Consider the following 72,089-nt stretch of genomic DNA (forward strand, 5'->3'; position numbering starts at 1 on the left):
ATATATCGTTGGAAAGGTATTTTGACGAGGAATACAACTAAGCACTTATGGTCCAACAATAACATCATTTACAATAGCCGAAAACTCATCAAGCGAACAATAAAAGTCCATTTTCAAAGTTTCAAGTTCATCAATTGCATTTTGAGTTTCGGGAAACCAATTCACACATATGATATGCCGTTTTGAAGGTAATCAAGCATACAATCCAACTAAACACTTACCAATAACATTAACAAGCATTCAACGCATCAAAAGTTCGTTTTAAGAGTTGTCAAACCCTAACCAAAACCTCAAAATCACTAATCATGTTAATGTAAGGTTTTCATGTCAATCAACACACCAAAACGAAGCTATTGAAGTAACTAACACTTTGAACACACAAACATTAACATCTAAACACATTTCATCATCCAAAATCAAAGATTAAGCATACACTTTTCATTTTCAAGCTAGTTACACCAAAACATCAAGATCGAGCATACAAATCATATATTCATGTTATACACGAGCCATAGACACTAACTAACAACATATCAAGTCAAAAACATGAATTTGAGAAATCTAGAGTTTTAGAGATGTTACCCAAAATCGGTGTAGTTAGTATCAAATCGTAGAGGATGACGAGAGGATTAAGAATATGTAGTCGGATTTGTTGTGAGCTTCCAAGATCAAAATTAGATGATGAATTTTGTGTTTGTGTTCTTGAGAGAAAAGGAAGAAAGAAAAAGAGGAAGAAGATGGTGAAATGAAGTGTGTGGTGGTGAGGAGTCACTAGTTAGCCAAGTTTACCCGAGTGGCGAGATTAGTCCCTCAAGTTTGTTGTCGGGTGCGGGAAATAACCAAACGAATATTTTTAAAACGCAAGTTAACGAGAGATGTTATAATCGAGTAACGGGATTATCATGAACACTAGTTAACGAAGTGCACGAGTATAGGTGACGAGCGATGTTATTTTAAAAAAAAAAAAAGACGGTGTTAAAATAATTTAACGGAAAAACGCGGGATGTTACATTATCCACACCTTAAAAGAAATTTCGTCCCGAAATTTAGTTGGAAGTAATAGTCGATGTGTCTTACTCGAGACCTAGTGTAGTAACTCTACGAATGATTGAAGGTACTTTCTTGGACATTCCACGAATCCGGATAGTCGGGGTGTTACGTTGTATTAGGGCTTGGTTTTACGATCCACAAGTTCAGCCGGTTTTTCCTATGAGGAGGAGTTTGTCATCAATAGTTGGTGCATCTAGAAGGATTGCACGTTCCTGTTCCGCAGGACACGTTTCTAAGTTTGTTACACGAAATGTAGGGTAAACGGAAACTTAATTGAGTCGGAAGTTCTAAACGATAGGAAGCGGTTCCAATACGCCCCAAGGTTTCAAAAGGTTCGATATTGCGGATATAGCCTTTCTCGATTTCCCAAAATGGATTACACCTTTCCAAGGTGCGGTTTCTCAATATTACGCGGTTACACACTGGGATTTGTGAGGTTTTCATCTAAGTTTGGTATGACTCTTTTGGGCGACTACGGGTCGTCTCGAGCCCTTCTCGGACTTGGATTATCTCAATTGTTGTTTCTTGGATGAGTTAAGATTCGGTGTTTTGTTTGCCACATGCTTTGGTCCAACGAATAGGGGTATGACATTAGCGGTCATATAGGGTTTCGGAAAGTGCGTGTGAACACACGAGTAGTAACTACTGTTGTAAGAGGGATCTACTAAAAGCGACCATGCAAGTTTGAAACATGTCTTTCGAAGACGTAAATCGTTCGTTTGTTCGGTTCGTCTGTTTGTGGGTGGTACGCGGTACTCATGTCTAAGCGGGTCTCCAAGGTTTCTTGTAAAACTAGAGGCGAAACGAGTATTTCGATACGGGATAATTGACAAAGATACTCCGTGTTGGAATAGAATCTCTTAGGATATGTTTGAACAAGTCAGTTAGGGTTCGAAAAATGTTCGTTAGGACTATTCACCCTCGTGGCGAATACTAATGTAATATGAGGAATTTCTCTATCCATGGAGAAATGTTACAAGGAGTTTCTTTAAACGGAAATGCGAGCGATAAAGATAGGAGTGAAATGAGGACTTAGAATAGGATGAGCTTGCATCTCGAGGTTGCCATAACGTGCCTCTAGTTGTCAAAAGTTGAAGTCTGAAAGAGAAACGAGATAGTACACGTAGTTGTATAGTTCGGGGTTGAATAATAGTTGGCCGATTATCAGAAACACAAGGGCGTTAAGTTAAAGAAGAGTGAAGTATCGTTGGATTGTGTGTTATCTTAATTTCCAGTAATATCAGACGGTAACGGTGAAATAACAGAGGTATGTAGTGTGGTACGTGATGACGAGAATATTGATCGGATCCACAATTTAGTATTTGAATTCTTCGTGAAAAATAACGAATTTTCGTTCCGTTGATTTCGAGTCGAGGGAGTATGCCTTTCGGCGTCCAAGTAGAAATATTTCCATATTTGAGTCCCATCTGGTGTTGTACGAATTTAGCTAGAAATGTTGGTGTGAAGAATCACGCTCAAGGTTCGATCGCGGAGAGATTAAAGTCGTGTAACACGAGAAAAGTCAGAAATGAATTTTCGGTAAGAACCGGTGAGATCTAAGATTTTTACGAATACAAGTCTGAGTTGGGAGAGTTCCCTGATTACATGTGGCCTGATTTCGAGATTGATTGTAATGCCTTGACCATTAACATCATAGTCTAGAAAATTGGACTTAGTTGAATAAGTTAAGATGTCATCTATAAATACGATAACAGATTTGTCTAGATAAGTTTGCATACGTGATTTAGGAGGTTCATGAATACGGACGGAGTCCTAAATAAATCGACGGTACTAAGAGAGATTTACAACTAACGTTGCGAGTTCGGAAGATGGCTTAGGAGACATCGTCTCCCTTAACCCCCAATTGATGATAACCGGAACAGAGGTCATTTTGGAATACACACGGGATTCATGCAAGTAATCATGAGGTCATGGATGCGAGGGAGAGGGTATCGGTTTCTAACCGAAAATTACTCAGTTCACAATAATCTATACAAGATGATGGGGAAACATTTTCTTTTTAACGAATAGGTTCCGAGCTCCCTAGTTCTATAGGTGTCAAGTCAAAAGTCTTAACGTATATCCTCCAATAAAATTTATAGGCACACAATATTTTCCATTGGTCACTTAAATTGCCTAAGTAGTGTCTAGGGGAAAAAGGTGAAGTGCAAAGAGTATGAGTCAGAGCCTTGATTATAAAACGTCTAACGGTAACCGAATCGAATAAACATGAAACGTGAGAATTTCGAGAAGAAACATACCCGTGACTAGTCCATCGTCGTCTCGGGCATCCTAGGCGTTGATGTTGAAAGTTTAACGGCGTGCGTTGGGGTTGGTTTTCTTATTTGGGCATTCATTCCTAAAATGACCCGTTTGGCCACATGCGTAGCAAGTGACCGACTTTTGTGTGTTGGGTCCCTTTCGAGGGACGGGGGTGGCACTTCCACAATGTTTGTCGATGTGACCACTTCCTTGGCGCCGGTGGCGAAACCTGCCACATCCTTCAAAGTGATGCTTGTGGCATTCGTTACAAAAAGGTAGTTTTCCGGCATACCCTTTCTTGTCGCCGGGGAAAAAGGGCTCTTTGGTGAAGTTGTTATTGTTGCGGTTGCTTGATTGGGAGGCTTCCCATTTTCTTTTGTTGTTACTCGGGTGGTTCTCGACCATTGGTGCCGGTGCTTCCATTTCATTCACCGTTTCTAAAGTTTGGCGGGCCTTGGTTAAAGCCTCTTGTAGGTTAGTGGGTTGGGATGCCATTACCCCGTGTTGAATGCTCTTAGGGAGGCCATCCATGTAAAGTTCGACTCTTAGGGATTCGGGAGTCATGAGATTTGGACACATTGAGACTAGTTCGGTGAACCGTTGATTATAAGTTCCGAGGTCATTCCCGACCGTTTTTAAATTCCTTAGACCCTGTTCGAGCCTTCGAGTCTCGTCGCGCAGAAAATATTCGGTGATCATTCTTTCTCTTAATTCGGTCCATGAGAGTGTGTGGGCTTCATCGATACCCACCGATTGTACGTACTTGTTCCACCACGAAAGAGCAATGCCGGTGAAAGTGAGGGTGGAAAACTTGACCTTATCTTGGTCTCGACAACCGCTTGTATTAAAAACGGTCTCCATTTGTTCAAACCATCGGGTGAGAACAACCGGTCCTCCGGTTCCATCGAAAGTGGGAGGGTTGTACTTCATGAAGTTCTTGTAGGAGCAACCTTCGCTTGAATTACCGGCTCCACGATTGGTGTTGTTGGAAAAGTGATCGGCCACGGCCGTACCTACGGCGGTGGTTATCATTCGTTGAAGAGCTTGTTCTAGAGTTTCGAGAGGGGTATTGTGTTGACCTTGGTGAGCCATTGTTCCTTCATGACACAAGAATATCGTTGATTAGTATTCTTAACAATACTAACCGTGATATGGAATAAGGATAGAGAGTAAATTTTTCCTTGACCCGCCTTAAATTCTTTATGTCATAATGTCGGAACGTCCATGTGAATCACCGTAATATAATCCCGGAAATTATATTACCCTGATTCTCATGTGCATTTAACATTACTTCATAAAGTCAAGGTGGCGCGTCAACAAAATTTATCAACGTAAGATCAAGATCGAATACGAGTTAGATATGATAGAAGAGTTCGAGTATAAATGCACAAATAGTCAAGTAATTCCTACTTCAGTCTATATGCCGGTTGTAGTCTAGATTCACCTATGTACCCTATGACTCGGGGTGGACACAAATGAACTCTAAATCCCTACAACCAAAGCTCTGATACCACTTGTAGCGACCCCGACAAATCATCAAGTGACGGCGTCGTCTACATGGGTCCCATTACCTGGTCATAAGTCTTTATGACAACGTTTGACCAAAATATGTCGCCTTCATTTCAACATAAAGATTGTTTCCAAAGTTTAAAAGAATTGTTCAACCAAAAGTTAAGTTACAAGGTTATAAGTACAAATGAAATCTAGGCGACACGGTTTAAAGTAAAGTCATAAGACGCTCCATGAAATGCATGTATACTCGACATCCAATGCAAGTATCAAATAATGAGCGGAAGCATGTATCACATATCGTGCAAGACCTGAGAAAAACATAGAAATCTGTCAACGAAAACGTTGGTGAAATCATAGGTTTAAGTAAGTAAGTGAGTAAAAGTAAGTAAGTCGAACCACAAGGTTTGCAAAGTTGAAATAATAGTAATACATTCTAAAAGTTAATATTCAAGAGCACCCAATTATCAAAGCTTAACATTCCATCCATTGTATACCCCATCCATAGTGCTAGAACAAACACTGATTCTCGAAAATATATTTCATCCGTAGACAGTAGCGAACCGTCAAAGATGAGGGTTGTCAACCCATATGGCCATATAACATAAGTTCTCGCTTACACCCGTCAAGTGTAACTAATGATAATCGAATTGAGGATTTTTGTTCTAAACTCGTATGTAGAATGTTTGTTTTCCCGTTCTTGTGTTCACTTAATTCAAAAGAATCGTTTATGTTTTCTCATCCCAAATATAATTTCAAAAAGAGTAAAAGTGGGACTATGATCTCACCTTGAGCGCAAGAGTTAGTAAAGTACTTCAACGAGTAAACGCGTGCAAAGACAAAGCTAATCTCGACCTAAACAAGTAGGTTGTATCAATAACGATAGTCACGAAGGGTCAAAGTTGTTCAATTAGTCATATGGCTCGACACGACTCGATTATGTAGCATGTGAAGAAAATTGTCAAGTTTCATGCAAGATACAAGTATAGAATCATGTTAGAAAGATTGCATAATTAATTGGTTAAGTTTGACAAAAAGTCAAACTTGGTCGGGTCAAAGTCAACGAAAAAGTCAACATGTTCGGGTCGGGTCCCGGACTATTTTTCTATGCTAATTATTCATATACAAGTATATTAGAACAAGTTTCATGTGAATCGGAGGTCGGTAGCTAGTCAAACATTTCACGTGAAATGGGACAAAGAGGTCAGAATCTGACCAGGCCAATCCGCGCGCCGCGCGGGGATGGGGTGCGCCGCGCCACCATCTGGGCAGAGAATTCTGGTCAGTTTTTCAAAGTATGCACGAACCAAAATCTTTTCCAACCCAACTCTTGACCCGCAAACACTTATAATGCCTATCATATATCGTTGGAAAGGTATTTTGACGAGGAATACAACTAAGCACTTATGGTCCAACAATAACATCATTTACAATAGCCGAAAACTCATCAAGCGAACAATAAAAGTCCATTTTCAAAGTTTCAAGTTCATCAATTGCATTTTGAGTTTCGGGAAACCAATTCACACATATGATATGCCGTTTTGAAGGTAATCAAGCATACAATCCAACTAAACACTTACCAATAACATTAACAAGCATTCAACGCATCAAAAGTTCGTTTTAAGAGTTGTCAAACCCTAACCAAAACCTCAAAATCACTAATCATGTTAATGTAAGGTTTTCATGTCAATCAACACACCAAAACGAAGCTATTGAAGTAACTAACACTTTGAACACACAAACATTAACATCTAAACACATTTCATCATCCAAAATCAAAGATTAAGCATACACTTTTCATTTTCAAGCTAGTTACACCAAAACATCAAGATCGAGCATACAAATCATATATTCATGTTATACACGAGCCATAGACACTAACTAACAACATATCAAGTCAAAAACATGAATTTGAGAAATCTAGAGTTTTAGAGATATTACCCAAAATCGGTGTAGTTAGTATCAAATCGTAGAGGATGACGAGAGGATTAAGAATATGTAGTCGGATTTGTTGTGAGCTTCCAAGATCAAAATTAGATGATGAATTTTGTGTTTGTGTTCTTGAGAGAAAAGGAAGAAAGAAAAAGAGGAAGAAGATGGTGAAATGAAGTGTGTGGTGGTGAGGAGTCACTAGTTAGCCAAGTTTACCCGAGTGGCGAGATTAGTCCCTCAAGTTTGTTGTCGGGTGCGGGAAATAACCAAACGAATATTTTTAAAACGCAAGTTAACGAGAGATGTTATAATCGAGTAACGGGATTATCATGAACACTAGTTAACGAAGTGCACGAGTATAGGTGACGAGGGATGTTATTTAAAAAAAAAAAAAGACGGTGTTAAAATAATTTAACGGAAAAACGCGGGATGTTACATAATACATGTGAATTACTTTCATTCATATGTGAAAACGTGCCTTTAAGTACGTAGGGTACTTAACTTGATCCCCGGAAGCCTTTATGACTGTTAGTGTCACTTGACGTTTAGAACGAACTGCGTACTGTGTACACGTTTAACTTTGGTCATAATCGGAATATTATGATTACGAAATACTAATTGTTATTTTATAATAACAATTACTTGGGTTTTTGGATGCTTAATTACGTTTAGTAATTTACTAGAGCACACTAGTTAGTCTTGTTGGACTTTCTACCTTGTTGAACCTTAGCCTACCCTACACTAGCTAGTGGACTATTTAATTAGCCCAATTATAATAAGTTAGTGACCCATAATAATGAAAGACAAATGCCCATTTATTAGAGGGAACATACTAGCATTTTTGTTAAGCATTATCCTTAATGTTGCATGGGATCCTAACATAAGCACCAGCTTTAGACAACCATTAACCAAAAAGTAAAAAGGTGTCCCCCTTGTCCCCTCCCAAACCCCACGGCCTAAACACCCTCCCCACACCCTCACTTCCTATAAATACCAAGCTTATCCCATTCGTTTCACACTTGATTTCATTTACAAATTACACACACTTACTCTCTAATTCTCTCTCTAGTCTTTCTCACTCTAAAAAGTGTAAGTTTTAAATTTTTCTTTCTCTTCTTCTCCTCTTCTCATCCATGACATCATCATCATCATTTAATGGATCTAGCTTTTAGCTTTTGATCTTGTTATATCTTGTAGATTCAAACTTGGGTTCGAATCCTTCAAGAACATGAAAGATTCAAGCTTTCTAGCTTTGAATCTTCATTTACTTGTTAGATCTAGCTTGTGATTTCTTTGTTTTGTTATAAAGATCAAAACTTGTGTTTATGATCTTCATATATCTTAAAGATCCAAGCTTTATGCTTCAAGATCTTCAAGAACACTAAAGATCCAAGCTTTCTAGCTTAGGGTTTCATTATTATGTTAAAGATCTTAGCTTTTTAGCTTATGGTCTCATTACTTTCATTATTTTGTTAAAGATCTTAGCTTTCTAGCTTATGGTCTCATTAATCTTGTAAAGATCCAAGCTTTCTAGCTTAGGGTTTTCTTAATACTTGAGATCTAAGTTATTATTGTAGATCTCACTTACTTGAAACCTTTTTGTGTTTGTTGTGATGATAAAGATCAAGTCTTCATCATCATATATAATGGAGATGCATAAACTTGTGTAAAATGGACAAAGGTTGAAGCTTTATTGGATCTATGCAATAAAGAGGCAATCATGATGTTCAAAACTTGTAGAATGATAGATTTTACTCTTAGTTATTTATTTATGGTTAAACCTTGGTCAAAGTGATGCTAAAACATCAAAGAGTTGTACACTTGAAGCTTACAAGCATCAAGGATGAGAACCGTGATGAGCATCAAGCACCAAGAATCTCACCGGAGCAATTTTTTGCTGTTTTTCGGGGTCTAATCAGACTCCTGGGCTTCTGTAAAATTGATTTTCAGATAGTTCATTTCGAGTAGATGACTTTTCATTTAGGCCTTGACTTAATCCAATATACGGTTTAGGATTTATAGCCTTCCGGAAGTCACTACGCCTTTGTAACGTTGTGCTGAAATTTCTGACCAACTCGTACTTAAACCGTCGCCATTGTCAAACGATGACGAGTTAGGTTCTGAAAATTGGTTAGTGGTTAGAGGACTCACTTACGGAGTCATGGCCACTGACTACGCATCTTTTCAATTTGTATAGAGGTCGTAACAGCTGTCTGAAGTCAGCCTTTTGTTTCGATCTCTATTCTTGTTAAACTTACCTTAGTGTTGATGAATGATGATGATAATGATGATGTTGATGATGACATTTAAACTTAATTTATTCACTTGTAACTCTTTTGAGAAAACATACTGACCTAGTGACCTTTGACTTAGGTTGACGACCTTTCGGACCGACTTACTACCTGCATACGTTTCATATCGACTTTTACTGCTTATTCACTGTGAGTTATAGCACCCCTTACTACTTTTTACTATTTTTGGGACTGAGAATACATGCGCTTTTTACGTTTTACATACTAGACACGAGTACTTAAACTTTACATATGTGTGGGTGATATAACGGTACAAAGATTCCCCATGGCTCGTTAACATTTAATCATTGGTTTCCTAACAGTGAACGTGAATCTTAGATATGGATCCATAGGGTTTGACAACCCCACTCGGGCTAGTCGCGCTAGCATTCAACGGGTGTTTAATACTTCGAGGACAAACGCACTCTCCAAGTGCACTTTTAGGGGGTGATATACATACATTAAGTCTAGTTACCGGGTGCCCACGGTTAAGCATATACTTTTCATACTGATTTAAACTGCTGACTGAAGCACTGAAATCTAGTGGTCTACATTACTTTACTGATTACAAACTATAGCTCACCAACATTCGTGTTGACTTTTAAGCGTGTATTTCTCAGGTGCTTAGACGATGTTGCTTCCACTGTTAGACTTGCTGTCTTGGTGTTATAGACTTGCTGTTATGGACCTGCTGTATTAGATTTCCGCTGCATTACTTAGAGATGTCTCAATCATGGATCTTTTCATTTGCATTCGTAACTTATGTTATTTTCAAACAATGACTTTGTAATGACCTTTGTGTCACGTTATCTTTTGTAAAACGCTATCTTTTTATGAATGCAAAACTGGTTTTCAAACAGCATGTAGTGTTTGACCTTGTAATGATCCTGTTGTTGACGAACCGTACACGATGGTTTTGTACGGGGAGTCACACCATCTGCACTTCAAGCACCACAAATTCTTTCATCATTGCTTTATCTAAAAAATGGATTACAACACACATTATAGACTTGCTGTAGGTAGTAAACATCTTCCGGATTCATGAACAATTTTTCAATAACAATTTTACTGTGAGGTGTAGAGTTGTTGTAAGTACCACAATTGTACTTTATCTTTGATATAGAGATCTAGACTTGTTGTAGGTACCACAATTTTATTGTACCCAATGGAGTGAGATTTAACTTGGGGTACTGCCAACCCAGGTTCAATTCCCACTCCAAGCAGGGAGTTTCCAACCTTTGATGGTAATGCCAACATCAATGCGATTTGGGAAGGTCTCTGGGGGGTTTTCCCAACCTTTGATGGTACTGCCAACATCGTCGCGAGTTGGGTTTCCTCCTAACGCGTGTTTGGGTGACAAATGAGAGTATTCGATGTCGATATCGTCGTTCAAAAAAAAAAATTATTGTACCCAATTTTATTGTACCCAATTTTATTGTACTCAATTTTATTGTTCCTAATCTTAGAACAATTTTTCACTAGCAATTTTTCACCTATTTCATGAACTAGCTGTAGCCCAGACACGCACGCGCACACACACATTTTAAATTGAACATTTGAACACCACAACTAAAACATCAATTAACCACAGACGAACTTATATATTCATATAATCATCTATTACTAGTGAATCACACAATAAACTATACAAATCCTAAAACACTCACAGATAAACACATTTACACTATACAATTACCAAAATTATCAAATTACATACCTTATATCTTTCATTTGGAAATCCTGAGACGCCAATACTTTGAACATGGATGATTCGGAACTTTTTGTTAGCAAGTTGGTTGGTTGGAGGACTGAGTGTCTACATGATGATTTTCATATTTTACATGGCATTGATTGTTGAATATGATTATGGATGGTCTTAAATAGTGGAACTTTTTGAAAATCACATATCTTGAATAATGAAATGTTAAAAGGACGTAGGGTTGGAAATAATATAAAGTAGTAGACGAACTAAATTGTCAGGGTCGGTCCTGACCTTTTTGATGCCTAGTGCGACTTGAAATAAAATGCCCCTATCATAGTTTGTACTTGTAACTTTTAGCCTTAATTATCTACGTTCGTTATTTTCAGCCTTAACTTTTAACATTAATATGATCATTATCATTAGTCTCTGTATTTTTTCACAATTAAACAAAAAACCCCATAACTTTCATTTTATCTTCCATAACTTCAAGACTTTAACTACATAAACCTAGAAAATTTGATGCCCCTATCAATGTGATGCCCTGTGCCTGCACACATCTCGCACGGTGCCAAGCTCGGCCCTGTAAATTGTATTAGTGTACGTATTATACTTCGTAATAAATGTATAATCATAGCAATATTAAACGGGTAATCGGGTCGGGTAATTAGGTCTGTCGCTAAACCTATCTCGAACCTGAACTCAACAGAAAATTTAAAATCATCCTCGTATTTAGCTCTAGACCCGAATCAGACCCGGCCTAACAATACGGAATCTTGAATTTCCCCATTAATGAAATGTCCCGTTCATATTCATTATAAACGTTTCATATTAATTGATCTCTTTGCGAGGTTTTGACCTCTATATGAGACGTTTTTCAAAGACTGCATTCATTTTTAAAACAAACCATAACCTTTATTTTATCGACAAGGTTAAAAAGACACCACCTAGATTATCAAGAAATGATAATCTAAAAAAAATATCACACTTACTCACTACCAATACATATTAGTTTAAAATATTAATAAGTTACAACAAAGTAAATCTCGAATGCAGTTTTAAACAATATTATACAATCATGCTGACACCGAATCTTGTCCATATTTTAGCATGCAACAGTGGAAGCTCTTAATAATCATCTGAGAATAAACATGCTTTAAACGTTAACAAAAATGTTGGTGAGTTATTGGTTTAACCTATATATTTATCAAATCGTAATAATAGGCCACAAGATTTCATATTTCATTATACATCCCATACATAGAGATAAAAATTATTCAATGGTGAACACCTAGTAACCGACATTAACAAGATGCATATAAGAATATCCCCTATCATTCCGGGAAATCCATCGGACATGATAAAAAAATGAATTCGAAGTACTAAAGTATCCGGTACTTTGGATGGGGTTCGTTAGGCCCAATAGATCTATCTTTAGGATTCGCGTCAATTAGTAGATTGGTTTACTAATTCTTAGGCGACCAAGCAAAAGGGGCATATTCGGCTTCGATCATTCACCCATATAATGTAGTTTCAATTACTTGTGTCTACTTCGTCAAACATTTATAAAACTGCATGTATTCTCATCCCAAAAATATTAGATTTTTAAAAGTGGGACTATAACTCACTTTCACAGATTTTTACTTCGTCGGGAAGTAAGACTTGGCCACTGGTCGATTCACGAACCTATAAAAAATATGTACATATATATCAAAGTATGTTCAAAATATATTTACAACATTTTTTATTACGTTTTAATGATTTGAGTTTATTAAGTCAGCTGTCCTCGTTAGTAACCTACAACTAGTTGTCCACAGTTAGATGTACAGAAATAAATTGATATATATTATCTTGAATCAATTCACGACCCAGTGTATACATGTCTCAGGCTAGATCACAACTCAAAGTATATATATTTTTGGAATCAACCTTAACCCTGTATAGCTAACTCAAACATTACTGCATATAGAGTGTCTATGGTTGTTCCAAATAATATATATACATGGGTCGATATGATATGTCAAAACATTTGCATACGTGTCTATGGTACCCCAAGATTACATAATATATTAGAATACATGTATAATACAATATAAGTTAGCTAGGATATGATTAATATAGATTTGTTACCAATTTTCACGTAGCTACAACAAGCAAAATTATCCAATCTTGTTTTACCCATAACTTCTTCGTTTTAAATCCGTTTTGAGTGATTCAAGTTGCTATGGTTTCATATTGAACTTAAATTTACGAATCTAAACAGAAAAAGTATAAGTTAATAGTCAAAAATATAGATTACAAGTCATTTTTTAAAGGTAGTCATTTCAGTCGAAAGAACGACGTCTAGATGACCATTTTGGAAAACATACTTCCACTTTGAGTTTAACCATGATTTTTGGATATAGTTTCATATTCATAAGAGAAATCATTTTCCCAGAAGAATAGCTCTTAAATCAAAGTTTATCATAGTTTTTAATTAACCAACCCAAAACAGCCCGCGGTGTTTACTACGACGGCGTATGTCCGGTTTAACAGTGTTTTTCGTGTTTTCAGGTTTTAAATCATTAAGTTAGCATATCATAAGATATAGAACATGTGTCTAGTTGATTTTAAAAGTCAAGTTAGAAGGATTAACTTTTGTTTGCGAACAAGTTTAGAATTAACTAAACTATGTTCTAGTGATTACAAGTTTAAACCTTCGAATAAGATAGTTTTATATATATGATTCGAATGATGTTATGAACATCATTACTACCTAAAATTCTGTGGATAAACCTACTGGAAATGAGAAAAATAGATCTAGCTTCAAAGGATCCTTGGATGGCTTGAAAGTTCTTGAAGTAGAATCATGACACGAAAACAAGTTCAAGTAAGATTTCCACTCAAAATAAGATTGTTATAGTTATAGAAATTGATTCAAAGTTTGAATATGAGTATTACCTTGTATTAGAAAGATATATTACTGTAAATAAGAAATATTTCTTGAGGTTGGATGATCACTCAAAGTGGATTTGCAAGATTGAAAGTAAGCTAGCAAACTTGGAAGTGTTGTTGGTGTGTTCTTGAGTAGTTGTTTTGTAACTTGGTTTATGTATAGATTTATGAACTAGATTGAGCTAGGTTTTGATGAAGATGATGAAGAACACTTAGAACACCAAGAGAGAACTTGAGAGAGAGTAGTTTGATGCATAAAAATTGGAATTGAAATGTGTTTATGGTTGGTGAGTGTTAACGTGAATGAGGCTTGACATATAGCCTCCATTAGTTTATAATCTTGTGAGATATTTTATGCTAGATGTTAAATGATGGTTCCCACATGGTTAGGTGACTCACAAGGGCTGCTAAGAGCTGATCATTAAAGTGTATAAACCAATAGTAAATACATTTAGAAGCTCGGTATTATACGAGTACGAATACGGGTGCATACGAGTAGAATTGTTGATGAAAATGAATGAGGATGTAATTGTAAGCATTTTTATTAAGTAGAAGTACTTTGATAAGTATCTTGAAGTCTTTAAAAAGTGTATGAATACATATTAAAATACTACAAGTATATATATTTTAACTGAGTCGTTAAGTCATCGTTAGTCGTTACATGTAAGTGTTGTTTTGAAACCTTTAAGTTAACGATCTTGTTAAATGTTGTTAACTCATTGTTTATTATGTCTAATGAGATGTTATATTATTATATTATCATGATATTATGATGTATTAATATATCTTAATATGATATATATACATTTAAATGTCGTTACAACGATAATCGTTACATATATGTCTCGTTTCGAAATCCTTAAGTTAGTAGTCTGGTTTTTACATATGTAGTTCATTGTTAATACACTTAATGATATGTTTACTTATCATTTATCATGTTTAAATATAGTGTATCAATATCATAATATGATTCATATGTATTTAATAAGACGTTGTTATAACGATAATCGTTATATATATCGTTTTCGAGTTTCTTAATTCAATAAACTCATTTTTATGTATATCACTCATTGTTAATATACCTAGTGAGATACTTACTTATCATACTATCATGTTAACTATATATATATATATATATATATATATATATATATATATATATATATATATATATATATATATATATATATATCCATATATATGTCATCATATAGTTTTTACTAGATTTAACGTTCGTGAATCGCCGGTCAACTTGGGTGGTCAATGTCTATATGAAACCTATTTCAATTAATCAAGTCTTAACAAGTTTGATTGCTTAACATGATGGAAACACTTAATCATGTAAATATCAATTTCATTTAATATATATAAACTTGGAAAAGTTCGGGTCACTACAGTACCTACCCGTTAAATAAATTTCGTCCCGAAATTTTAAGCAGTTGGAGGTGTTGAAGTATCTTCTGGAAATAAGTGCGGGTATTTCTTCTTCATCTGATCTTCTCGTTCCCAGGTGAACTTGGGTCCTCTACGAGCGTTCCATCGAACCTTAACAATTGGTATCTTGTTTTGCTTAAGTCTTTTAACCTCACGATCCATTATTTCAACGGGTTCTTCGATGAATTGAAGTTTTTCGTTGATTTGGATTTCGTCTAACGGAATAGTGAGATCTTCTTTAGCAAAAAATTTCTTCAAATTTGAGACGTGGAAAGTGTTATGTACAACCGCGAGTTGTTGAGGTAACTCAAGTCGGTAAGCTACTGGTCCGACACTATCAATAATCTTGAATGGTCCAATATACCTTGGATTTAATTTCCCTCTTTTACCAAATCAAACAACGCCTTTCCAAGGTGAAACCTTAAGCATGACCATCTCCCCAATTTCAAATTCTATATCTTTTCTCTTAATGTCCGCATAGCTCTTTTGTCGTCTTTGGGCGGTTTTCAACCGTTGTTGAATTAGAATGATTTTCTATGTGGTTTCTTGAATAATTTCTGGACCCGTAATTTGTCTATCCCCCACTTCACTCCAACAAATCAGAGACCTACACTTTCTACCATAAAGTGCCTCAAACAGCGCCATTTCAATGCTCGAGTGGTAACTGTTGTTGTAGGAAAATTCTGCTAATGGTAAATGTCGATCCCAATTGTTTTCGAAATCAATAACACATGCTCGTAGCATGTATTCAAGCGTTTGTATCGTCCTTTCGCTCTGCCCATCAGTTTGTGGATGATAGGCAGTACTCATGTCTAGACGAGTTCCTAATGCTTGCTGTAATGTCTGCCAGAATCTTGAAATAAATCTGCGATCCCTATCAGAGATAATAGAGATTGGTATTCCATGTCTGGAGACGACTTCCTTCAAATACAGTCGTACTAACTTCTCCATCTTGTCATCTTCTCTTATTGGCAGGAAGTATGCTGATTTGGTGAGACGGTCAACTATTACCCAAATAGTATCAAAACCACTTGCAGTCCTTGGCAATTTAGTGATAAAATCCATGGTAATGTTTTCCCATTTCCATTTCGGGATTTCGGGTTGTTGAAGTAGACCTGATGGTTTCTGATACTCAGCTTTGACCTTAGAACACGTCAAATATTCTCCTACGTATTTAGCAACATCGACTTTCATACCCGGCCACCAAAAATGTTTCTTGAGATCCTTGTACATCTTCTCCGCTCCAGGATGTATTAAGTATCTGGTTTTATGAGCTTCTCTAAGTACCATTTCTCTCATATCTCCAAATTTTGGTACAAAAATTCTTTCAGCCCTATACCGGGTTCCGTCTTCCCGAATATTAAGATGCTTCTCCGATCCTTTGGGTATTTCATCCTTTAAATTTCCCTCTTTTAAAACTCCTTGTTGCGCCTCCTTTATTTAAGTAGTAAGGTTAGTGTGAATCATTATATTCATAGCTTTTACTCGAATGGGTTCTCTGTCCTTTCTGCTCAAGGCATCGGCTACCACATTTGCCTTCCCCAGGTGGTAACGAATCTCAAAGTCGTAATCATTCAACAATTCAATCCACCTGCACTGCCTCATGTACAGTTGTTTCTGATTAAATATGTATTGAAGACTTTTATTGTCGGTATATATATATTACTTTTGACCCCATATAAGTAGTGCCTCCAAGTCTTTAATGCAAAAACAAACACGCCTAATTCCAAATCATGCGTCGTATAATTCTGCTCGTGAATCTTCAATTGTCTAGACGCATAAGCAATTACCTTCGTTCGTTGCATTAATACACAACCTAGACCTTGCTTTGAGGCATCACAATATATCACAAAATCATCATTCCCTTCAGGTAATGACAATATAGGTGCCGTAGTTAACTTTTGCTTCAACAATTGAAACGCTTTCTCTTGTTCATCCTTCCATTCAAATTTCTTCCCTTTATGCGTTAATGCAGTTAAGGGTTTTGCTATTTTGGAAAAATCTTGGATGAATCTCCTGTAATAACCAGCCAGCCCTAAAAATTGACGTATGTGTTTCGGAGTTTTCGGGGTTTCCCACTTTTCAACGGTTTCAATCTTTGCTGGATCCATCTGAATACCTTCTTTGTTCACTATATGACCGAGGAATTGAACTTCTTCCAACCAAAATGCACACTTTGAAAACTTAGCGTACAGTTTTTCTTTTCTCAGCAACTCTAGCACTTTTCTCAAATGTTCTTCGTGCTCTTGATCATTCTTCGAGTAAATAAGTATGTCATCAATGAAAACAATGATAAACTTGTCAAGATATGGCCCACATACTCGGTTCATGAGGTCCATGAACACAGCTGGTGCATTAGTCAATCCAAACGGCATAACCATAAACTCGTAATGACCGTAACGCGTCCTAAAAGCAGTCTTCGAAATATCATCCTCCTTCACCCGCATTTGATGATATCCAGAACATAAATCTATCTTCGAATAAACCGACGAGCCTTGTAGTTTATCAAATAAGTCGTCGATTCTCGGTAATGGGTAACGGTTCTTGATGGTAAGTTTGTTCAACTCTCGGTAGTCGATACACAACCTGAATGTACCATCTTTCTTCTTGAAAAACAGAACAGGAGCTCCCCATGGTGATGTACTTAGTCGAATGAAACCACGCTCTAAAAGTTCCTGTAACTGACTTTGTAATTCTTTCATTTCGCAGGGTGCGAGTCTGTATGGAGCACGAGCTATTGGTGCAGCTCCTGGTACAAGGTCTATTTGAAATTCAACGGATCGATGTGGGGATAATCCCGGTAATTCTTTCGAAAATACATCGGGAAATTCTTTTGCGACGGGAACATCACTGATGTTCTTTTCTTCAGGTTTAACTTCCTCGATGTGTGCTAGAATGACGTAACAACCTTTTCTTATTAGTTTTTGCGCCTTTAAACTACTAATAAGATTTAACTTCGCGTTGTTCTTTTCTCCGTATACCATTAAAGGCTTTCCTTTTTCACGCATAATGCGAATCGCATTTTTGTAACAAACGACCTCTGCTCTTACCTTCTTCAACCAGTCCATGCCAATTATTACATCAAAACTCCCTAACTCAACTGGTATTAAATCAATCTTAAGCGTTTCATCACCCAGTTTAATTTCTCTATCCCGACATATATTATCTGCTGAAATTAATTTACCGTTTGCTAATTCAAGTAAAAATTTATTATCCAAAGGCATCAATGGGTAACTTAATTTAGCACAAAAATCTCTACTCATATAGCTTCTATCCGCACCCAAATCAAATAAAACATAAGCAGATTTATCGTCAATAAGAAACGTACCCGTAACAAGCTCCGGGTCTTCCTGTGCTTCTGCCACATTAATATTGAAAACTCTTTCGCGGCCCTGCCCATTAGTATTCCCCTGATTCGGGCAATTTCTAATAATGTGGCCAGGTTTTCCACATTTATAACAAACAGCGTTGGTATTACTTGCTCCGACACTATTCGTTCCGGCATTACTTGTTCCAACACTATTTGTTCCTTTAGTTCTATAAAACCTTGGTCCGTAGACCTCACACTTTGTCGTGCTATGACCATTTCTTTTACACATGTTGCAAAATGTCGTGCAAAACCCCGGATGATTTTCTTCACACCTATGACACGGCTGATTTTGGTTTTTGTTGCCGTTGTTGTTATTGAGGTTGTTGTTGGGATTGTTATTGTTGTTGAAACGGTTGTTGTAGTTGTTGTTGTTGTTGGGACGTTTGTTGTAGTTATTGTTAGGATTGCGGTTATTGTTGCGGTTGTTGGGATATTTGTTGCGATTATGGTTGTAATTGTTATTGTTGTTGTACTGGTGACTCTTGTCACCGTTTTCCTCCCACTACCTCTTGAGTTGTTTCGTGTTGGCTTCTTCGGTCGCCTGCTCTTTAATTCTTCCCTCAATCTGATTTATGAGTTTATGAGCCATTCGACTTGCCTTTTGTATGGAAGTGGGCTCGTGTGAACTCACATCTTCTTGAATCCTTACTGGTAACCCTTTTAAAAACGCGTCGATCTTCTCTTCTACATCTTAGAACGCTCCCGGACACAATAGGCACAACTCTGTGAATCGTCGTTCATACATGGTAATGTCGAACCCTTGTGTTCGTAACTCTCTAAGCTCTACCTTGAGCTTATTGACCTCATTTCTAGGACGGTATTGCTCGTTCATCAATTGCTTGAATGCCGACCACGGTAGTGCGTAAGCAGCATTTTGTTCTACCTGTTCCATATAGGTGTTCCACCACGTTAACGCAGTACCTGTGAAGGTATGCGTAGCATACTTAACTTTGTCCTCTTCAGTACACTTACTTATGGCAAACACCGATTCGACCTTCTCGGTCCACCGTTTCAATCCAATTGGTCCTTCGGTTCCATCAAATTCCAAAGGTTTGCAGGCAGTGAATTCTTTGTAGGAGCATCCTACACGATTTCTTGCGCCGTTAGCTGCATTGCTAGATTCAGAGTTATTGTTGGTATGTAGCGCAGCCTGTACTGCGGCTATGTTTGCAGCAAGAAAGGTACGAAATTCCTCTTCGCTCATATTCATGGTGTGTCGAGTAGTCGGTGCCATTTCCTTCAAAACAGCCAACTGAATCGAGTTAATCATACAGAATATTAAGAGTAGTTAATAGTATTTCGTAGCATAATATGAACTCATTTATAAAAGCTTTTTCTTCATATTAGCGTTTTATAAGTTTAAATTCGGGTACTACCTACCCGTTAAGCTCATACTTAGTAGCTAAAATACAATTCAACTACTACAATTCCATATGAAAAACTGATTATAATAATATATCACATTCAAATATTATTCAAACTTACAATTCCGCTATATTACATTTAACATGAAATATAACACACAATAACTTTGATACAAGACAGTTTTGAAGATAAATCTAGTTAATACGCAAGTCGTTCAGCAAAGGTAATAAAGGCACGTAATTCATAAGTCCAGAAACAAGTCATGCATTCTGGTTTAACTAAGACGACTTCCCATCCTTGGTCTTGTGGAAAGTAACCGTTATGACCATTGGCTAGGCAGTATGTTGTAATTTCGTCAAAAGGACGAGGGTTTCGTAATGTCCAGCAGCCCCGTAATAATCTAAAAACCTTGTTTCTCACCCCAACTACTGAATCCGTCACTTGTGGGAAGGTTTTATTTAAAAGTTGTAATTCGATGTTCTTTTTCTCACTTTGGTAAAAAGCGAACATCACTAACCCGTAAGCATAACATGCTTCTTTATGTTGCATGTTAGAAGCTCTTTCTAACTCACGAAATCCTATGTTGGGATATGTTGAGTCAAAATAGGTTCTTAACCCGTAGCGTAAAATTGCATTTGGGTTCCCCGCATTTAATGCTTTAAAGAAAACACTGCATAACTTACGGTCTCCCCAATGTGATATACCCTACCTATCAAAGGAAAGCCTTTTATAAACTAAGGCATTTCTGGAAAGTCTTTCAAATGTTTGACAAGTTAATTTCGCCATAACTAATTGTGCTGATGAATTCTGACCGACTCTAGACAAGATTTCATCAATCATATCCTCTGGTAGGTCTTTTAAAATATTCGATTGTCTACCCTTAACATTCATTTTGTGTTTTTATACTGTAAAATAGACAAGGATTAGATTCGTAAAAGATAATTAACAAACAATACGAGCAATTTTTACATAGAACATAAAAGTACAGCACACTATAATACATATAATACACAACATGATTACAACCCTTTAATCTGAATTACTGGTTTCTTCTTCTCCGGACTTGGTTCGTTTTCCTAATTTTCTAGAGATATATGGTGTTCCTCTAATACGAGCCGTCGTTTTCCATAATGGTTTAGAAATACCTGGCGATTTAGAGGTTCCCGGGTTATTGTTACAATTTAGGAAATACGGATGTTGCCTATACATATAAAGTTCATCGGGGTTGGAATCAGGTTTCTCTATTTTTATACCTTTTCCCTTATTATTTTCTTTTGCTTTATTAAATTGGGTCGTGGTAATTTCTATAACATTATTGGAATCCTCATCGGGATCCGATTCATCAAAAAATTGGTAATCTTCCCAATATTTTGCTTCCTCGGCGGAAACACCATTGACCATTATTAACTTTGGTCCGTTGGTTGAAGATTTTCTTTTATTTAATCGATTTACTGTAGGTATCAATATTTCTTCCTCCGGAACCTCTTCTTCTTCCGGTTCCTCCTCTTCCGGTTCCTCCTCTTCCGGTTCTTCTTCGGGAATTTGTGAATCTTTCCAAAATATATTCGATTCTTCATTATTATTAGGCGAGTCGATGGAATTTGTACTAGAGGTAGACATCTATCACACAATATCAAACATGTTAAGAGATTAATATATCACTTAATATTTTCATGTTAATAATATATAGTTTCCAACAAAAGTGTTAAGCAATCGTTTTTAAAAGAAAAACACGGTCGAAGTCCAGACTCACTAATGTATCCAAACAAACTCGATAAGACACACTAATGCAAATTTCTGGTTCTCTAAGACCAATGCTCTGATACCAACTGAAATGTCCCATTCATATCGATTATAAACGTTTCATATTAATTGATCTCTTTGCGAGGTTTTGACCTCTATATGAGACGTTTTTCAAAGACTGCATTCGTTTTTAAAACAAACCATAACCTTTATTTTATCGACAAGATTAAAAAGACACCACCTAGATTATCAAGAAATGATAATCTAAAAAAAATATCACACTTATACACTACCAATACATATTGGTTTACAATATTAATATGTTACAACAAAGTAAATCTCGAATGCAGTTTTAAACAATATTATACAATCATGCTGACATCGAATCTTGTCCACATTTTAGCATGCAACAGCGGAAGCTCTTAATAATCATCTGAGAATAAACATGCTTTAAACGTCAACAAAAATGTTGGTGAGTTATAGGTTTAACCTATATATTTATCAAATCGTAATAATAGACCACAAGATTTCATATTTCAATATACATCCCATACATAGAGATAAAAATCATTCATATGGTGAACACCTGGTAACCGACATTAACAAGATGCATATAAGAATATCCCCTATCATTTCGGGAAATCCATCGGACATGATAAAAAACGAATTCGAAGTACTAAAGCATCCGGTACTTTGGATGGGGTTCGTTAGGCCCAATAGATCTATCTTTAGGAATCGCGTCAATTAGTAGATTGGTTTACTAATTCTTAGGTTACCTAGCGAAAGGGGCATATTCGGCTTCGATCATTCACCCATATAATGTAGTTTCAATTACTTGTGTCTATTTCGTAAAACATTTATAAAACTGCATGTATTCTCATCCCAAAAATATTAGATTTTTAAAAGTGGGACTATAACTCACTTTCACAGATTTTTTACTTCGTCGGGAAGTAAGACTTGGCCACTGGTCGATTCACGAACCTATAACAAATATGTACATATATATATCAAAGTATGTTCAAAATATATTTACAACATTTTTTATTACGTTTTAATGATTTGAGTTTATTAAGTTAGCTGTCCTCGTTAGTAACCTACAACTAGTTGTCCAGAGTTAGATGTACAGAAATAAATTGATATATATTATCTTGAATCAATCCACGACCCAGTGTATACATGTCTCAGGCTAGATCACAACTCAAAGTATATATATTTTTGGAATCTACCCCAACCCTGTATAGCTAACTCAAACATTACTGCATATAGAGTGTCTATGGTTGTTCCAAATAATATATATACATGGGTCGATATGATATGTCAAAACATTTGCATACGTGTCTATGGTATTCCAAGATTACATAATATATTAGAATACATGTATAATACAATATAAGTTAGCTAGGATATGATTAATATAGATTTGTTACCAATTTTCACATAGCTACAACAAGCAAAATTATCCAATCTTATTTTACCCATAACTTCTTCGTTTTAAATCCGGTGATTCAAGTTGCTATGGTTTCATATTGAACTTAAGTTTATGAATCTAAACAGAAAAAGTATAAGTTTATTGTTGGAAATACAGATTACAAGTCATTTTTGTAAAGGTAGTCATTACAGTCGAAAGAACGACGTCTAGATGACCATTTTCCAAAACATACTTCCACTTTGAGTTTAACCATGATTTTTGGATATAGTTTCATGTTCATAAGAGAAATCATTTTCCCAGAAGAATAGCTCTTAAATCAAAGTTTATCATAGTTTTTAATTAACTAACTCAAAACAGCCCGCGGTGTTTACTACGACGGCGTATGTCCGGTTTTACGGTGTTTTTCGTGTTTTCAGGTTTTAAATCATTTAGTTAGCATATCATAAGATATAGAACATGTGTCTAGTTGATTTTAAAAGTCAAGTTAGAAGGATTAACTTTTGTTTCCGAACAAGTTTAGAATTAACTAAACTTTTTTTTTTTTTTGAAGGCAATAATATTATAAATAAAATAAGACTAGCAAGAAGCTAGTAGTTACAACGCTAATCGATAACTCGACAAACACAAGCTCGAAAAGGTACAAGACTGCAATCTAACAATCTAATAATCTACTCTATATCCAAATCAACAATTCACAAAACCACATTAAGGGCAAACACTCGGTAGAAAGCATGAAAATGGGGAGAAACAAACCACCTCACGAACAACCAACATCAAACCAAATAGTCTCGATCACACAGACTAACCAAGTGGTGGAATCGTGAATGTAGAAATGTAAAAAGAGAGATCATAACCGTTAAATCACAACCAACATCTAAGATTTATACCCTCGAAATACCAAGAAAATCACGAACGAGAAACCATCTCACGAAACAAACAATGAAATAACCCGAAACCACCTATCTAATTTCACAAACATAGATCTCCAAGCACCACCCCTAACACCACGATCTAGAAATCACCCGAAACAACGAGAAAATACCAACACGAACCACCATTAATCACCCGAAACAACTAATTAGTTTCACCCGAACAACTGATTAGTTTCACATCAACGATATGTAATTTACGACATTCAAGTAGTATGCATAAAAAATAAAGAAAGAAATCCAGATATAAAACGAGCCAGGAGCAATCCATGCTCCCGATGGCCAACACACGAACCACCATTAAGACCCACGGTATTCCGGTATCCTCCTCAGATCATAAACACAACCCGATACAGCACGAAAACAACCCCAAAATCGCCCGAAATCACTCGACTAATACATACGAAATCTGAAAGAAAACACCGTATACCAACTCGAATTCGAAAGGAGCTACTCGTTCTTTCTTTTATTTTTTGTAGCATACATACCTGAAAATTGAGTCATGAAAAGAACCCAACTTCCGGTAGATGAGAAGATTCCGATCTACCTGAATACCAGCAGAAGCGACCCGAAAACAACTCGAAAACAACCAACTCATGAAAAGCAAGCAACACGAATACATCATCAATAGAAGAGATCAGAAGCTGGCCACGACTTGAAAAAACAACAATGAAAGGGGCAAAGACAGAGATCCGACTTACAAAACGAAAAATAGGGGCAAAAACCGACCGGCAATGAGAGGAAGAGCGTATACAAGTTACCTGCGAGTCTTTGATATCTTAATAGCTATTGTGTGGTGTTCCTTTAGTCGTGTAGTTCCCGAACTGAACAGCAACGAAAACGGAAGCTATACCAGTAACCACCCGAAAACACCCAAAACCATAACGAACCCACCTAACACTACCCGATGCTGCTCGAAACCACCTGAAGCAACTTAAAAAACAACCCGAAACTGCTTAAAAACAACCCGTAACCACTCGATAAAACACGAAACGACCCGAAATTACCCGAAACTACCTACAACCGGGATCTACGTGAAACAAGCAACAAGGATAACGCGATCATGCTGTTTTGAGTCTTCTACGACCGCGACTTGTTGTAACACCCACATAATGAGCAGAAAAATCACGACCCAAATTTAAAAAGGTTATTGAGTGAAAAGGAAAAACAAAAACAAAATCAAAAGGAGTGAAAGAGGATATATTCTACAAATAAGGGAGAGATGGAGAGAGGTCCTCCGGACCGCCGGAGTAAACCGACGGCCGGAGGAGAAGAGTAGTGAGTGGTGGCGACGGCTGTTTTTAATTTAGGGTTTTTTCTGTAATTTGAGAGAGAGGAGAACGGCTGTCTATAAAAAATATATAAATATAAAGATGAATGAATTTAGAATTAACTAAACTATGTTCTAGTGATTACAAGTTTAAACCTTCGAATAAGATAGTTTTATATATATGATTCGAATGATGTTATGAACATCATTACTACCTCAAGTTCTGTGGATAAACCTACTGGAAATGAGAAAAATAGATCTAGCTTCAAAGGATCCTTGGATGGCTTGAAAGTTCTTGAAGTAGAATCATGACACGAAAACAAGTTCAAGTAAGATTTCCACTCGAAATAAGATTGTTATAGTTATAGAAATTGATTCAAAGTTTGAATATGAGTATTACCTTGTATTAGAAAGATATCTTACTGTAAATAAGAAAGATTTTTTGAGGTTGGATGATCACTCAAAGTGGATTTGCAAAATTGGAAGTAAGCTAGCAAACTTGGAAGTGTTGTTGGTGTGTTCTTGAGTAGTTATTTTGTAACTTGGTTTATGTGTGGATTTATGAACTAGATTGAGCTAGATTTTGATGAAGATGATGAAGAACACTTAGAACACTAAGAGAGAACTTGAGATAGAGTAGTTTGATGCATAAAAATTGGAATTGAAATGTGTTTATGGTTGGTGAGTGTTAACGTGAATGAGGCTTGACATATAGCCTCCATTAGTTTGTAATCTTGTGAGATATTTCATGCTAGATGTTAAACGATGGTTCTCACATGGTTAGGTGACTCACAAGGGTTGCTAAGAGCTGATCATTGAAGTGTATATACCAATAGTAAATACATTTAGAAGCTAGGTATTGTACGAGTACGAATACGGGTGCATACGAGTAGAATTGTTGATGAAAATGAATGAGGATGTAATTGTAAGCATTTTTGTTAAGTATAAGTACTTTGCTAAGTGTCTTGAAGTCTTTCAAAAGTATATGAATACATATTAAAACACTACATGTATATATATTTTAACTGAATCGTTAAGTCATCGTTAGTCGTTACATGTAAGTGTTGTTTTGAAACCTTTAAGTTAACGATCTTGTTAAATGTTGTTAACTCATTGTTTATTATGTCTAATGAGATGTTAAATTATTATATTATCATGATATTATGATGTATTAATATATCTTAATATGATATATATACATTTAAATGTCGTTACAACGATAATCGTTACATATATGTCTCGTTTCGAAATCCTTAAGTTAGTAGTCTTGTTTTTACATATGTAGTTCATTGTTAATACACTTAATGATATGTTTACTTATCATTTATCATGTTTAAATATAGTGTATCAATATCATAATATGATTCATGTGTATTTAATAAGACGTTGTTATAACGATAATCGTTATATATATCGTTTTCGAGTTTCTTAATTCAATAAACTCATTTTTATGTATATCACTCATTGTTAATATACCTAGTGAGATACTTACTTATCATACTATCATGTTAACTATATGTATATATGTATATATATATATATGTATATATATATATATATATATATATATATATATATATATATATATATATATATATATATATATATATATATATATAGTTTTTACTAGATTTAACGTTCGTGAATCGCCGGTCAATTTGGGTGGTCAATGTCTATATGAAACATATTTCAATTAATCAAGTCTTAACAAGTTTGATTGCTTAACATGATGGAAACACTTAATCATGTAAATATCAATTTTATTTAATATATATAAACATGGAAAAGTTCGGGTCACTACAATTGACTATGGGAATTTTTGGCAATCTCTATGGACACCCCTAAATGTAAGCTTATTAGACCAATTCCATCGTGGTGTCAGTCCTATCCGTCAAATGACATGGACTTAACTGACGAAAACTGAAGGACCCTAACCGGGCATCAATTTTGGGTGTCAGTTGGACCCTCAACGCAAAAAAAATTCGTCAGTTTGCTTTTTAACCAATCAATGATTTTCCAATTTTAATTAATATATATTTTTTATAATTAATTTATTTTTCCCACCCATTTCTAATCAGATTTTACCACATAACCCTACTCAATATTTAACATAAAAAACCGACATACACGGTTATAAAATTTTAGAAACTGACATCACCAAATCACAATCGGGTTACACTTTTTAAAAAAAAATGTCAAAACTGCGTGTGATGTCACAGTCACGATTAGAAATGGTCTTGTACCCGTACAAAAATTAAATGGATTTCATAGTTTCATACATTGGCTGATCAAATTTTATCAGCGATGAACGTGACCCGCCCATAACCCGTCAGCATACACTTTTCTGGCACATTGCCAACCTATTCACCGAGGGTTTTCAAAATCTCACCCTTGATCGAAATTTAACTTACATTCATCTCAAAACCAACCACCAATCATCATGGAACAAAACGGAACCACCAATCTCCGAACACGATCAAAGGCAGCTCCCGATTGGACTGTTGAAGAATCCCTAATTTTAGTCAACGAAATTGCTGCAATCGAAGCTGATTGTGGTGGAACTCTATCTTCTTTCCAGAAATGGAAAATTATAGTCCAAAATTGCAATGTGTTAGATGTTAATCGGAATTTGAACCAGTGCAGGAGAAAATGGGATTCATTGTTATCTGATTATAAGAAGATTAAACAGTCTGGATCGAGAATGGTGAGTTTTAATAGTGAATTGTTTAAGGCGGTCGAACAGTATGTTAGGGTTTATAAAGATGATTATGATTCAGAGGCTGAAAATGACTTCGATGAGCTTCCAGTTGCGCAATCTGGTATATTAAGCTATCTCAGATGCTATTTGAGTTTATATATTGAAAATATTTGATTATTTGAATGGTTTGGTATTGGGAATTAAATAGAATAATGTTGGACTCATGTGTTAGCTAGGTTTAGTGATTAATTGTTAAAGAATAGTTAAATCAATATATTAGTATTAGATTATAATATTAGTCTGTGACTGATCTTTTTATAATTTAAAAGGTAGTTTTACTCACTCCATCGATGTTTTTGATTGCATATAGTTTATTTACTAATAATGAAACATGAAAAATGTTCTTCATGATGTTAAATCAACAATGGAATAATTAATAATATATTTATATGCATGTAACATGGGTTAAGTGAGAGATGCAGTATTTTTAAATTTCATCTATAAATCCTAATGAAGATCTGAATTTCATACCCCACACTTACGGGATTGGGCGTTGTTTATTGTGGTATTGAAAGTAGTCAAAGAATATGACATCGGATCATTTATTTAGCTAAGGCATAAAAACTGCAAGGTTTTGATGTTCATCTAGTTAGTTGAATCAAATTCTTACTATACTCTTAAATTTTTTGGCATTTGGTAAAAGTTAAGACTTCTATTTTCCTAAAGGCCCCGTTTGGCTCACGGAATCGAATGGGAGTCAGCAAAAGGGAATTGAATTTAGACACGACGTGTGTCTAACTTCAGATCCAATTCCGCCGGAATCCCATTGGATTACATGAGCCAAACGGGGCCAGTATTTTGTTCTTCAACATGGTAAATATATTGTGGGCATATTAGTAAAGACATCTTAAAGAGGGGAGACAGGTTTAGGATCCTTTTAGGGGGACTGCAGAAACTGCATTTACTTCATACCTGCACATAAAATTGATTGCTTGACTTTCTTATATACCAAAAGAAAAAAAATGATAAATTTACGCGGTTTCCCTAAATTGGCATCAGGTTTGAAGAATCAAAAGTCTAACTAAGGTAATAACACCCGAGAATCGTACCATGCAACAGACAGCAAAGCCAACAAGATGTCTGAAAAGTGAAAACGATGAAGTTGAGGAATGCAGATCAGAGCAAGAGGTATGTCAGACAGATACCGTAGATGAAAGTACGAGGCTTGTTGAAGTCGGTCGAGAGGAGCATGAACAAAACATTGCTGAAATTCTGAGAGAAAATGCAGAACTAATTGAAGCTATTGCCAACAACAAAAATGCTACGTTCGATTTAACTAGGATCAATGGTGATAAGATTATAAGTTGCCTCAGCAAAATTGCATTCACCCTTGATGAGCTTTGCAAATTGCAAACTGGTTCAGTAGTTTAGGGTTTTTCTTCATTTTTTTTTTTTTTTTTTTTTTTTTTTAAGTCTTAGCAGTTCACTACTTTTGTCCCTGGTCCTGTTAGGTTTGTGTTGACGTTTTGAAGACTTGTTCACAATGGCATGGATGTGGAACCTTGTATGTATGTATTAACTCTTAAGCAAATGGTGGCAATATCAGCCCATTTACTTTTGAATTTATCATTCTGGCTATGAGTTATCTCTAACGGGTCAAAAATTAGATTAATATGATGTTTCTTATCATTTTCAAAACCTTTTTTGTTGTTAGTAACTCAACTTTGTTGTTAATTTATAGCTTGTGCTTTGACATTATTCAAGCCATCTTACATAAAGAAATTGTCATCGTATCAAAAGAGAGATTATATACATGTATGAGTACGTGATTTGAAATGTAAAAACAAGGTACAAGTTATGGAATGCAATCATCTAACTTGGGAGAAATTGAAGAATTAGTTAGTGTTTAAGGGTCTGAAATGTATCCGCTGATCAAACCAATGAAAGAAACCATGCAAACGATTGAAAATGAAAAGCCTTTCTTACTTCGCCTATCCTGCAAACAAGTAAAGAGTACAAGTTAAATAGATAACTCTTCGATTTGATCGTAACAAACAGGACCTTATAACGTGTAGGATTGAGTCTTATATTATATAAGTTGATGAATGTGAGAAGCTAAATGCGATGGATGCTCACACAATGTCACAAACTTAGATGGTGGAAAACAGGAGGTTTGGGTAACAAGTTAATATGGGTAAATTTTTTATATCAGGGTCAAAATGAACATGGTCGGGGTGGGCCCACAAAACAGGCCCTTTTCTGACAAGTTTCCCCTGGTGAATAGCCCAAGTAGGAAACAAACTAATAGGCATAAGAAAAAGAAAAGGCAATTCACTCACCAGTTCTAGCTTAAGCCTCTCTTTTGTTTCAATGATTAAGCGGTTCTGACAGGTTAGGCTAGATGTGGTGGATTTGGCCTACAGAAAAAAAAAAATCATAATCAGAATAAATCATCAGTTAAATACTAAAAACCCTTATGATTCCGCAAAATAATCTGAAAAAGTATAGTGTTAAACACGCACAAGTAATATACACTATTCAAAGAATCTGATATGTAAGTAGGCTATACAATCCTGCACAAACTAAAATATGGCATGCAGTTGGTGCATCAGTGATAAAAATAAGGTCTAGTATCCTATTTAGCTGAAATTGCAACATTGGACTTCACACATTTTTATTACTCCATATATATTTATTTGACTTTTGGTCAAATGATCAAATATCCTGCATTAAGGACAAGATATGAGGACAGGATAACCTCTTTCAGTTGATTTTCCAATAAACTTTCCCTCGATTTCAATTCCTTGAGTTGATTACGCAATCTCAGCTTCCTTTGTGGGTCCTCTTTCACAACCTTTACAGGTTTCGACTTCAACTCTTTAGAAGAACTCTGCTCATTCCCATCATGATAATCAGATTGCTCTTGCTCTTTATTCACTAAATTCAAAGCGCCTTTAACATCCCTTACATCTTCGATTTCCTACAAGAAAAAATCCGTCACATAACACAAGAAAATGTCCCCCCCCATTAGGAATATTGACCAAAATTCTTGTAAACAGGAAGCAATAAATATATCACTCACCGTATGGATTTGAGAAACATTTTCGTCTGTTTTCACCACATTCTCTTCTTTGACCGGAGCTTCATTCAATGGTTCTTTCTCTACCACTTTACTTTTGTGTTCCTCAGGGGGTAAATCTTGTTTGCTGACTAAAATAACCTTGAGCTTCTTCTCTTCGACATACTTTCGGCTACTTTTGGAGAACTGCCAGTTGTACCAATGAGCATAAGTGATAAAAAAAAGTTCGATTGAAGCTCAAAACACTTACTAATTCAAGAGTAACGTCTTCCTCTTTGGTCCCAGAATCGACAACTGTGCTCTGTATCAGGAATTTATCCTTGCACTCCACCTCAGATGGAGCTGACCTTAGACCTTGCATGGTAACTGAAAAACAGTAAAATAAATTTTTTCTATCACAAAGGAATAAAGATGGGTAAATTTACACAACTAACCCCGACGTCCTAAACTCGTGATTTTTCTTAACACCAAAATCTATACTGAAATCGTTCATTCTGATGGCTTGGGACTTGATAGTGCAACAAAGACTGTTTTGGACTTGAATTATGCAATTGAAACAGTTTGGACCATATTTGCAACTTTGGGCTAGCCACAGGTTTACGATCTTTGTAGTTTTGAAACTTTAGCAAGTCAAATACACAAAAAATATCAAGAAAATCAATGGATCGAAGTAAGTTCTTACTACAAGTTGTAAATAGATAAGGGTTCATAGAATGTGCATAAAAATCCATGAACATAGCTAGAATGAGAACTAGTTATGAAATCAACGCAAAAATTTATACAGAGTATAATGCAGAAAGGCTAACTAATTAAGAGTGATTCGAAACCTGATACATATTATATGCATGCATAATAATATAAACGATCACAATAAACATACTGATATGGAGTTCATGTATACCTGTGAAATCGCATGCTGACTTTGGGCTAATGATCCCTGAATTAGGCCTTACACAGAATCTCTTTGGTGAAGTAGTCTTCACCTGCCATTCAAGCCGAATCGTATGTATAACCATAACAATAATATATATTAAATAGCCTTACATTACAATCACATATCAGATACATTAATCAATACGGTACACAAGCACCTTAAAAGCAACATATTCATCCGATATATTTGTGAGGTGAACAGATGAGGTACTTTGTTTCTTCACCTCACCTGCAAAATTATACTACATCAATATTTCATTAACGACCCCAAATTATAGGTTTTCACATCTTTACATTTACTTCTAATACGTATCCATTCAATTTGGGCGAAATTAAACCCTAGTTAATGCTAATTACTTGATTGTACATCCATATCGAAATGTACTTACATATAAACTTGATTGCAGTTGCATCGATTTCCAACAATTTGGCGCCCATTCTCTCCTTCGTCAATGCGCTACAAACGCGTGAGCAACAAATTAATCTGTAAGCGTACAAATCTAAAAACGACAATTTCATTAGGATATGATTAAATTCAATATCTTAAGAACAGACAAAAATTAATCAATACAGATATACGGATAATGAGTGAAGTTACCAAATTAGGTTTTAGAGTTGATTGTAAGAAAACGAATTGACAGGTCAGCATTCATCGGATGTGCAATCTGGTGTGATTCGTCTTCAATCTGTTAGTGCATTTTCCATTTTATCTCGTTTGTGGTGTTGCTGCATGCGTATCCTTTTTTATGTTGCTAAGATTTGATCCTTTATTTTATCATCAATTCTGTATGTAGTCCTTAATCTTGTGAGTGTTAACAACTTTTACCCTTAACTTTACGTAATTTATGTAGTTGTAAGTTAGTTTTGAACTGATCTGGGCATTGCAATGGTGTTTATATTATTAAAGAGGCAATTTCATATTAATTTAAATCTTTTTCTTTCTAACTTTTTTTAAACATAGCTCTTACATAGTCTTTTTCAGTAAAGAGTTACCCTGACGAAACTTTTATTAATAAATCATAAATGAATAAGGAGTTACGAAACAGGCTTTTATTAATAAATCATAGCAGAATAGGGAGTAAACCACCGAAGCTTGGCTTGAGTGGTATGGGGATAAGATCCAACTTTGGGGTACTGTCAACCCAGGTTCGATTTTCACTCCAAGCAAGGAGTTTCCAACCTTTGATGGTACTGCCAACATTAATGCGATTTGAGAAGGTCTCTGGGGGGTTTTGCCAACATTCGGTGGTACTGCCAACATCGTCGCGAATTGAGTTTTCTCCTAACGCGTGTTTGGATGACAAATGAGAGCATTCGATGTCGATATCACCATTCAGAAAAAAAATAAGGAGCTACAAAACAGCGCAGAGAGCTATAAGTGCGCTTTATTTTATAGACAACCAAAGCAACTAAAGCTAAATTAAGCTGAGAAATCAAACACCAAAACACAACCAAAGCTAATGTAGCTTCCAAGCAATCTTCGACTCCATAACCTGTCTTGACTCGTTGTAGCGAACAGAAAAGTTTTGACTGAACTGTAGCATAAATATCTTCAAATAACATGTCTGTCGAGCGCTTTATACCTCTATAAAACCTACTATTACGCTTGCCCGATACAGTCACTGAGCTTTGCAACCATGAGTAGTGCATCACTGTTAATAGGACCATTTACCAAATATTTCTAAATCTGAAACCATTTATTGCTTCGGTCATCAACGCAAGTCAAGAGATTCACCTTTTTTCATATAGCGTGAGAGTAATGACAATTAAAAACATATGTGATTGCGAATGGGAGCACGTATTACACAAGGACATATGAGCCTTGATTATTATGAATCTTCCATTCTTTCATCTTATCGTGTCTTCAACTTATCTCTCATAAGAAGTCAAGTGACAAAGTGTTGATGCATATTTGTATGATCGTCGTTGGCGAATAACGTTTATAATTACATTGTACACATAGATGTATTACACTCATGAAACTGATCAGTTACAGGAGCATATGTGACTGTTGGGCTATTCATGTCGATAGGCCCATTAGGGCAATCTAAGCATAGGTCGTGTATATATATATATATATATATATATATATATATATATATATATATATATATATATATATATATATATATATATATATATATATATATATATATATCTGTTTTACATGCGTTTTAGGGTTAAGAGAGTAACCCTAATTGGGAGAGCCGTTTTGATGATCCAGTGCATAGGGGAGATCATGCTCGATCTCCCATGGCCACCAATGTTTCTCTGTTTAAATCAATATAGTTTCAATGTTTATTATGTTATATTGATTTATTCGTGTTCTTAATGTTTATCTCTTCATGTTCATCGTTTTTCTCGATTTAAATGTTAAATCAATGCTTGTTTACGATTAAAAGATCTGTGTTGGTGAATCAAGGGACTCACATTGGACATATGAGCAACAATATGATAGTAGTAATAGTAATATTAATATTAAAAATTAAACAAGAACATACATATCAAAATTCATCGTTTGATTGTCGAATTCAATTCCATGCAGGGGCGAGTCTATGTATAACCCCGTGAGATCACGGGAAACCACTAGTTTGAAATTTTTTAGTAGAAAATACCTTTTAAATTGTATAGGACACCACTAAATTTAACTGGAGGACCCTATATATTTTTTCAAATTTATAGTATTTCTTTTAAATTGTATAGTACACCACTAAATTTAACTAGTCGGAACCCATATATTTTTCAAATTTATCGTTTTTTTAAAGGTAAACTACCACTAAAATAACATTCAAATATAATTAGTACTGAAAGAAATTTCGAAACCCCATTTAGTTGTAATCCTAGAATCACCACCGATTCCATGTCTTCTTCAATGTACGGTTTTCAAGTATAAAACTGATTTTTGAACATATACAAACAAATTATATGGGATTTAGGTTTGGTTTGGGTTTGTGTTTGAATCCTATTTTATTTTTCTAATAAAATATTAAAAATAAAAATTATACCCAACTTTAACGAAATTCATATATAAAAATTATATAAATAAAAATAAAATGGTAAATGGTAACTTACAAGAAAGAACAAATGTCGACAATACAAATACAAATCATATATACAAAAAACTGCTAACCGCTACTTTTTTTTTCTTTCGCTCCTTCCTTCATTTTCATCATCAATCAAATACATGCATGATTCTGAATCTCTATAACGTAATAATTAATTCATTATGTTGCTTCTGCAAAACCTGTAAATTCCCCAAGGTATGTTACTTTCTAGCCATGATTTATGCGTAATATATCTTTGGTCATTTTTGTTAATAATCATACTCTATTGCAACCCTATACTTTTGTAATTCTAATGTAACAAAATTTAATCTAACTATTTGCTATGACCATTATATTTTGGCTTGGATGACATCATTTCTTGAATTTTTGTTTTCCATTCATGTTGATGTCCTAATATATGCCTCATACCCCGTGCCCGACGGCATTGGATAATATCGTTAATTTTCGTCTTAATTTATTGTTTTGTTCATGTAATAATGTTTAGGAATGGAAGATAAAAATGGCTGAAGAAGAAACAAAGAAAAGTGTTATATTTGCAGTTGGGAATAAGAGAATTATTTTCTCCAATTCATGTGTTCCAATTTCTCTTGAAGGTAACTATTAACCCCCTGATAAGGTTTATTCCACAATTATATAAAATGTTCTTTGTTTGATAAGTATTGCTTCCAGTGTTGCAAATTTTAGAATAAGGACATGGGTCATCAATCTCATGTTTGATTTGAATATGAGAAGAATGTTCCCTGACACACTTGTAAACTATTATAATATGGATTTTTCTAGCGATAGTCCTTATGGTTGTTGTTGCTTTTTAAGTTTTTAAGTGTGTTACCGACAGCTCTAAGGATGAGGTGGGTCCCAACTTAATTTTAGTGTAATCATACCGGATAAAATGGAGTCGGTATGATTTTCAGTGTGGTGATGATGTGACACAATATTATACCTTGTTCTCTAAACAGAGAATGTAGCATTTTCATTGATGGGGGAAAGTATTTGCTTTTTTTTGTGTGTTGGGATATTTTCCCCATTTTCTTTAACATGTAACAATGTAACTACTTATTTGTACTAATCATATATGATCCATAATTCCATATTGGTAGATATTGGGTCTTCTGATCAAGATGAAGATCATCATGACAATGATGAAAACGACTGTGAACAACCTTCCCCAAAGAATACTAGTAGATCACCTTCACCTCCAACTTCTCCAAAAGACGACAATTCATGTTCGCCGTCTTCCAAAACCAGCAATGCAGAAGCCGATCCCGATTCATCTCCTCATCAATGGCATGGGTTCTTAAGTAGACTTAAAAAAGGTTCCGCCTCAAGCTTACATGGTTTCCATCCTAGTTTGCATTCCATCAAAAGGCTGACTAGGAAAAAAAGTAGAAAATTAACCGAGACAATACCAGCATTACCGAATGACTTAGATGGCGAGTTGCATTGTTTTGAGGCTTCATGGATTAATTTCTCACTATCGGAACTCAAATCTGCAACCAACAACTTTAGCCGAGGTTTGTATCTGAATTACTTAAGGATTTTGTTAACGACAACATTACTTAAGGATTTTGTTAACGACAACCCTTAATGTTGTCGTTAACTCGCTTTAAGCAATTGTACATTCACGCCACCACTAAATTGATAAATAACCCTCATGTACTGATGTACAACTGTTTTAAGCGCGTTAACTACAACCGGAATGTCGTTAACAAAATCCATTATTTAACTGTATTAAGTGTCTGAAAATGTACCAAACGTTACTCAAAATTTTATTGATTGTATCCAACTTCATAACATTGTATGTACCAAAAAGTTATTTGTCAACTATCACATTTTTTATGACATCATATGCAATTTTTTATCATGTTGTGAAGATAACTTAATTGGAGAGGGAGGGTATTCAGAAGTTTACAAGGGTCATTTGCAAGATGGGCAACTTATAGCAGTTAAACGACTAATCAGGGGTTCACCTGAAGAAATGACATCAGATTTTTTATCCGAATTGGGAATTCTTGTTCACGTCAAACATCCGAATATTTCTCATATTATTGGCTATGGAGTTGAAGACGGAATGTATCTCGTTCTTCCTTTGTCTCAACATGGAAGCTTAGCATCTGTGCTTAGCGGTTAGTCATTTAAAACTCATTAAACCTTGTTTGACTTTATAAATAAACATCGTGTGTGTTCATATTGTTTATGTGTTATATCAGGTCATAAAGAAAAACTAGATTGGGAAGCACGATATAATATCGTGCTAGGCACCACTTCGGGTCTTTCTTATCTTCATGAAGGTTGTCAACGACGAATTATTCATAGAGATATCAAAGCAGCTAATATTTTGCTTTCAGACGATTTTGTACCTAAGGTAATCAAAATTTGCGAATAAATACTTTAGGTCATAACTTTGAGCAAACATTAAGGACCAACGGTGTAAATTTGTCTAATATCTATTACAGATTTCCGATTTCGGATTGGCAAAATGGCTCCCTGATCAATGGTTGAACCTTACTGTATCACAATTTGAAGGGACATTTGGGTATGTGATTTTTTAAGTAAAAATTTAACATTTATTTATATTTTTTCCTAAGGGCTATGCTTAAAAAAATTTTATGTGCATGAAATGTTAGGAAGGTGGTTATTAGAAGGTTAGTGGGGTAGTTTTCACTTGAGTACAACTATTTAATGAATGTCTTAAAAGCTTAAGTATATCACTTAGGGCTATGCTTAGAAAAATCCTTTATTTTTATATTTATATTTTCACGTTTTTCTCGAATTATAGTTACCTTGCTCCTGAGATATTTATGAATGGTTTGATTGATGAGAAAACTGATGTGTACGCTTACGGTGTACTGTTATTGGAGATTATAACCGGACGCCCTGCTCTAGACGAATCACAAAAGAGTCTGATTATGTGGGTATGTTTTTCAATATTCGCGTGTTATAAAAATTTTCGTTAGCCAATCATAGTTTAACTTTCTGATTAAATACTTCCAGGCGAAACCTTTAATTGCCTCAAATAAAGTTGAAGAACTTCTTGATCCACAACTTTGTGGCGCTTGCAATTTGGACCAGCTGAACTGTATCGTGTCAGTTGCTTCACTATGCATAAAGCATGTTCCAACCGAACGTCCTAAAATGAGCCAGGTAATTTGTGTCTTTAAAAAGAGAAATTTTCTAATGAAAGCCGTAAAGGCTGTCGTTAACATGTAAAAAGTACTTGTACAGTTTAATAACCGCCATCAAAAAATCAATAATAACTGCTACATACAACATACTAATGCATATTACCGACATGGTTAAGGGTTGTCGTTAGAAAGGTTCCTTAGAAATACAGGAAAAAATCATGAAAAATCTATTGGTGCTGTCATTCAAGATAGGTCTTTTGTCATTCTTTAACGCATATGATGTAGGTTTACAAGATGCTGAAAGGCGAAAAAGGTGTACTTGAAGGCAGCAATAAGTTTCAGAAAAGGCCTGCTTTCAGAAATGGGAAGTCAGTAGACCTAAGTGATTTAGACCTTGATCCCGACTTGCTACATGACGATGCTGATGTAGATCGACATAATCAAATCGCTATGGGGACTAAGAATTTATCTTGTTAGATTATGGTGGGGGATGCTGATAAGCTGTGTCTTTGTGTTAGCTTCATGAGAATTATAACTGGAAACAATGATTTTACGAGTAGGAGTTGGGAGAAGATGGAAGAAAAAATCGTATATTTCGTCATTCGTGTTTACAAGAAAATAAAATCCTCCTCTACTGATGATAAGAGCATTGAACAAACTATGATGTACTACTAGATTATGGTGCTCTTATAGAATTGTTTGACAACATTTTAATATATTAGTTGGTTATGTAAATTGTAAATGTAAATGTTCCTAGTCGAAATTATTTACTACTAGAAATCATTTGCAAAAGGTTTAGGCTGACAGGGATATCCAAAATCCTGTGTTTCCTTTAAAAACTCATCAAACCCAACTCGTAAAAGTCGAATGCCTATGAAATACCTCCATCAAATACCCTTTACGTGACATAAACGAGACTAATACTATGAGAATTCCATGATTCTACTTGTTTTGTCACTGTTCCGGTCGTTGAGAACGGTCATGGTGTGTGACGGGGAGGCGGCCCCGGAACACAAACCCAACCATTAAATGGGTGAGGGAAATCGGTCAAGCAGGAGGCTGCGAGTACCAATCACGGCTAAGTATGAATTGAGACGGTGAAAGAAAAGTGCAAATTCTTGACACGAATGAGATTTGAACTCTGCGCAAATCCGCTTTGAGCTTCCACATAGTGGGCCCAAATATTTAAGGCAACGGGTATCATTCGCGCCGAAACGCTTTGGTTATTAGTAGAAAACATATGAATTACGCAAAGTGCACATTATTACCCTATATACTAAAGAACATGGGGGTTTTGGTCGTTTCACCCCCACCCCCTCCCAAAAAATGCCCAAAACGACATTCGGCCAAACTTCCACCCAAAAACTCCAAAAAACCCCCCTAACCTATAACTAACTTACAAAAACTACCCTTAACTCCAGGGGGTAAAATGTCAGTTTCGTAAATTAAAATAAAAACTCCACCCAAACATTTCGACAACCCGTATTTTTCTCCTCGCTCCGAGTTAAATTTCACCCCCTCCCAAAAAATGCTCAAAACGACATTGGGCCAAACTTCCACCCAAAAACTCCAAAAAACCCCTAACCTATAACTAACTTACAAAAACTACCCTTAACTCCAGGGGGTAAAATGTCAGTTTCGTAAATTAAAATAAAAACTCCACCCAAACATTTCGACAGCCCGTATTTTTCTCCTTGCTCCGAGTTAAATTTCACCGATCGCACCGTTAAACTCGAAATATTTTTGTCAACAAAACGAAACTAACTACGCTCAAAACGGACACTTTTTAAAAAACGCTAAACACATGACAACCCGTATCTTCCCGCTCGCCGCGAGTTAAATTTCTCTGAAAGCACCGTCGTACTCGAAATAATTTTATGAACAAAACGATAAAAGGTACGTTCGAAACGGACACCTTTTAAAAAACGCTAAACACAACGACAGCCCGTATCTTCCTGCTCGCCGCGAGTTAAATTTTTCCGCCAGCACCGTTAAACTCGAAATATTTTTGTGCACAAAACGAAACTTACTACATTCGAAACGGACACTTTTTAAAAACGTTAACCACAACGACAGCAAGTATTTTTCCGCTCGCCGTGAGTTAAAATTTTTCGACAGTAGCGTCTTACTCGAAATAATTTTATGAACAAAACGATAAGGACTACGTTCGATACGGATACTTTTTAAAAAGCGATAAACACAAAGACAGCCCGTATTTTCCTCTAGACCCGAACGCCACCGCCGCAACGCGCGGTCGGTAACTTTCTAGTTTTCCCTATTTGTAGTGGGCCTAATAGTGACATCACAGACCATGTGTATAAAGAATGGTTTTCACCTGTAAGGCTGCAAAAGTAAACCAACATTGACAAATCAAAGATACAAAATGTGAGTTTTCAAAGACAACTTTGACAGAAAGAACTCACAATAATGGCACATAGAAGATATTACCTACAAATAAACCAGTTGTTCTACTAGAATAACACTCACCAGCAAAATCACATTACTTAAAATTAATTAAGAATTTGGGTTACAATTGTCACAATAACCCATCAACAAAAACCAAGAAAACAATAGTACATGATCTGTTTCTTTGTTACAAAATAATTACTATTCTACAACACGTCTATACTAGTTCGATATAGATATACGTGTAACTAACCTTTCCCTTCTCCGAAAAGTTGACGTTATAAATATAGTTTTTATAAATTACCAACTCGATGATTCTTCGATAGCTATCTTGCTGGTTTCTTGATATAAAATGACAAACTTACCCTCATCTTTGTTGTCGCTATGAGTTTTGTTTCGCGTACCAGAGCGTCTTTTGGCAAATCAAAATCTTTTCTTTATTCGAACCATCTTCGGTAGCTTCGATATGACAATCCCATCTCATACCTTTTGCAATCGTCGCAACTGCATCTACAAAATAGCTCGATTCCCTAATTAACGCGTACCCTTTTGGTCTCAATATTCGATCCATTTCCAACAACACGTATTTCATCTCACACCTATAATAAAAATGCAAGTGTTAAAATGCAAGATTTTATGGCTCTGCATATAATTTAGGATTTTTCTAACAACAACATTTAAGGTTGTCGTTAACGTGAATAAAAGCGTTTTACAATTCAACAACCGCTATTAAAATTTCAAAATGTGACTCTGAACGACGGCCCGTTAGAAAAATCCAGAAATGTATGCCATCATTGGAATTTTAACTAAAAGGACAACTTACCTATGGCTTTCGGTTGTAAACAAGCTTTCTACATGAAGAAGATCATAAGTTCGAGGATACGTTGAAAATGCCTCACACCTACGAAACGAAACGAAACAAAATAGTGAATTTGTATAAAAAGCAATATGCATCAGAATCTGATATATATGATAATGTGTATGTATAACTTCGTGTGTGTCGTACCAGTCATGGTAGGTTCCGATTAGGCCCCTATCGTATACCACAGGAAGTGTATTCGGAGCATAAGACGAAACAACATTCATGACCCAAAGCGGGTCATCAATAAACGCAGCAGCAAAACCACCATAACGTGTATTCATATCCATCACGTTTCGTATCTTATTAGTTCCAAGAACCGGAAGCAACGTTTTGTAGTGTTTCGCTCTATTCTTCCACTTACTATCATCCCGATTAAAGTCTCCCGCACTGCTACCTTTAACATCACCAATTCGATCCGAAGCAAAGTGTAATCTTTCGGGCCATTTCGGGATCGATGGTAAGCTTAGTTTCGTTAGTTTTGGGTTGGGTACAACCACACATGGTCTTAAAGGGGTGTACCATGCGGAATCGGGCTCGGTTCCATCATCGCATTTTGTAGGGTAGTTATCGGGTGCATCGAGTTGTTTGTAGCAGTTGTTATCTGTTGATTTCTGCCAAACTGCTATATCGCCTTTCGCGTTGTACAACTTGAAGCACATTGAAGTTAAAAGTTCTACCAACTTATCATAATCGGATTTTTGATCGTCGATCGTTGTGTTCCAACCTCTCCACCGTCTTTTGTAGTTTATAGGAGGACCCGAGAGGACCCAAAAGCCTCCGGGTCTCAGGATTCGGTGTACTTCAAGAAGGTAAATTCCACCTGAACATATCATTTAGCAAATTATTAAAGACAACTTTTTCAAGACTAAAATTTTTAACCTGTTTCTATACAACATAATTGACATGACAACTTTGACCATTATACTTTAAAATAATATATAGACCAGCTCGAATGATAATATAACGCAAGCATGTTATACGGGTCAAACCCATAAAAACAAAAGCTAAGAAAGGAATGTCATACAGTATTGCAGAACTCGGTATTATTTGGTGAGTATTCGTCCAGTACTCGGTTTTGGCAGCTCGGGGAGTACTCGAAAAGTACTCGGTCAAACTTGGTAAAACTTGGTCAAACGCAGTCATATTTGGTCAAAATCGTCCAAATCTTGGTCAAGCACGGCCAAAACTCGGGATCACTCGAAAAATCGGTCAAAACTCGGCCAAAACTCGAAAATCAGTCAAAATTGGTCAATCTCGGCCAAAATCGCTCAAAGTCAAATTTAGTTAACATATGAGTACTCCCGGTCGAGTACTCCCCGGGTAGTGATTTTTGCAACCTTGGTGTCAAACGGTTCAAAATACGTTTCAAGTGTATTTTAATGGATGCAACTTCATAAATCATCTTTCTGTCAAAAGTTTAGCTTTTATCAAAGTTACACAGTTAACCATAGTTATGTCTAGTTATTGACAGAAATTTAAGAAACTTAGCAAGGTTTATGACCACAACCCGTCCTGTTTCAAATTTAACCTAAACCCGTTATGACCCATAATCCAACCGATATAACTCGCCTATTTCTCCCTCTACAACAACATCACTAGTTCAAGACTTCAATAGACTAACAAACTTACCAAATTCTGTCCATGGGATAAGGCACCGTGAGCAATGAGCCATATCAAACGAATTTGATGGGAACGGGAGACGTTGTGTCGATATAATTCCAAGAATTGCAGGTATCCCACGCTCTAACGCAAACTGTACTTGAGCCTCATGGTTATCTCTTGGTGCAAGAGATACGGTTAAAATACCACGATCAAGCAAGTCACCTCCCCAACTAGCAACCTTTAGAAAGAAAAAAAAAAGATTCAAGATTTGAGCTTACAATAAGAAAAGTTAACACCTTTGGTTCAGATTTGTAATGTTTGAATCGGGAAACTAACCCCGCAACCGGTATCAATGGCGGTACGGACAGTCCCGTCTTTCATTCCTGGTATAATATCTTGCATTATATCAACGTATGCGCTAACGCCATTGGGGAACATGGTCCCACCACCAGGGAAGAAGAACTTCTCTCCTTCTTTCCTTAGCCAATGTTGGTTTGACTTCTGTTTGTTGATCCAGTCATACGGGACATTCCTAAAATGTTAAATAGGAATATGTTAAGCAAACAAGTTATCATTTTGAATAGAGGTAGTAAGTCCAAGTAATGGAATGATGAGTGGGTCGATTTGGGTTGTGTTTTATCTTAAACGGGTAAAAACAGGAATATGTTAAATCAAAAAAGTTTTCATTTTGATTAGAGGTGGTAGCTCCAATTAATGTAATAATGAACGGGTCGATTTGGGTCGTGTTTTATCTTAAACGGGTAAAAACAAGAATATGTTAAAACAAAAAAGTTATCATTTTTGATAGAAGTGGTAACTCCAAGTAATGTAATACCGAATGGGTCAATTTGGGTTGTGTTCTATCTTAAACGGGTGAAAACATAGAGTTTAGCTACAAGACAGGTTGGAAGGCGCCAAAGTGTACTTTCAATGCATAAGACCTCCCAAAGTGTTTCTATTCATGATTTTAATTCATTATTTTTACCATAATGAACGCGATAAATATTTGTAACTGAACAAAATTGGAGATTTACCTGTACCAACATTCATCTTTGCTCGTTGGCCATCTGATTGGCTCCTTGTAGCCATCAGGTGGCGGTATCAAGCACTCCTTTCTATCAAATACGGGTGGGCAGTGGCGCTCCATAAATGTAAGTCGATGCCGCCCATATTTATTCCATCTCTGTTAGCAAAAAACAATCAACATACTCATTAATCTCACTATATACATATAAAATATGAACATGTGAACAAGCCCAAATAACACGAATACAGTCAAGAGAACTAAAAAGATAACCCAGGTTGAAAAAGTCGTGAGACGGAGACGGGTCGGGACCTTGGCGGGAGTAGCCGGTTGAGACAGGGTCGAGATAGACGTGAACCAACGTTGATATATATACATATATATCAAAAGAAGCCTTATTCATCTTCTTCTTTGACTTTCGTTGACTTTGACTGACTTTGGCCGACTTTGAACATCTCGGCCTGTCTCAGGCCGTGTTTGACAGACTAAGGACACATATATACGAACTAAAAGAATTGTAAAAGAACACACCAAGAAACACGAATACAATCAAGAAAATTATAAAGATAACAAACTATTTGAGTATGGATTCGTGAAGTCATCGAATTACACATTTGCAGATACCATAATGCAAAGTTAGAGACTAACAACGCATATATATCAGATAGTATTCAACAAGAATATTATAAGAGAACCAAAAACGATAGTATACCTTAGGATCAGTGCAGGGAGTATAGTCTTGATACTTAGCACTGCATTCGGGAAAGGAAACCGATTTCACCTGAATCGGGCCAGAAACAGTTGGTTCAACCGAGTTAACTGCTTTAGTAAGCTCCTCAGTTGAAAATTTGTTCTTTTCAGAACAAAAGATCCCACCAAGATAAAATGAGAGCCCACATAATACCACAAAAATCAGTCCTATTTGTACTACTTTTGAACTTTTTTCAGGTTGTCTTCCAGGTTTATCATCTTTGAACTTCATGTCTTTGCCCCTCAAAAATATTGCACAATCTGTTCAACAATCAAGTTCAAAACTTGTTAACAAGATGCTACACATTGTGCCCAAGATACAAACTTTTTAATAAAAAAAAATATCATTAACTCAAAACAAAATATTCAGCTTTATTACAACAAAAATCAATACTTTTTTGAGACAGATAGAATACAGAGTTTGAAAGTCAGATCTAGGTGATGTGGGTACTATATACTGAAGTAATACAAGTCAAAAGAACACAGTTTAAAGTCAAAATAGAACATTTATATTTGCATATAAATATTTTAAATGTTTGTAACAGCAAATAAGTGCAGATCTGATGGCATGAGAGGTGGGAAAACAAGAAAATTTGTCAAAATTTGGTGGCAACTATTGGCTACTACCGACAATGTTAATTGGCCACTTTCCAAGTCAGATTCACTTTAATTAAAATAAAAAAAAAGTCACTCAAAATTTATAATAATTCATGATATTTGGTATGTAGAGGGCCCTTTATGATTTATGCCCCAGTGAGTGAAAGAGAGAGAATAAAAAAGAACATTATCAATTATCAATTATTTGGTTTAATTGGCACTTTTTTTCTTTTTTACGACAGATTAGAGAAAAAGTTGTTAAGACTCTTTGATTCCCATATAGCCCAATCAAATGTTTCTTTATTCTTCTCACCAGTTTTAGCAATAAAGATAATAAAATATGAAAAATCAAACAAAACCCAGTTCTTATTCAGCTGCTTGAAACACTATTAGTATATAAAGATTCAATCTTTTTGCCCAGATATTTTTCTTGAAATTTTTCCTAGGTCTCTTAAGCAATTAGAAACTGAAAAATTCAAAGAAAAAAGCACTTATCGAACTGCTGTTCAAAAAAAAAAAAAAAAAACCCAGTTCTCATTCAGCTGCTTAAAACATTATTAGTATATAAAGATTAATTTTTTTTGCCCAGATAATTTTCTTGAAATTTTTCCTAGGTCTTAAGCAAATAGAGACTGAAAAAATCAAAGAAAAAAGCACTTACTGGTATCAGATCTGCAACAGTAAATCACACACAGAACTTATTTTGTATCCAAACAAAATATAATAAATTAATAAATATAAATAATATAATAATGAAAGATTGATTAATGGAATTAACAGGGGAGATAGTGTAATGGGATTACCTGGAATAAGTTATAGTCCTATGATGTATTCCAAGAATTAATGGAAAGATTTTTTGAAACCCTACACGGTATCACGAATCCTATGAATGAAATAATGCTGATGAGAGAGAGATATACATATACATATATACAAATATATATAGGGATAGAGATTGATGATTGAGGCAGATGGTGAGTTAAATAGGATACATATGGTCTCAAACACATACATGTATCGCATACATACATATACGTACATACATATACATGTACATATACGTCGACGCTCTTCTGACTGATGTCATTGCCGTATGTTTCATTTTAATTTTTAGTTTTCCTATACGTGATATGATGAATAAAATAGAATTATCATTATTTTTAGATTTTTAGATTATCTAGTAAGACACCCGAATAAAAGAGATAACAATGGATATATATCGGATGATCTCATATTCATATTAATATTCGTTTAAATTTTAAAATCTATATCTATATTAATTTAAATATAATTCACTTAATATAGTTGATTCAGCCCAAATAGTTCATTCAGCCCAAATAGTTGCAGAATTATTTTAGGGTGGGATAACAGTCTTATTAAGGTCACTTCTATTCATGAAAATAAGCAAGTTATGTTTGGATTTTTTGAGATGAGGAGTAGTCAAGAGAAGTGGTTTGGAAGTATAGTCTATGCTAGTAATAATGGCAAGGAAAGAAGGAAGTTGTGGCAGGATTTGGAGATACAGAGTAGGATATCTAAGGGGATGCCTTGGGTCATTATAGGTGACTTTAATGTGACTAGGAAAGCAAATGAGCATACTGCAGGAGGTTCTTTTGTCACAGAAGATATGCAGGAGTTCAATGATTGCTTAAATAGTATTGAAGCGGATGATTCGGGTAGTGTTGGTTTTCATTACACTTGGACAAGGTCATTAAAGAATCATAATTGTGGTATCTTGAAAAAGTTGGACAGAATTCTCATTAATGAAGAATTTTTAACTAAATTTCCTCAAGCTTCTGGTATATTTCTTCTTTATATCATATCTGATCATAGCCCTGCAGTGGTGAGGTTAACTAACAATTTAGTCAAGCCAAGTAAAGCCTTTAGATTCATGAATTATGTGGCATTCAAAGATGATTTTATGGATACTGTTGAGAAAGAATGGGCTAAGGATATTGAAGGGTATGCCATGTTTAGACTTGTTAAGAAGTTGAATATCTTAAAAGAAGCATGAAACAACTTAACTGGAAAAATGGTAATCTTCATGATGTTGTAGACAAACTGAAGGTTGAGCTTAAGGAGATTCAGGCTAATATAGATTGTAAGCCATTTGATAGTAGCTTAAGGTCAAAGGCCACCAAGGTTTTGGAAGCTTATGAGAGTGCTAAAACAGATGAGTTAAGGCTTCTGCAGCAGAAAGTCAAGCTCAATTGGTTGACTTATGGGGATAAAAACACAAAGTATTTTCATAGTGTTCTTAAAAGTAGAAAACATAAAAGCATTGTGGAGAGTATTTGTGATGAAGATGGTCAAAGGTATTATGATGAACAAGTGGCAGAGCAATGTGTAAAGCACTTTAAGAATTTCCTGGGTAAAACTGATGTTGTTAGGCCTATGGAGGAGATGGGTAATATATTCAGTAGGATTTTACCTCAAGAGATGGCTAATAAAATGGTAGAAGATGTTACTGATGATGAGATCAAGGCAGCCATGTTTGATATAGATGACAATAAAGCTGCTGGGTCAGATGGCTATTCATCTTGTTTCTTTAAAAAAGCATGGTCTATTGTGGGGCATGATGTGTGTGAAGCTGTTAAGGAGTTCTTTTCAACTGAAAAATTGCTAGGTGAGTTAAATGCAACACTTATTGCACTTATCCCCAAAATTGATACTCCTGATAAGGTTTCTGACTTTAGACCAATTGCTTGTTGCAATGTGGTATATAAGTGCATTAGTAAGATTCTTACTAATAGAATTAAGGAAGGATTAGATTGGGTGGTAGATTGCAATCAAAATGCCTTTATTCCTGGGAGGAATATTCAGGATAATATAATGCTTACTCAGGAACTTTTAAAGGGTTATAATAGGAAGAATGGGCCTGCTAGATGTGCTATGAAGATTGATATTCAAAAGGCCTATGATACGGTTAATTGGCAGTTTTTAGAGACCATTTTGAGGAAATTTGGATTCCATGATAAAATGGTTAAGTAGATAATGATGTGTGTGACTACCACAACTTTTTCAGTGTGTATTAATGGGGGCATTCATGGTTTTTTCAAAGGGGGAAGAGGGTTAAGGCAGGGTGATCCTATTTCACCATACCTTTTCACTATGGTAATGGAGGTTTTTAACTTGATAATGAAAAAACATATTGACAGTTGCAAAGAGTTTAAGTTTCATTTTGGATGCAAGCAAATGAAGTTATCCCATGTGAGCTTTGCTGATGATTTGTTGGTTCTTTGTCATGGAGATATTAACTCTGTTCAGGTTGTGAGAAAATGCTTTAAATGATTTCAGCCAAGTATATGGTTTATATCCTAATTTGAACAAAAGCACTATTTTCTTTAGGAGTGTGAATTTTGGAATTAGACAGGCTATTTTGCAGATCATGCCATTTACAGTGGGTAGGCTACCTGTGAGATATTTAGGTATTCCACTGTTAGCTAAAAAGTTAAGTATTGGGGACTGTAAGAGCCTTATTGATAAAGTCAAAGATAGAGTTAATAATTGGAGAAATAAGAACTTATCCTATGCTGGAAGATTGCTATTGATTAACTCTGTCTTAAGTTCAATTCATGTGTATTGGGCTTCAGTGTTTATGTTGCCTGCTACTGTTTTGAAAGAGATAGAAAAATTGCTTAAAAGGTTCTTATGGAGTCAAGGTGGTGATGTTAGAGGAAAGGCCAAAGTTTCCTGGAAGGTGGTATGTACACCAAAAGATCAAGGTGGTCTTGGATTGAAACCATTAAAAGAATGGAATGAAGTCCTTCTTTTGAAACAGTTGTGGAAAATTATAGCTAGAAAAGATACACTTTGGTTTAAATGGGTGAATCTGGTAAAGCTTAAAGGGAAGAGTATATGGGAGATAAAAGAAGAATGTAATGATAGTTGGAATTGGAAACAGCTTTTGAAGTTAAGAAGTAAAATACAGGATCATGTTTGGTATACTATTGGCAAAGGAGATAAAACATCCATGTGGTTTGATAGGTGGAGTAATATAGGTGTTTTGAATGATATAGTGAATAGAAGAGAGAGATATAATGAAAGATTAGCAGATTCTTTGGTGGTTGCACAGTATGTTCAGAGTTATGGTTATAGTTGGCCTGCTGAATGGATTTCAAAGTTTCCAGGTATAAGGAATGCTCAAATCCCTATCCTTAATGATGGTAATGATGATGACGTTTGGATTACAAGAAAGAAAGAGCAGGTGACATATTCTACCAAACAAGCATGGTTGGATCTTAGAAGAAATAACCCTATTATAAGATGGCATCATGTTGTTTGGTTCAATCAACTTATTCCCAAACATGCATTCATCTTGTGGTTAGCTATATGTGGCAGATTGAATACTCAAGATAGAATGAAGAAATGGTGTCCAAGTGCCTCATTTAAATGTCTGCTGTGCAATCAGGGAGAAGATTCTGTCTCCCACTTGTTCTTCTTGTGCAGTTATTCAAATCAAGTGTGGGTTCTTATGAAGAAATCTATCTTGTTTAGAGGCTTACCAGATAAGTTGGATTCTATTGTGGAGATTATGTCACAGTATCCATGTAGAAAGCAAATATGGGGGGTTATTACAAGACTAGTTATTGCTGCTTATGTTTACTTCTTATGGCAGGAGAGAAACTATCGTCTCTTTAAAAGTAAAAAGAGAGAGGTGGAAGATTTAGCTGATGTGGCTAAGGAGTATATTCGAGTAAAGATGTTGACTTTAAAAGTCAAAGGTTCGAATGCAGTTTTGGCTGCTGAGAGGATTTGGAATGTAAAATGTAGCAGGTAAGAGTCTGGTTTGTTGCATTGTGTTCTAATCTTTGTATTGTGTGGTGGTGGTTTGTATTGGTGTGTGTTTAGGCTTGGGGTATGTCCCTCCTTTTGTATGTTGGTTTGTTTATAAATAAAGTTTATTTTGCCTAAAAAAAATATATATATATAATTCACTTATCCATATGCATATTTGTATCCTTCGAATGTTAAGTTTTTTTAATATTTTCCTATTATGTAATGAAACCAACAAAGTATTTTTAATGAATACAAAAATAATGCATTTTAATACTCCATCCTTTCCAAAATAACTGTCATTATTACTATTTTCGTTTGTTCCAAAACAATTGTCTCTTACTCAAAATAATAAGGAGTAATAAATATGACAAGTAGTTAATATTCTATTTACTCCCTTATAAAATCAACCATAGTATTAGTAGTTTCCAAAACTAAGATAACTCATTAAAATGAAGGACAAATTAAACGTTCCACTAATATATCTTAAATTCAATAAAAAGTCAACCAAGATGATTATTGTGGAACGGATGGAGTCAAATTTATACACAAATACGTGTAATCTTTGTCTTCAATTAATTAAATTAGGTCAATATTAGTTCATCTTACGTGTGATCTATAAAAATATTGATTAGTAGCACATGTTTTAAGCTACTCCGTATATTTTATTATTAATTTAATTATTATATAAGAATTTAATAATATTCACATAAGTGTATTTTTATAATTCATATTTTCAATAACATTTTAATAATTTATAGTGTATATGTATAAGAATATATAAATATAAATGTATATGCATATATTTCAGTAAATATGAATATAATTATATGTATATATGTATTGCGGGTGATAAATTGATATATCCATTGATGATAAATATCGTCGAAACCTGATATTGTTCAAATCGTACAAATATTCAGTCGTAATATCAGTCTCATTTGTATCAGTTTTGCGCATTATTGAAGACATTGGTTAGCGTTGGCTAAAGATTAATGCGTCTGTATCAAGAGTGGTGTTTGAACAATTTTGGTGAATTTATATGATGTTTTGAGCTTAAATTTCAGCAAGATTTATTCCGATTCAAGTCGGGGATCACAATGGCGATTTCAAAGTTCGGGGATCACAATGGAGATTTCAAAGTTTTTCTATGCCAAAATGAGTTTTTCAGGCCTCCCTTTCGCGAATTATATTTCCCTTTCGCGAAATCAAGATCGGGCATAACTTCTAATCGCGTAAATAAGCTAAATCGAACGCGAAGACCCAGTTTATGGAGCCTCACGATCTCGAAAATCATTGGGGAGGCCTCTTGCGATCGCGAAAAGTGACCTGGACGGTCAGTTTTGGTTAAAACCTAATTTTTGGTCATTTGGTTCATTATCTTTGGGCAGCCGACTTTGAGTCGTGATTTTTGGGGAATTCCAAGGTCACCTATTCTATTTAATCATACCATTAACAAGCATCGATCCTATCATCGATGAAGATTTATCATTGTTATTTGTTCTTGGTTAATTCTTTGCTTATCACTGAGAATTCTCTATTTACTTTGATTGCGATTGTGTCTTTTATCATGGTTGTAGGCTAATCTTTGATGTTTGTCTAGATTAATAATGTGATGACCGGGAAAATTTCGACTTATTTAAACTAATTCTCTATATGATTTAATATTTTCGTCATGATAAGCAATGCGTTTTGACAAGTTTTAAAACTTTTGTAAATGAGTTTTATATAACGGTTGACCACCTTGTTTGTCCGACGATTCACGAACGTCATAATTTGTGATAATTATATAATTGTGTGTGTGTGTGTGTATGTATATATATATATATATACACGGAAACATGCGAATAATATTTATATACGAAATGATAAAAATTTACTATTGAATGATGCAATTTCAAATTAAAATTTTTACGTATATAATTGTTTTATTTTTATGATGATTTTTTTTATAATTTATAAGAAAAACGCAATTAAATTAAAAGATGTACAAGCTGTAAAGCACAACGTACAACAATGTAACTTAAATAGTTGAATCGAAATTAATTCATTTACTATTCATATGAATAGTAAATGAAAGAAATTAATTAATTTACTATTTACAAGAAAGCGACATGATATAAATTATTAATTATAAGTTACTGAATATACCCCTAAAGTATTTGAGAAATACAACTTTTTAAAAATTTACGATTCAAATTTGATACTAAATTTATTATTATATTATTATATTTTATTTCAATATTATTATATTATTATATTTAAATTAATATTATATTATATATCTTTGTCTAGTTTAAAACTAGAAAAACACATATTACACTTATAAACTTTATAAACGAACCTTTTTACAACTACTTTTATAAAGCTTAAGACCAAAACAGATATATATGCATTCAAATATAAAAAGTGGAATTTTTACTCATATTTTTACCCGTCAATTATTAGCAATAAGAGTACGAAATATCGGTCCGGAAAAACTGTCGGCAGATATTATTGAATTCTAATTCACACGTTTTTATTTTCATATTATTATATTATTTTAATATTATTATATTATTACTTTATTATAAGTATTATATTATATTTATATTATTATATATATATATATATATATATATATATATATATATATATATATATATATATATATATATATATATATATATATATATATATATATATGTTGATGGTTTGCAATCGAACACACACATATACATATTCATATTCTCCATATTAATATTATTATTATGAAGATTATTAAGAAGATTATTAATTAATATTATTATTATTATTAGTAATATACATAAAATATTACAACTAGGGTGTTCAAGTGATTTCAAACGGGTTTTCAAATGGGTTATAGTTAAGGAGGTTATGAGTAATGATCGGGGGTATTGTATGATGACCCGAGAATTTCCGACCAAATTTAAACTTTAATCTTTATATGATTTCGATACGATAAGCAAAGTCTGTAATGTTGAGACTCAAAAACTTTGAGAACTATGTTCATGTGTTCATTTAACCTTGATCATTCCCGACGATTCACAAACAAGTTGTTACAAATAAATATATATATAAATATAAAACAAAGTATATATAATGGTTTGAAATAATAAAATACAATTTAACCAATTGAAATTAAAAATGTGAACTAACGAACATGATAATTAAGTTGCTATGAATATATATTTATGAAGCCTATATATAAGTAATGGTATATAAATATTCAATAATTGATAAAATATATTATGTAATATACATATTACATACTTATTAAATATTACATAGCATATAAGATATAATATCAAACCTACTTGCAAATAAAAATATAGTTGCGATATTATTTTCCACATTAATAGTAATATCTGTAATATTATATATAGCATATAGATATGAAAATTAGATATGCAAGAGTTGTTATAACATTTATATTGATAAGTATTACTAGTATTATTATTAGTAATATTAATAATATTAAGATTAGCAGTTTATTAATATTGATTGATATAAAAATTTATTTAAACTATAATTGTTATTATTACTATCATCATATTATTATTATTATTATTATTTTAAATTGTATTAATATTATTATCTTATAAATGATATTATGAATATTATCATTAATTATTAACATTTTTAATTATTAGCATTATTTGTAGTATTAATTTTATAAATATTATTATTATCAGAAATTAATTATTCTTATTACATTTATATTATTATTATTAGTATGTTTATTATTATTAATAATAATATCAATATTATTATCAATATAATTATTTAATTATTAAAACTAATATCTTATATATAGAAATAGATCTTTTTTCGCATAATCTAGTATCCAGCTGTTTTTTTTTGTTTTTTTATTTTTTTAGCTTATCTGCTATTAGCCTTGTGAGAACCTGTCGACCTCCTTCACTAAAATACAATCTTGATCAATTTTTGATACAGCATCAATCAATCTTTTACATTATATAATATCTGGTATTACTCAGAGATTAAAACAGAAGAAAAAAAAAAGAAACAGATAAAGAAAAGAACCCGTCTTCCTGTTCTTAAAACCAAAACACAAAAATTCCAATTCGAAATCAATTTCAAAATGTAAAAATGCCATTGTGTTAGGAATCTTTCATGTAATGTTTCTGCAAAGTTTCAAGCTCCAAATCCATTTATCAAGCTTTAATTTGTGAGTCAAAGCTTTTGGTTTTTAAAAGTCAAATTTTGTTCTTTAATCAAATTCGTGTTATACGTTTCGATTCAAGTTAAATTTATGATTTCATTAGTTTCTATAAACACTTTACAAACTAAATCGTGTTATAACCTTTCTCAGAATCATAATAAATTGCACAATCAATTTTTTTTTTCTTCTTTTTCCCAAACAGCGACGAAAGGCAGCTGTGGGTTCTTATTTTTTTTATTTTTTTTTTCCTGTTAATTGATATTACAATTGTACAACATTTATGTTTTCTCTGAACGTCCTGGAACTAATTAAATAATTAGTGGGGAGCTTGGTTTGATCTTTAGTTGTTTGAGAGGTTGAAGAAGATGAACACATGTATTACGGGTTTAATATAAAACGAATCTGTGAAATATCGGATAAATGGGCAATAGTCCAATGGTTAAGTGTGTTAGCGGGAAGCGCGAGGTCTTAGGTTTGAGTCCCGTAGTTGCCTTTTCTTTTTGGTGGAAGTTTTAAAGAGGTATATACATTTTATTTCCATTTTAATTTTTATTATTATTATTATTATTATTATTATTATTATTATTATTGTTATTATTATTATTATAATTGTTATTAGTTGTTAATGTGATATGTATGATTATAATCCTTATTGTTATTAGTGTTATTATTGTTATTATTATTATTATCATAAAAATAATTATTATTAACATTGTCCTTACTAATATTATTATTATCTTTGTATTTGTATTGTGCTTAAGTATTAGTATTATTATTAAGATTGTAACTATGATTATTATTATTATTATTATTATTATTATTTTAATAAATATAATAAAGTTTAGGATTTGATCATTAAAAGTTAAGACTTGTATCATTTTAAAATTTATAGTATTATGATTATTATTACCAGTATTATCATTAGTATTAGTAATGTAAACATTGTTATTATCAATTATCAGTATCACGACTATTAGTATTATTATTATTGTCATAATATGTATTAAGTATTATATAGATATTAAAATCAGTGTCATAAATATCATTAACAGTAAAATTCATATTTTACAATTATAGTTATTATATTCATTATCATTATCATAATCATTAGAATAATTATTAACATTATTATCTTCTTTAATAATAATAAGAATTATCATTATTATCATCCTTGCCATTTCTAACATTACTAAGAATACTACATTATATTTAACAAACAAACTATATAAAAATATATTCAATACAGATAACATAATGAAATTTATTTTTTCTATACAAAAAGGAATATATATATATATATATATATATATATATATATATATATATATATATATATATATATATATATAATATTAATATAAAACGATATAACTAATAGAATTATATATATATTTTTATTTAATTACAAATATGTATATTAATAAATACATCAATGATATAGGTTCGTGAATCTGAGGCCAACCCTGCATTGTTCAGTTGTGTAATGTCATTATATGTATTTTTACTACAAAATACATTAGGTGAGTTTCATTTACTCCATTTTTACTCATTACATTTTTGGGCTGAGAATACATGCAAATGTTTTATTAACTGTTTTACAATAATTATATGCGTGAGTTTCATTTGCTCCCTTTTTAAATGCTTTTGCAATATATATTTTTGGGACTGAGAATACATGCGCTGCTTTTATAAATGCTTTACGAAATAGACACAAGTGATCGAAACTACATTCTATGGTTGGATTATTAAACCGAATATGCCCCTTTTTAGTCTGGTAATCTAAGAATTTGGGAACAGACACCCTAATTGACGCGAACTCTAAAGATAGATCTATCGGGCCCAACAAGCCCCATCCAAAGTACCGGATGCTTTAGTACTTCGAAATTTATATCATGTCCGAAGGAGGATCCCGGAATGATGGAGATATTCTTATATGCATATTGTGAATGTCGGTTACCAGGTGTTCAATCCATATGAATGATATTTTTGTCTCTATGCATGGGACGTATGTTTATGAGAAATGGAAATATGAAATCTTGTGGTCTATTAAAATTATGAAATGATTATTTATGTTAAACTGATGAACCCACCAACCTTTTGGTTGACACTTGAAAGTATGTTTATTCTCAGGTATGCAAGAAATCTTCCGCTGTGCATTTGCTCATCTTAGAGATATTACTTGGAGTCATTCATGACATATTTCAAAAGACGTTGCATTCGGATTATTGAGTTCATCAAGATTATTATTAAGTCAATTATAGTAAGATATATTACGAAATGGTATGCATGTTGTCAACTTTCGATGTAACGAAAGATTTTCTTTTCAAAAACGAATGCAATGTTTGTAAAATGTATCATATAGAGGTCAAGAACCTCGCGATGTAATCAACTGTTGTGAATCGTTTATAATCGATATGGACTTCGTCCGGATGGATTAGGACGGGTCCTTTCAGTTGGTATCAGAGCGGTGGTCTTAGCAAACCAGGTCTTGCATTAGTGTGTCTAACTGATAGTCGTTAGGATGCATTAGTGAGTCTGGACTTCGACCATGTCTGCATGTCAAAAGTTTTGCTTATCATATTGTGTCAAAAATTACCTGCTTATCATTCTTAGAGAATCACTTGCTTATCATTCTTAGTCTAGACACGTTTTACTGCATTGACTGCATGAATGGTTTATAGACAAAATTCATATCTTAGCGTATCTGCTACTTCATATCTTAGCGTATCTGTTACTGTAGACTTTTCCTGACAGCTTCCGTAGATTTCTCCGTAACTTATGAGATTTTAGTATTATATATGCATATGTAAATTATGTATTGCAGGGTACTAATCTACATCCTATAATCTATTTCTTATCGAAAATCCTTCATCTGATTGTACGAGATTAATCCTGCAACCAGTTCGAGTCCCTCAGATTCCGATAGTTATTCCGACAGCTATTCTGACATAGATGTTCACCTAAGCTCCGAAAACAGTGTCATCGGCATGAATCAACCAATCAGCCATTATCAATTCATTTGATGGGTTCGTAGTCGACTTAATTAATGGAACAGCGCAGAAGGCAATCCCTCCACCAACCGAATTCACCTCTTGACAATGAACCTGAAGCGTTTACCGGCGAACCTATAAATACACCATTTTCAGTCTCATTTACAGGGTAACTCGACAAGATTATATTCTATCCACAATTCTAAACCTCATTCATACGTTTGTTCCGACCGACAATCATCCTGGAGTAATAAGTCAACGAACTTCGCGCTCGAATAATCAATTCGGAAAATATGGTGCAAAATGTACCAGCTTCAGCAACATCACTGGCATCAACAGAACCATCAGTAACAACACCAGTACCATCAACAATTCATGCCTCGACGACTCATTTTGTACCTCGAATATAATTATTGTTCTACGAATCGTTCTACATCATTTATCTTCGTTCGACATGGTGATTATGTAATCTCTAATATGTTAGAGATTATATATTCTTATTCTAATGATAAATCAAATGAGTTTAATATCATATTGACTCATTAAATCCATGATTACATCTGAAGAAAATATATATGTATATTTGTTTTCAAAAAGATTGTAATTAAAAATTCTTTTGTACAAACTGTTAATGGTGAAAATATTTTAACGGGTAGGTAATACCCGAGGAATATTTAAATTTCACATTAATAAGTTACACTGTATATTTTTCGAATCTAATTCAACAGTTATTCACTATCCTATTTACAACCACCGAGATACGTATCCGTTCACCAAAGAATAACTATTTTCATTCAAATTCAATTTCATATTTGGATTTTGACCTATCAGAATCCAACAAGTGGCATAATGAAGAAATAATGGACACAATAAAAATTGATTAGAAACGGACTAATTAACAATATTAAATTTTATTAAGAAACCACGCTAACAAAATCCTAGCTAACTGTTAATTCCGTATTACATTTTATTTATCGCAATTTAATTATCGCAATTTATTTTATCGCAATTTATATTCTCGCAATTTTATTTATTGTCATTTAATTTCTGTTATTTACTTTACACACTTTATTTATCGTCATTTAATTTCTGTTATTTATTTTACGCACTTTAAATATCGGGACACGTATACAAAGTTTTGACATATCATATCGACACATCTATATATATTATTTGGAATCACCATAGACACTCTATATGCAGTAATGATCGAGTTCTCTATACAGGGTTGAGGTTGATTCTATAATAATATATATACTTTGAGTTGTGATTGAGTCTGAGACGTATACGGGTCACGACACATATTAATTAATTCGAATATTATATATTAAACTATATATGAATTATTGGACTGTCAACTGTGGACTATCGACTGTGGACTAATAACATTGGACAATTAAAATGAATTAAAATATTGATTATAACATATGAAACTAAACAATTCTTCAAGTTTCCACTTGATTACATCTTAAACCTCGTTGTATCTCGATGATTACAATATGCGTTCAAATCTTTCATGATTCTTGAAAACACCTCAATCGAGAGGATAAACCAATCGCACATCATCTACGAGAAGGAAAGATTGATGCATATAGTTATGCACCTGAAAACACTCGGAACCTGAGTAAACGTTAAACACGTATCTGTGTTAAATTTTTTTGGCATTGTTATTACCAAAAATAACTTTGCAATTCCTTTTCAAAATTAGTCAATTTTGTCACAGCTCCATCAAGTCAACTTTGACTTTTCGTTCGAAACAACCTTATTATAATCTTGATATATACGCGTGTTCTTTTATTGTTACCAGGGAACCTTTCATATTCCATCATATTACCATCAGCGTTTAATCATCTAAAAACACAATTTTCCTGAAACCACCTTGGATTAATAACCGATGATTCAGATATCATAGCATTAAATGCAGAGGAAACAGAAAAATGGTAGATGGTCTAAACGACCAAAAGTTTGATGATAAAGAAAGGAGTGTTGGGAACGCTCGATAGAAAATTGGGTATTGAAAAACAGATTGAGCTATCTATGAAGAAAACCAAGGACAAATACAAGGACCATACCATATATTCAAAGAATCCAGGTAATTATGGATCCAATGAAACCTTCAATGAATACCTTGCTCCGTACTCATGTTAAAATCTTGCGGAAAGTCTTTCCCCATCAATCATCGAACATAGAAATTTCAAAATATCATCATCAATATCTTCGATATTTCTAAGGATATTTTCATAAATATTCTCGTCCGAAATTATATACCTCCTCGTGCTTCCTGTGTATCATTATATTGAAAACATTCAATAGAAATTTAGTACTGAAAATCGGATTATGTGAAACTATGAAGGAAGCCGTGGACAAATCACGAAGAATAAGTTTGACTTCAAAGAATCCAAATGATTCTATTTCTGATGAAGTCTTTAGCAAATACCTTGCTTCCGAATCTAAACCCTTACGGATAAATCTTCTTCATCATCCATCGATATTAGAAATTCCAAGATATCATCGTATCTTTCGTTATAAATATCCTCCATATTTCGGAAGATATTTTCATAACTATTCTTATCTGAAATCATTAATCTCTTCCTGATATCAGTGTTACATCATATAGAAACTGTTAGTTTCTACATTCTGTAAACTTTTGAGCTTAAAATATGAATGTTATTGTAGTAATGTTGGAAACTGATGCATGAATTAGTATAATATAATGACACTTGATCAACGTGATTATATTACAGTAAGTCATGCTGAGTTTCTAAATGGAACGTGATGATTCACAGATCATAATGTCATCATGTGCCATGTTACATAACTCTTTCATCCTACTTAACTCCGGAACAAATCAAGAAAATGTATTCTTGATGGTTCTATCTTCCGTGATGTTGATAAATTTGAAAATCAAATCGTGCTATCACGTTCCTTCCTGCTTCGAACATTATAATCATTCGAGACTCTATATCTACAAATTTTGGACCATTAATCGCTTGACTTGAAGTCGGGAAGAGAAAATAAAAGCATAGAGCTTTGAAATATAAGGGAGAATATAAAGCCGATAACAACACATAAATTACAAACCGTGTATATCAATGTTTATTGCAACATAAAGACACGGGAGAATTAAAAACATTATAATCCCAAGGGTGAAGTAGAAGAAAACAGATTCCTCTGGTGGAAGTTGGAAAAGGAGAATGATTGTTGCGATAATAAGGATGAGGACAAGGATCAGAACTGGATTAAGCATTTTCAGAATCTTTTAGATGTATGAAACCAGAAGGAAAGCATAGGAAGGGTGAGAATAATGGAACGGAAGAGTTTAATTTATAATAGAAATATCAGACAGAGTAATCAAAGCAGATCACCGCATTTAATTCGAGAGATCTTAATTTCCTTATTCGCCGAAGAATCAAATCTTTTTGATTTCGAAGATTTTCTATAAATCCCATGAATTCTGGAATTCAACCCTGTCTCCGTCAAAAGTTAAGACGAATCCTTATTTTTCCTATTTCAATCTTTTGTGATAGCTTCATTCGTATTTTTCGAATAATCGAATTATTTTATCCATATTACTTAATGATGATAAAAACTCAATTTATCAGCTCATATTCGTCATGAAAACATTTTTATTGTTAACCATGACCACCTCACTCAAATTTCGGGACGAAATTTCTTTAACGGGTAGGTACTATGATGACCCGAGAATTTCCGACCAAATTTAAACTTTAATCTTTATATGATTTCGATACGATAAGCAAAGTCTGTAATGTTGAGACTCAAAAACTTTGAGAACTATGTTCATGTGTTCATTTAACCTTGACCATTCTCGACGATTCACAAACAAGTTGTTACAAATAAATATATATATATAAATATAAACAAAAGTATATATAATGGTTTGAAATAATAAAATACAATTTAACCAATTGAAATTAAAAATGTGAACTAACGAACATGATAATTAAGTTGCTATGAATATATATTTATGAAGCCTATATATAAGTAATGGTATATAAATATTCAATAATTGATAAAAGATATTATGTAATATACATATTACATACTTATTAAATATTACATAGCATATAAGATATAATATCAAACCTACTTGCAAATAAAAATATAGTTGCGATATTATTTTCCACATTAATAGTAATATCTGTAATATTATATATAGCATATAGATATGAAAATTAGATATGCAAGAGTTGTTATAACATTTATATTGATACGTATTACTAGTATTATTATTAGTAATATTAATAATATTAAGATTAGCAGTTTATTAATATTGATTGATATAAAAATTTATTTAAACTATAATTGTTATTATTACTATCATCATATTATTATTATTATTATTTTAAATTGTATTAATATTATTATCTTATGAATGATATTATGAATATTATCATTAATTATTAACATTTTTAATTATTAGCATTATTTGTAGTATTAATTTTATAAATATTATTATTATCAGAAATTAATTATTCTTATTACATTTATATTATTATTATTAGTATGTTTATTATTATTAATAATAATATCAATATTATTATCAATATAATTATTTAATTATTAAAACTAATATCTTATATATAGAAATAGATCTTTTTTCGCGTAATCTAGTATCCAGCTGTTTTTTTTTTGTTTTTTTATTTTTTTAGCTTATCTGCTATTAGCCTTGTGAGAACCTGTCGACCTCCTTCACTAAAATACAATCTTGATCGATTTTTGATACAGCATCAATCAATCTTTTACATTATATAATATCTGGTATTACTCAGAGATTAAAACAGAAGAAAAAAAAAAGAAACTGTGACGACTCCGTCAAAACACTTAACGGCTCCGTCACTTAGTCCCACAGCTTGATCGAAACTCTATATGAATTTAATAAAACAACCTTGCATTCTTTATTTAAAAATGATTTCCTATAAAGGAAATCTACTAAAATGTATAAGCTTAGAAAAACTATACATAAATACTTTAACCAAAGGTTGACCAAAACAGTGTCAACAAACACCCACTATTTAATGTAACAAAATAGAATGCAAGTTAATGTTTATCAAAAGCTGCCATCATAAATATGCAGACTCTCTAAGCACAGCGGAAGCAATCAATCATGAACCTGAGAATAAAACATGCGAGTAACTGTCAACAAAAATGTTGAGTGAATTATAGGTTTAATATTGCAAACATTATTTAATTTAAACAATAAAAATTTATGTTTGAAAACATAAAACACCTTTTTAAACCACCAAATTATATGCTAGAAAACATATAATAAAACATTATTCCATTTTCCGTGAGCCACCTGGTAACCACTTAACCCTTTATTTACCCTTGCCAAACACAATAAATAATATACACCGAACAAGTGTATCTACAACAAAATACGAAGTACTAAACATTCCGATTATAAATTGCTAGCGCGACTAGCTCGAAATGGGGTTGTCAAACCCGATAGATCTATCCATAGGATTCGCGTTCACCAGTAGAAACCAGTGATTACAGTTACCAGACTAGGGAATATTTTTGTTCAACTCACAATGAATAATTTAAACCAACTTCCACATGTGTCCAAAATATAAAATAAATTGCATGTATTCTCATCCCAAAAGATTTAAAATAGAAAAATGGGACTATAACTCACCTTAATAGTAACCGAAGTAACCACACAAATATGCGAACAGCAAATGAAGTAAAGTGATCATGAATGATCACAACGCCGACCTATAAATAAAGCAGGTCGATATAAATAACTAACTTAGGTCAAGTCTTAGTATGATAGCTATTGTACATGTTGCAAGTAGACATAGAACAACACTCAACATGCATCGGTTTGATCGGAACAGCGTACGGACACACACTTTCTATTTTAAGAAAGTTTCTATTTTTAGCAGGTTTCCATTTTTGGAAAGTTTTCTATTTTTGGAAAGTTTCTATTTTTGGAAAGTTTCTATTTTTGGAAAGTTTCTATTTTTGGAAAGTTTCTATTTTTGGAAAGTTTCTAAATTTAGAAAGTTCTATTTTTAGAAAGTTTTGAAGTTAGGAAAGTTTCCTTATTTAGAAAGTCAACAGAAGTCAACTGAAAGTCAAAGTCAACCGAAAGTCAACTCAAAAGTCAACCTTGGTCAAACATAGTCAACATTAATTTTAAAAGTGTAAAGTATAATAATAACATAAGTTATAATGTTAGTTAAAGTTAAATATGTATAATTATGTCATAACATAAGTTTAATTAAATAAAAATGAATTATTAAAGTTAAGATAAGTTTAAATGATATAATTAATATAACATAAGTATTTAATTAATTAATTAAATATTAGTCATAATATAAGTATTATTAATTAAAAATAAATTTTAAATCATATCATAAGTATTATTAATTAATAATGAATTATTAATCATTTCATAAGTTTCTAATTAAAATTATTAAATCATAAGTATTTAATAATTAGATCATAATTAAATAATAATTAAGTCTTATAATAATTAAATAATTATTTAATCTTTATTATAAGTCTGAAAATAATATTCTCATAAAATAAATTTAATACTTATCATAAGTATTTTTCATTAATAATAAAAGTATTATTAATCATAAGTTTAATTAAAATGTTAATTAAATCATAAGTAATAATTAAATGATATAATAAATATATATCATAAGTCTTAAATGATAATAATTACTTCTTATATCATAAGTAATTAATCAATAATGAAAATCATTATTTTTATCATAAGTTTTAATATTTAACCATAAGTTTTAATTCAAAAGTTCATCGGGTCATAACTTGAGCCCCGGGAATCAGTTTTCGGCGAGCCTTATATATATCTTCGCCTAACCAACCCACCCGACACGTTAGTGTGCTCAAGAACATCCAAAGAACAGTCACCAAGTCGTGACTTACAGCTCTTAATCAGTTTGTACCTTTAATCCGCTCAAAAACGTATTTTAGTCATAACGGGTGATCCGTGGCTCGGATTTCGATGACCCGAACATGAAAGTTCATCCCATCATCAATCCTAACACACTAGTACACCCTAAAGACTCCATAAATGGTCACAAAATCGGACCATAACTGAACCAATTCGTTTTTACAATTTAATCTTAACAAAACACCATTTTAATCATATCTAGAGCTCCGGGAATCGAAACGACATGAATCCGGAGTCTAAAATTAATGTCTTGATGAGAGGAACTCATCTAGATACTTTAATTTCACTTTTATATCAGTTACACAACCAGAAATGAACGAATAAGCTGCTGTTCCAAATTAATCAAACCGAAAACATGTATATTCGAGCAATTCTACGCATACAATCATCAATACAACAATACACAAGTGCTATGCTATCATAATAACATCAAAATACAGTAAAATATATGAGAAATTAAAAAGCTAGGGTTAGGGTTTATACCCTAATCAAGAATCAAGTAATAAGAACGCGTAGAGATCGTTGTGTAGAATCCGAATATGTGAAAAGCCCTTTGATCCAAGCTATAATTGATGATTAATTGATGGTGATGATGGTGATAAAAATGGCGGCCAAGAAAGAAAAAAAAAGAAAGAGAGTATTAGAGAGAATTTAGGTTTAGGGAAAAAAAATAATAAGTGAAATATGAAATTGAAATGGAAAATTGGAAAAATGAAAAATGGGGAGGGGGGTCCCATTTGGCCGAAATTTTGAGGGGGTGGGCCCCTTTGTGGCCCAACTTTGATAAAATGACTAATTGCTTGTGGCCCGAACGCCCGATCGAAGCCCGAAACGCGAAAAACCTACTACGCGATTGATTTTTCGGAGAGATAACAACTACGCGACGGATAAAATATATAAACACTATATATGGTCATATGACATTAAAATATCATATTTAAAATATTTAGGACTTAAAAATCCCAAAAGCTCGACCGTTGGTTGGAAAACTGAAAAGATTCGCCGGATAGAAACCCGCGACACGTAGAAACGTACAACTTGAAATATGAATACAAATATTCATATAACACATAATAATTAATATATTATTACAAGATTAATAATATAGGTCATAGAAATGACGTGGCACGAATAACAGTTAACGGTCGTTAAATACTTAACGGTAAAAGATAACGGAAAAAGTAGGGTCGTTACAGTACCTTCCCGTTACGGAAATTTCGTCCCGAAATTTAAGCAGGTGCAGGGTTGACTCGGCATCTGGGAACAAATGCGGGTACTTCTGCCTCATATGACCTCCACGCTCCCAAGTGAACTTGGGACCGCGTCTGGCGTTCCATCTAACTCGAACAATAGGAATTCTACTCTGCTTAAGAGTCTTAGCCTCTCGATCCATAATCTCAACCGGTTCCTCAAAAATGGAGTTGTTTAACAACATGAAGTTCATCAAAAAGAATGGTTTCATTAGCCTCGGCCAAACACTTCTTCAAGTTCGATACATGAAAACGTTATGAAAAGCGCTAAGCTCTTGTGGCTCCTTCAACGATAAGCCACCGTCCAACTCTCTCAATAATCTCAAATGGTCCAACAAAATGAGAATTCAACTTTCCCCTTTTACCAAAACGTACTACACCTTTCCAAGGTGACTCCTTCAACATAACACGGTCGCCGACCTGAAATTCAATATCGTTCCTTCTCTTATTGGCATAACTCTTTTGCCTACTTCTGGCGGTTCTCAATCTTTCCTTAATCTGTACGATCTTCTCGGTAGTCTCATGAATAATTTCTGGACCTGTGAGATGAGCATCCCCAACCTCATTCCAACAGATAGGAGACCTACACTTTCTACCATACAGAGCTTCAAACGGTGCGGCTTTAATACTTCCATGATAACTATTATTATAAGAAAATTCAGCCAGTGGCAAGTACTTATCCCAACCATTACCAAAATCAATGATGCATGCTCGTAACATGTCTTTCAACGTTTGAATGGTCCTTTCACTATGACCTTTCATCTGAGGATGATAAGCGGTGCTCACATCCAACTTAGTTCCCAAAGCTTCCTGTAAGGATTGCCAAAACCTCGATGTAAATCGACTGTCTCGGTCCGAAATAATAGATACGGGAACACCATGTCTAGAAACAATCTCCTTCAAATACAAACGGGTAAGCTTCTCTATCGAATCTGTTTCCTTAATTGGCAAGAAATGAGTTGACTTAGCGAGTCGGTCAACAATCACCTAAATGGTATCATAACCACCCACAACTCTTGGTAACTTCGTAATGAAGTCCATCGTAATACCTTCCCACTTCCACTCGGGAATTTCAGGTCGCACCAAAAGTCCAAACGGTTTCTGATGTTCAGCTATAATCTTAGCACTGGTCAAACACTTAGCCACATACGTAGCCACATCAGCCTTCAAATGAGGCCACCAATACAGCTCCTTAAGATCATGATGCATCTTTCCTGAACCAGGATGAATAGAGTACCTAGACTTATGAGCCTTATCTAAAACAAGTTGTCGTAGGTCACCAAACTCCGGAACCCAAAGATGTCCCGCAAAATACCGAGTACCATCGGTTCGTACATCTAACTATTTACTCAAGCCTCGGACCTTCCCGTTACAAAATTCCCATCCTTCAAGGCTTCTTGTTGAGCTGCAAGAATCTGCCTTGCGAGGTTTGTTCGAATGGTCATATTTAAGGCTCTAAACCTACGAGGCTCAGCCCTTTCTTTATGACACAAGGCATCATCCACAACATTGGCCTTACCAGGATGATATAAAAGTTCACAATCATAATCATTCAACGTCTCAATCCATCTGTGTTGTCTCATGTTCAGCTGTTTCTGATCGAGGATATGTTGAAGACTTTTGTGATCTGTGTACACAGTACTCTTAACCCCATACAAATAGCGTCTCCAAATCTTAAGTGCAAACACAACAGCTCCTAACACTAAATCATGGGTTGTATAATTCTGTTCATGGATCTTCAACTGACATGACACATAAGCGATGACTTTCTTTCGTTGCATCAAACGCAACCAAAGCCTTGACGCGAAGCATCACAAGAAACAACAAGGTCATCATTACCCTCAGATAGTGACAATATCAGAGCGGTAGTCAACTTCTTCTTCAAAATCTGAAAAGTAGTCTCTTGTTCATCCTCCCACGCATACTTCTTCCCCTTGTGCGTTAAAGCAGTCAGAGGTTTCGCTATACGAGAGAAATCTTGAATGAACCTTCTATAACAGCCTGCCAAACCTAGGAACCGGCGAATCTGAGTAGGGGTTTTCGGAATTTCCCACTTTTCAATCGCCTAAATCTTAGCAGGATCAACTTGTATTCCCTGTTTACTAACAATATGTCCAAAGAATTGAACTTCTCTTAACCAAAAAGCACACTTAGAGATCTTAGCGTACAACTCTTCTTTTCTCAACATATCAAGCACTAACTTCAAATGTTTTTCGTGCTCTTCATCACTCTTGGAATTAATAAAGATGTCGTCGATGAAATCAATAACGAATTTGTCCAGATAGGGTCTATACACACGGTTCATGAGGTCCATGAACACAGCAGGTGCATTTGTCAATCCGAACGGCATAACAAGGAATTCGTAGCGACCATAACGGGTGCGAAAAGCGGCTTTCGGAACATCAGATTCTTTAACACGTAACTGGTGAATAGCCAGAATGAAGATCGATCTTAGAATAAACGGGCGGACCTTGAAGTTGATCGAACAGATCATCAATTCTCGGAAGAGGGTAACGATTCTTAACCGTAAGCTTGTTTAACTCGCTATAACCAATACACAAACGAAACGAACCATCTTTCTTCTTAACAAAAAGAACAGGAGCTCCCCAAGGGGACAAACTGGGACGAATAAAATATAGTTGCAACAATGAAGGGAGAACTATATGGAGTAGTCACATCGGTGACATAGATATATAAGGCAATTCTCTCAAAGGAGATAACGAGGATCATGGTCTTCAAAGTAAATTTTCATTACATTCCCGAAAGGAATGCGTACGAAAGGTGTGATATTTCATCGAGAGTGAACTTCCTTGTACAACGAGCGAGGAAATCTAGGATTCATCCATATTCTTAAATTTATGTGAGGATGAAAAGAATGCTACTCATGGGTTATAAAGAATGGTCGACTCCGATTGAGATGAATCTCCAAAAATAATTTCGTGTACCTCAAAGTATTGAATCCTAGGATTGATGTTTACGAGGGTGTTGCGATTGACAGTGAATATTGAGAGTAGAAACTCCTCAATCAGTCTAGTGTAATATATATCCATGATACCCGCCATAACAACAGTTGGGGTAGAAACCCACTTAGCACCTTTTCTACAATAGGGTGACCACCGAGTGTACCCCAGAAAATTGATTTATCAGTCCGCGTTTCGGCCATGTCAAACCATAAGAGAGAAAACTTTATGAGCGCAAAGGCTTTCCAACAAATTTTATAAAATCGGCATCCAAACTGGTGTAAGAATTTCTATCAATGAACTTAATGGTAAATTTCATCCTTAAACGAAGGATGAGAAGAACTGTGATCCAAGCACTCTGTAGAGTAATGCGAAAATTCTAATGTAATCAATCAAAGAAGTTTTGAAAAAGCTTTAAATGTCTGATGTAACCCCATAAATGGAACGAAGCTCTTAGTAAATTTAGAAGTATGTACAACGTGTACCATTATTCGTAAAACAAATTGAGTTAACTAGACAACTCAACAAGAGTGTTTTTTAAAAAAAAAATTTGAAGGTATAATCTAGTGTATACTAGCCAAAATAGGTAAGGGTAAATTTATCCATTTGAATTCATACGTACATATATGATTTTATAAATAGTATACATGACAAAATATTTCATTACTTCTATTCGCCCATAAATCTCGTGAGAACCGCCCAATTACACAAATGTGTAAAAATTTTAATGAAAAACAGGGTATCCGCATTTCAGAGGTTACGAGTTGAAGTAAGATCGTTGAAGTTCGGGTGAAGGACTTGAATCGTCTTGCGACATCTAATCAATAAATGCCACGAGGTCATGAAAACCAATGAGTTAAATATTGTTTTGACTATTATCAGGACATAAGTCCTTGGGCCAAAACTCTTCACGTGCGAAGCTGTCACTAACAAGCGAGTTATGAATGATAAAACATGGGGTAAGTAGTTCGGTTAAGACGAGTCTCTCATATATCAACAAATAGGATAATGAGTATCTTCCTTACTCATGTAACAACGTTAGAATTTCCGAATGAATGGTGTACAAATTTTCTTTGACTCGCTTTCTATTCCTCATGTCACAATATTGGGACTTTTTATGAATTAACGTAATATAATCACGTTGGCCTGACGCCATTATATTTCACTAACTCATAGTTCCATTCCAATATCACTACATAAGGTCAGGACACGTGGTCAACCTCGAATTTCAACACAATTTCCCCTAAAACAATTTCCCCTAAAACAATTTCTTAACAATGTGCTAAGGATAGCACAAGAGACAAAGACATCGAAAGTAATGAATATGAGTAACGATGACATAAAAATGTCTTCGAAGTACCAAGAATCTCTAAAAGTCAAGAATGACGTTTCCCGATTCAAAAACCAAAGCACATAGGCACAACGGCACAAAGGCACGTAATATAACAAGAATGTTATATACCTAAACATAATAGCTGACATTGAAATGCCGAGCCCTTAGGAGTCAAGAATGACATCTCGCGTAATATAACTCAAACGTTATATACAAAACCATAATAGATGACATAGAAATGCCTAGAATCCTAGAACACGTAATGTAACTCAAACGTTATATCAATAAAGACAAATTATGACATAGAAATGTCGAAAATTTCAGAAGTCAAGAATGACACCCCCTCGGTTTCACTAACCGAGGCGTTCCTATAAAAGATGAACTCGCATGAGTCGGAGAATACGTTTAAATCAGAATGGGAGTTCCTCCCGGATTCAGAACATAATAGAAATGTATGTATGATAACCATATACATACCAATACGATACAAATAATCACATATAATAATATATAATAGGTCAGGCTGTAGACTAGACTCACTAATGCACCCTATTGACTCGGGTAACGACATCAATGCAGCCTAATTCCCTACAACCAACGCTCTGATACCAACTGTGACGACTCCGTCAAAACACTTAACGGCTCCGTCACTTAGTCCCACAGCTTGATCGAAACTCTATATGAATTTAATAAAACAACCTTGCATTCTTTATTTAAAAATGATTTCCTATAAAGGAAATCTACTAAAGTGTATAAGCTTAGAAAAACTATACATAAATACTTTAACCAAAGGTTGACCAAAACAGTGTCAACAAACACCCACTATTTAATGTAACAAAATAGAATGCAAGTTAATGTTTATCAAAAGCTGCCATCATAAATATGCAGACTCTCTAAGCACAGCGGAAGCAATCAATCATGAACCTGAGAATAAAACATGCGAGTAACTGTCAACAAAAATGTTGAGTGAATTATAGGTTTAATATTGCAAACATTATTTAATTTAAACAATAAAAATTTATGTTTGAAAACATAAAACACCTTTTTAAACCACCAAATTATATGCTAGAAAACATATAATAAAACATTATTCCATTTTCCGTGAGCCACCTGGTAACCACTTAACCCTTTATTTACCCTTGCCAAACACAATAAATAATATACACCGAACAAGTGTATCTACAACAAAATACGAAGTACTAAACATTCCGATTATAAATTGCTAGCGCGACTAGCTCGAAATGGGGTTGTCAAACCCGATAGATCTATCCATAGGATTCGCGTTCACCAGTAGAAACCAGTGATTACAGTTACCAGACTAGGGAATATTTTTGTTCAACTCACAATGAATAATTTAAACCAACTTCCACATGTGTCCAAAATATAAAATAAATTGCATGTATTCTCATCCCAAAAGATTTAAAATAGAAAAATGGGACTATAACTCACCTTAATAGTAACCGAAGTAACCACACAAATATGCGAACAGCAAATGAAGTAAAGTGATCATGAATGATCACAACGCCGACCTATAAATAAAGCAGGTCGATATAAATAACTAACTTAGGTCAAGTCTTAGTATGATAGCTATTGTACATGTTGCAAGTAGACATAGAACAACACTCAACATGCATCGGTTTGATCGGAACAGCGTACGGACACACACTTTCTATTTTAAGAAAGTTTCTATTTTTAGCAGGTTTCCATTTTTGGAAAGTTTTCTATTTTTGGAAAGTTTCTATTTTTGGAAAGTTTCTATTTTTGGAAAGTTTCTATTTTTGGAAAGTTTCTATTTTTGGAAAGTTTCTAAATTTAGAAAGTTCTATTTTTAGAAAGTTTTGAAGTTAGGAAAGTTTCCTTATTTAGAAAGTCAACAGAAGTCAACTGAAAGTTAAAGTCAACCGAAAGTCAACTCAAAAGTCAACCTTGGTCAAACATAGTCAACATTAATTTTAAAAGTGTAAAGTATAATAATAACATAAGTTATAATGTTAGTTAAAGTTAAATATGTATAATTATGTCATAACATAAGTTTAATTAAATAAAAATGAATTATTAAAGTTAAGATAAGTTTAAATGATATAATTAATATAACATAAGTATTTAATTAATTAATTAAATATTAGTCATAATATAAGTATTATTAATTAAAAATAAATTTTAAATCATATCATAAGTATTATTAATTAATAATGAATTATTAATCATTTCATAAGTTTCTAATTAAAATTATTAAATCATAAGTATTTAATAATTAGATCATAATTAAATAATAATTAAGTCTTATAATAAT

The 72,089-nt window shown here is 34.0% G+C and overlaps 5 protein-coding genes across 6 annotated transcripts; 3 read left to right on the top strand and 2 right to left on the bottom strand.

Annotated features, from left to right (window-relative positions):
* The first annotated feature begins 27,512 nt into the window (after positions 1-27,512).
* On the top strand, positions 27,513-29,346 carry LOC139849965 (uncharacterized). The gene is made up of 2 exons (XM_071839571.1): positions 27,513-28,071; positions 29,002-29,346. The coding sequence occupies exons 1-2, from the start codon at positions 27,658-27,660 to the stop codon at positions 29,344-29,346; spliced, it is 759 nt and encodes a 252-aa protein (XP_071695672.1). The 5' UTR covers positions 27,513-27,657.
* A 399-nt stretch (positions 29,347-29,745) lies between these two features.
* On the bottom strand, positions 29,746-32,636 carry LOC139850617 (uncharacterized). 2 transcript variants are annotated; one of them, XM_071840170.1, is made up of 9 exons: positions 32,526-32,636; positions 32,317-32,384; positions 32,086-32,156; positions 31,896-31,977; positions 31,245-31,360; positions 30,998-31,180; positions 30,674-30,895; positions 30,255-30,332; positions 29,746-29,911 (listed from the first exon to the last, which is right to left on the bottom strand). In XM_071840170.1, exons 2-9 carry the CDS (start codon positions 32,363-32,365, stop codon positions 29,822-29,824), a joined length of 891 nt encoding a protein of 296 aa, XP_071696271.1. In that variant the 5' UTR covers positions 32,366-32,384; positions 32,526-32,636; the 3' UTR covers positions 29,746-29,821. The 2 variants fall into 2 exon arrangements, with proteins under 2 accessions (XP_071696271.1, XP_071696272.1); XM_071840171.1 differs by having other exon boundaries at positions 32,086-32,169.
* Positions 32,637-35,491: 2,855 nt separating this feature from the next.
* On the top strand, positions 35,492-38,591 carry LOC139849966 (receptor-like cytosolic serine/threonine-protein kinase RBK2). The gene is made up of 8 exons (XM_071839572.1): positions 35,492-35,585; positions 36,090-36,503; positions 36,864-37,115; positions 37,200-37,354; positions 37,446-37,525; positions 37,718-37,904; positions 37,984-38,133; positions 38,400-38,591. Exons 1-8 carry the CDS (start codon positions 35,492-35,494, stop codon positions 38,589-38,591), a joined length of 1,524 nt encoding a protein of 507 aa, XP_071695673.1.
* Positions 38,592-40,605: 2,014 nt separating this feature from the next.
* LOC139850671 (probable methyltransferase PMT21) lies at positions 40,606-46,309 on the bottom strand. Its single transcript, XM_071840227.1, has 8 exons — positions 46,159-46,309; positions 44,721-45,019; positions 44,019-44,167; positions 43,321-43,516; positions 43,012-43,222; positions 41,527-42,202; positions 41,344-41,421; positions 40,606-41,119 (listed from the first exon to the last, which is right to left on the bottom strand). The coding sequence occupies exons 2-8, from the start codon at positions 44,988-44,990 to the stop codon at positions 40,903-40,905; spliced, it is 1,797 nt and encodes a 598-aa protein (XP_071696328.1). The 5' UTR covers positions 44,991-45,019; positions 46,159-46,309; the 3' UTR covers positions 40,606-40,902.
* Positions 46,310-46,784: 475 nt separating this feature from the next.
* Positions 46,785-47,369, top strand: LOC139849967 (uncharacterized). Its single transcript, XM_071839573.1, has one exon. The coding sequence runs from the start codon at positions 46,785-46,787 to the stop codon at positions 47,367-47,369; it is 585 nt and encodes a 194-aa protein (XP_071695674.1).
* The last annotated feature ends 24,720 nt before the right edge of the window (positions 47,370-72,089 follow it).

Source organism: Rutidosis leptorrhynchoides, chromosome 5 (genome assembly GCF_046630445.1).
Source record: "Rutidosis leptorrhynchoides isolate AG116_Rl617_1_P2 chromosome 5, CSIRO_AGI_Rlap_v1, whole genome shotgun sequence".
NCBI lineage: Eukaryota > Viridiplantae > Streptophyta > Magnoliopsida > Asterales > Asteraceae > Rutidosis > Rutidosis leptorrhynchoides.

What these genes read in the sequence shown, in the direction of transcription:
- LOC139850671 (XM_071840227.1), bottom strand. Translation starts at nt 44,990, where the DNA reads ATGAAGTTCAAAGATGATAAACCTGGAAGACAACCTGAAAAAAGTTCA. An exon ending in TATCCCATGGACAGAATTTG is followed by an intron (nt 42,203 to 43,011) that starts GTAAGTTTGTTA and finishes TGATATGTTCAG; the next exon opens with GTGGAATTTACCTTCTTGAA. An exon ending in ATCGGAACCTACCATGACTG is followed by an intron (nt 41,422 to 41,526) that starts GTACGACACACA and finishes TTCGTTTCGTAG; the next exon opens with GTGTGAGGCATTTTCAACGT.
- LOC139849966 (XM_071839572.1), top strand. Translation starts at nt 35,492, where the DNA reads ATGGCTGAAGAAGAAACAAAGAAAAGTGTTATATTTGCAGTTGGGAAT. An exon ending in CTTAGCATCTGTGCTTAGCG is followed by an intron (nt 37,116 to 37,199) that starts GTTAGTCATTTA and finishes GTGTTATATCAG; the next exon opens with GTCATAAAGAAAAACTAGAT. An exon ending in CAATTTGAAGGGACATTTGG is followed by an intron (nt 37,526 to 37,717) that starts GTATGTGATTTT and finishes GGCTATGCTTAG; the next exon opens with AAAAATCCTTTATTTTTATA.
- LOC139849967 (XM_071839573.1), top strand. Translation starts at nt 46,785, where the DNA reads ATGAGGAGTAGTCAAGAGAAGTGGTTTGGAAGTATAGTCTATGCTAGT.
- LOC139849965 (XM_071839571.1), top strand. Translation starts at nt 27,658, where the DNA reads ATGGAACAAAACGGAACCACCAATCTCCGAACACGATCAAAGGCAGCT. An exon ending in TCAGATGCTATTTGAGTTTA is followed by an intron (nt 28,072 to 29,001) that starts TATATTGAAAAT and finishes AGTCTAACTAAG; the next exon opens with GTAATAACACCCGAGAATCG.
- LOC139850617 (XM_071840170.1), bottom strand. Translation starts at nt 32,365, where the DNA reads ATGGGCGCCAAATTGTTGGAAATCGATGCAACTGCAATCAAGTTTATA. An exon ending in AAGACGTTACTCTTGAATTA is followed by an intron (nt 31,181 to 31,244) that starts GTAAGTGTTTTG and finishes TACAACTGGCAG; the next exon opens with TTCTCCAAAAGTAGCCGAAA. An exon ending in ATGTTTCTCAAATCCATACG is followed by an intron (nt 30,896 to 30,997) that starts GTGAGTGATATA and finishes TTTTTCTTGTAG; the next exon opens with GAAATCGAAGATGTAAGGGA.